The sequence below is a fragment of the Aristolochia californica genome, unplaced genomic scaffold (assembly GCF_029961685.1).
Source record: "Aristolochia californica isolate CCGP_79_NKW_82.1479 unplaced genomic scaffold, dmAriCali1.0.hap1 SCAF_4, whole genome shotgun sequence".
NCBI classification, from domain to species: domain Eukaryota; kingdom Viridiplantae; phylum Streptophyta; class Magnoliopsida; order Piperales; family Aristolochiaceae; genus Aristolochia; species Aristolochia californica.
In genome coordinates, this window is record NW_027182103.1 from 34,166,499 (window position 1) to 34,238,587 (window position 72,089).

A 72,089-nucleotide genomic window follows, 5' to 3' on the forward strand; every position below is an offset into this window, starting at 1 on the left:
GAGTTGGTATGAAGAACCAGAATAATTTACTATTTGACTGCAACTAATACTAATTGATTAATTTGTATTTAATACATTTACTGATTGAATAATTACTGATTTAGTAAGAAAATAAGCAATTACATGATGATTTGTGGTAGCCAATTGACATATTTAATTATTAAAACTAATCAACTATTTAATCAAACATGCATGACTTACTTAATTAACTAATTAATATATTTATATAATTAAATAATTATTTGACTATAAATTGATTCAATTAATTTTTTTATTTTATTTGTTATTTTTTATTTTAATGACTAATTAATTTTTCTCCCTTTATAATTTTTCTCTAAGTTCATTTTTTTATTATTATCTTTTTTTTCCTTATTTTCCCTTTTGTATTTTAAATTTTATTATTTGTGTAGTTTTCCTTTAATCTTTTCTTCTTTAGTTTTTTACATTTGCCCATGTCAACAAAGCTTGTCCAAATGGCGCCACATCAGCATGTCCATTAAGGAAAGAGGAAAGAGAATGGGGAAATGAGGAATTTTAGGTTTTAAAGGATGGGCTGACATGGCGCTATATGGACAAGCTTTACTAACGTGGGAAGTTGACTGATCCTATGAGGGTTCCAAAGGTTGAAATCAGATAATTTGGGAAATAATTTTAAAAAGTCATTATTCAGATAAATCAAAATTTTAAATCCAATATTCGGGTATAATTTCTTGAAATATAATAAATATAATAATAATTTTCCACAAAATCCTTCTTATTACACGAGTTGCTAATTGGGTGTAATTAGATTGGGCCACAACAAAATCCTTCAATAATTTTTGTGAGAAAATTTTGCTTTTGTGCAATGGTACCCCACCTATAAAGTAATATTTAATTAATCTATCTAATAATTACATAAAAAAATAAAGCAACAACAATTCAAAGTAATATTTAATGAATTTCTTCATTTGAATGTTGAAGATTAAAATATAATTTTAGTTATTAAGATTTATGTTTCAATTGCATAATTCTAAACTTTTTTCAAGCGAACCATTTACTTTTCTCCATAGTACAACAATATGCTTCTATAGATGACAAAATTCAAAATATTGGCGCTAGTACAACATCTTGACTTAAAAACTATCAACTGTGAAATCTCTAGTCAGCGAAATATCATGGAAGGAAAGTAGAGCTCCATGTTTTGCAAGTATTACGTCTTCAATTCTTGTTGTGGGATCTTGCTCTGTTCTTGCATCTTGGGGATCGACCTACTACTCTAATATTGTTTTAATGGAGGTTAGCTTGCTTGAAGACATCTCACTAGAAATTCTTTCACGTCTACCCAAGAAATCACAGCTCAAGTGTGTATTTTAAGGAAATGTCAGAATCTTATCAAGAAAGTTAGCTTCTTTCATTGCCAAATTTATTGACTTCGGTTTTGTCTATCTCAAATACTACGACTATGGCTTCATACACGAATGTATATTCTACCGCTTGGACGACAAAGGAGCACTCACACTCCAAGACTCCCTCGTCTTCCCTTCACATCACAACATCAAGAATATGGGTTCATGCAATGGCGTCATCTTCTAGTTCAAGAAAATCCACACCAATCTCAAGCTCAGTGATTATCTCTATAATCCCATTACCAAGCATCTCATGACTCTTCCTCCACTCCCTCCTTTCAGAATGGCCCATGACCCCTTAGATAGTTTTTTTCCTTTTTTGGGTTTAACCCATTATTAGGTAGTTTCGCTTAGATGTAAGGATAGTGAGCAATTACCACTTCCTCCTGTTTTGATGCGAATGAAGGGTTTAAGGATTGTACATTAAATGGGATTTGGTCAAGAAATAAGCCTAAGTTTTCTCCATCAATGAGACTTTGGATAAATTCGACGTTTCTCTGCAAATTCCTGGAATTGTATCTACCATGACTGGTGGTATGCATCTTGCGCTTCCACTTTTCTTTTTATGAATTTTATATTACTTTAAAATTCTTGTTGAATCAGACCAGAACCTTTCGTCTTGATTACAATTCCATTATTTTTTTGTAAAATATTATCTTTTTTATTTTGCCATAAAAAAATTAAAATTTACATGTCATTTTTTAGGTTAGATGGACGTAGACTTACGATGAGGCATTGTGAACCCCGCGCATCTTCGATCACCATTGGTGGCACGTGCAACTGTCAATATGTTGTGTGCCTGACGAATCTCAAAAACGCCGGCGCTCCCCGGCTAGACTACGATGTTTCCGAACACTTTCCCCGGCCAGACAGGATGACTGCACTGGTGCGCCAGATTTGGTTGCGCTCAATGCGTTGGAGGTGCTGGGAGGTTAGTGGGAACTAATGCGTTCGTGGGAAGAAAATGCCCATAGCCAGCCGTCAGTCGTCGTTCGGGTTTGCAGAGGGGAGTTGAACGACGGGACTCACTGTGTGCGCTGATGTTAAACCATTGACGTCTTGTGAGCATTTTGTTCCCAACTCCTTGTTGGTCCCATTCTCACTTCCAGTCGCCTGGAGACCGGTGATGTGCACAACTTATTCTCGGTAGATAGACGTTGTTTCGGTGGGTGGCAATTAGCACCTAACAGTGCATCGTGTAGGAATACTTTAAATAGAAATCGTACCTCCTAACATGGTGTCAACTTTCGACGAACAGAGCTTCTCCCGCGAGTAGAATTTCTTGTCTATCATAGAGGCTCATTGATGGAAATGTTCAAGCATACCTCTGCTAGATCAAACCCCCTTTTATAGGCTCCTCTCCATCAAAGGAGACCACCAAACGACGAGAAACCAAAGGTCATAACCGGTGACCACCATCAGTGGAAAACCGTCCGATAGATGGGTCACTTAAGTGACGAATCGTGAACCATCTTACAGTCTCCCACTTGACCCATATGTCTACTTAATATGTATCATTGATACATTTTCATGAATATTTTCCATAGATATAATATCCTTATACTCAAACAAAGAAGATTAAATTACATGAATCGTGGCGGTAAGTCCTTTAGAGCAAGTATTATCTTCCACGTATTACAATGCAACTGTCTCCTTTGAATGAGAACCTTATGTGACACATTTCTTTATGAATGAACTTGCATAAAGCTCATTCGGGATCATCTTATATTGTCATTCTCTAAACTTAATGTATGAAACCAAATAAGAGAAGACACAATGAACTTAATGGAGTATTTCATTGACAAAATTGAGATACAAACAGAAAGGGAATCTCAATTACATAAATTACTTAATAGAATTGAGTCCCATATGTTCAACATGTCCCATATAAAAGCAGGTGGTAGACCTTTTGTGAACGGACCAGCGATCATTAATCCGGTACTGATGTGTTCCACAACTATCTTGTTTGCTTTGATATGTTCTTGAATAACTAAAAACTTTATGTCAGTATGTTTACTACAACTTCCGCTCTTATTGTTCTTGGCCAAAAACACTGCTGCGGAATTGTCGTAATAAATCCTTAATGGCTTAGAAATGGTGTCAACAATTTTAAGCCCTGAAATAAAACTCCTCAACCATATAGCCTATGATAACGCTTCTAAAAATGCTACAAACTCTGCTTCAGTGGTAGAAGTAGAAATCAAAGATTGTTTTGCACTTTTCCAAGAAATGGCCCCTCTAAGTAATAAGAAGACGTATCTCGATGTCGACTTTCTCGAATCAAGGCAGCCAACAAAATTAGAGTCTGAATATCCAATCACTTCCAAATGATTAGATCATTTGTACATAAGCTTGTAGTCTTTTAGTTCCTGAAGGTATCGCATGACTTTCTTTGCTGCTTTCCAATAGTCCAAATCGGGATTACTTTGATATCTGCCCTACATTCCCATTGCATATGCTATGTCAGGTCTTGCGCAAACCTGAGCATACATTAAACTCCAACCTGCCGAAGCATAGGGAATATTTTTATTTGTTCCCTCTCTAAATTATTTCATGGACCTTGTTCCAAACTTAATTTGTCACCTTTCACAATAGGTGCAACTCCAAATGAGAAATTATTCATACGATATCTCTCTAGAATTTTGTTGATATAGGCTTCTTGAGACTTTCCTAATGTCCCTTGGGATTTGTCTCTATCAATCTTTATGCCTATGACATAAACAGCTTCACCAATATCCTTCATATAAAATTTCAACGAGAGAAATCGTTTAACCTCATGAAGTAATCCTAAATCACTTGAAGCAAGTAAAATATCATCTACATATAGGACTAAGAAAATTATTTTGCTCTCACTAACCTTATGGTATATACATTGATCCGTGATACTCTCTGTCAACCAAAATGCAGAAATAACATCATGAAATTTTAAATACCACTGACGGGAGGCTTGTTTTAGTCCATATATAGATTTCTTAAGTCTACAAAGCAAGTGATCATTCCCCTCTAAAATTAAACCTTCAGGTTATTTCATGTAAACCTTTTCTTCTAGGTAGGGGTGGTTCCAACCGAGCGGGTTCGCGAGCCGCTCAAGTTCGGCTCGGTTCGATTAGTTTTATATCGAGCTCGAGCCGAGCTCAAGCTCAGAAATAGGTTCGTTTAGATTAACGAGCCGAACTCGAGCAGACCCAGGTTTGGTTCGTTTGCTCGTGAACCGGCTCGTTTTAATGAGCGGCGATTCGGGAATCGGGGGAGTTCTAAAAAAAAATTCGGGACAGAGAGTCCCGTTTCTTCCCTTCCGTCCTACCCGTCTGGAACCCATACTTCTCTGCCATTTCCTGCCATTTCCATGCCATTTCAACATGACTTTTTCGTAAAAATCATTGTCCGTCGGCGGGTATTCATGGGAAACGGGGGATTTTGGTCTTCAAATCCCTTGTTCTCCCACTCCCTCTCCGATTCCTCAATCTCTGTCAAAGACTTCGATTTTTTCTTCTTCCTCTACGATTTCTTCCTCTTCTATCTTCTTCCTCTTTGATTTCTTCATCCGAAGTTCTTCCTCGCCGACGAACGAAAGCCACAGTCCGATGGGAGGTAAGATTGTTATTTAATGTTTTTTTTTTTTGCGTCGCCGACCTGACCCTACAAAATCTCTAAATCTCGCTTCATTTCAGTAGTGATGATCCTTCATTCTTTGAAAGGTTTTGGAGATATCCCCGAACGGTGAACACTCTCTATTTCTGTAAGTGTTGATTTTTTTTTTCATTTTTATCTTCTGTATGTTTTCTTCCTCTGCGATTTCGGAGTTGATTTTTGTTTTTCATTTTTATCTTCTGTAAGTTTTCTTCCTCTGCAATTTCGGTGTTGATTTTTTTTTTCATTTTTATCTTTTGTACGTTTTTTTCCTCTGTGATTTCTATGTTGATTTTTTTTTTCATTTTTATCTTCTGTAAGTCTGTTAGCCCTTGGTTGACAGGACTCTGGGGTTCGTTGTATATGTTCCAGATAAAGTTAAATACATCATTTTAATCATTTTTTTACCTTTTTTCCTCAATCAATAAGTTTATCTTGTATCGTTTTCTATCATGTGATTTTTTTTAAGCACGAAGAGAATTTAGCAGACCATGTAGTTGATTATTATCTTATTACTCATAGGCCTAAACTTTGACCTTCCAATTTCCATCTATATTGCTATCAATGGTATTGGTTTTAAATGCATAAAAATTATGTTCTCTCTTAAGAATTTGTTTAAGCTGAAAAGGATCATTCATCCTTTGCTCGGCATTGCATTCTGTACAGTTGTCATTCATATGTTGTCCTACATTTGGTATCCTATACGATTTTCTTGTGGACAAATTCTCAAAGCCCTTCTTCTAGTCACAATATGTGGATTATCAACATTTTCAATGTACAATGCACATCTACTTTTGCTAGTTCACTACTTATATTGATCTCTATTCATATAGATTGTGTCCATATTAATTATATTTTATCTGGTAGTGGACTTTTTTTATCCAAAATGCAATGATTAGTCTTTACCTTATGTCTGCAGCTTCTATTGTGACTTGGTTTTGTTTTTTTTTCAATAACTTGAGAGAATTAAAATTACGATAACATGCTCTTTGAATCAATTGTGTAGACAAAAATCATGTCCTAACTGCAAAATTGTAAAAAAAAAAAACCTATCTGGTGTGATCAGAGCTTGCTCTTTCTTCATGTGTCTTTTTCTTATTCCTATGGAACTCTTCCTCTTCCTAAATATAATATTGTGGTCCATAAAACAACCATAATAATTAAATTGTTGTTCACCAAAACAAAACTTTTTTTATGCATATGGAACTCAACCCAATTATGTTATGTTAGACTAGTAACAAGTCTAGTAAGCATGTATTCATCATACATATTAGATTAGAACATTTCGGAATACAATACATAATTTTTATTTTTAGACCCAATATATCGTTGAATTGATACGTTAGATATAGATGGATGTAAATTATCTCTCTTTCTTGCAATCGATTTTTATCCTTCCTCTTCAATTTCTTCATCCAAAGTTCTTCCTCGCTGACGAGATAAAAGCGACGGTCCGACGGGAGGTAAGATTTTTATTTAATGTTCTATTTTTTTTTCGTCGCCGACCGAACCCTACAAAATTTCTAACTCTCGTTTCATTTCAGCAGTGTTCCTTCATTCTTGGAAAGGCTTTTGGAGATATCCCTGAACGGCGAACACACTTTCTGTTTCTGTAAGGTTTGAATTTTTTTTTCATTTTTTTCATTAATTTCTTGGTATTGACGTTGAATTTCATCAGAATATTAGAAGAGAATGTTGGTATGCTTATTTTCTTCTCTTAGAAGTTTTTAAATTTATATATAACAAATGATCAGTATATTGGACTGGAAACTATTGGGTGCAAGGCTACAGGCTCAAAGAGACCCCGCTGCATTGAAAGACAAGGGTCGTTCCCGATTGTCACAACGTCACGTACCTTCCTCTAAGAATAGACAAGTATCTTAAATTATGTGTAGGATCTTTGTCGTTTGGATAACTTTCTTTTCTTTATGTTTTTAATTTGTAATTTTGTTTTTTTTGTAGAAGTAAGAATGTCAACACCTCCTCAATTGACATCGATAATTAACACTAGTTCTAGTGTGACTATAAATAGTGACTCAACTCCACCAGAGTCACTAGCCTCTGTCATAGAAGTGGACCCAGATGAAATTACCATAAATGAGTATGAAGATGACTCTACCCTTACTTCAAAAAGACAAAAAAAAGTCTCATGTGTGGTTGGAATTCAAAGAAGTATCACTTAATGGTACAAAAAAAGGCTCAGTGTGTTCATTGTAAAATCGATTTCAGTGTTATTAGTAATGAAGTGACGACACATATGAGTCGACATTTGAAATGTTGCACTAGTAGAAAAGTGGCAATGAGAAAACAAAAAACCTTAAACTTTCAACCAGTGAGAGCGGGGTCTAATGTTGATCAGAATCCATTTGGACTTTCTTTTATGGATTTTGGAGGAAAATATGATCAAGCTAAAATGAGAGTACTCATTGCTCATTGGATTCTTATGCCTGAGCATCCATTCATGATAGTAGAAGAGGAGGGATTTAATTTTGTAATGAAGATGGCAAATATGAATTATGAGAAAATATCCCGTAAGACCATTAAGAAGGAGTGTATGGAGGTGTATGAGGCAGAAAAAAAGAAATTAAAATTTTTTTTAAAAGAGATTAACAAGATTAGTCTTACCACGGATCTTTGGAAGTACCAAAATCAAAAGATTGAATACACGATTATTACTAGGCATTTTATTGACAGTAATTGGAAGCTACAAAAACGAGTCTTGAGTTTTGTGCATGTTCCTCCTCCTCGTCATGGCGTTGATATAGCAGATGCTATTTACAAGTGTTTGAAAGAGTGGGAGATCGAAAATAAATTTTTTAGTATTTCAGTTGATAATGCTACATATAATGATGTTTGTATTAGAGTTTTGAAACAAGATTTTTCAAGGAAAAAAAATTTGGTGTGTGGTGAAAAGTTGTTTCATGTGCGTTGTTGTACTCATATTTTGAACTTATTAGTCCAAGATGGTCTTGTTCAGATTAAAGATAAAATTGATAATGTGCGTGAAAGTGTCAAATTCATAAATCTGTCTGAGACTAGACTTCGCATTTTTTATGAAATTGTACAACAATTAGAACTTGGTGAAAACAGGTTGGTTATTGATTATCCAACTCGTTGGAACTCCACTTATGACATGTTGTCTTCTGCATTAAAATTCAAAGATGCATTTTCTAGATTTAAAGTTAGAGAACCAACTTATGATTGTTTGCCAAGTTTTAATGAATGGGAAAAGGTTGACATGGTGTGTGAGATCCTAGAAGTTTTTAATGCAGTTACTAATATAATTTCTGGGAGTGACTACACTACTTCTAATTTGTACCTTAGTGAGGTATATAGGGTAAAAGAAGTTCTGGATTTTCATTCTACAAATGAAAATGTTTTCATTAGGACAATGGTTAGTAGAATGAAAGAGAAATTTGAGAAGTACTAGGGTGAATGCAATTTATTGATGGTTGTTGCTTCAGTTTTGGATCCAAGGGTCAAATTAAAGTTGATCAAAATGTGTTTTCCAGTGATATATTCTAAGGAGGAAGCTACAATGAATATAAATTTAGTTCGACGCACCTTATATGAGATCTACGATGAATATGGATCCTTTTATAATGTGGATACTAGAAATGAAGAGATTGTTTCAAGTACTAGCTCTATGGGTGTTTCGACAAGTCGTAGGCCTTCATCAAGTTCAGGTTGGTCAAAGTTAATGAGTTATATGAAACAAAAGGATATAGTTAATTCACCAAGGTCAAAATTCGAAATTTATCTTGAAGAAGGTGTATATAGTTGTGAGCAAATTTCACAATATGATTTTGATGTTTTAGAATAGTGGAAAGTGAATCATATAAAATTTCGGGTATTATCTAAGATGGCAGCAGACATCCTTGTAATTCCCATATCCACAGTAGCTTCAGAGTCTACATTTAGTGCTGGTGGTAGAGTAATAGACTCATATCGTTCTTCCTTGGCACCAAATACAGTTCAAGCTTTGATTTGTGGCAGTGATTGGGTTCGGGTTCTTCACGGTGTAAAGAAAAATCAGAAGGTGAATTTCTTTGTTTAATTATTTATTATGATATTTTTTAGTTTTATTTATTATTATTTTTTTTTATGATTACAGCCTGAGAAAAAGAGTGTAGAGATAATGATACCAGCTACATGATTTTTCATGTTTCTCTCATCATGGTAATTTTTAAGTAACTAGTAGTGGAAGAGTATTTTTTTTATCTGACAATAACTAATTTTATTTTTTTGTTTTTGTCATAGGTGGAGATTTTGCTCATGCAGGGACTCATATTATTTTCTAGCATTATGAGAAACAACTATAGTTTGTAATTTTATAATGGATTTATAGTTTTTATTTGGGTGATTGTAAATTGATAGTGATATTTCATTTAATTTTGTTGTGTTTGATTAATGTATGGAGCTTATTTATAATGTTATGTAGTGTATGAAGTGTTTAGACTATTTGATGGAGTGTATAAACAATTTCATGGAGTGTTTATGGAATGTATAGATAATTTGATGGAGTGCTTATGGAGTGTTTATGGAGTGTTTATGCAGGTATTATGTATATTGATTATGCCCAATTTTAAGTAGAGGTCATGCCGAATTTTATACAGGTATTATGTACATAGATTATGCTCAATTTTAAGAAGATGTTATGCCCAATCTTATACATGTATTATATATATAGGTTATGCTTAATATTATGTAGAGGTCATGCCCAATTTTATTTAAAATATATGTATAATTTTATATACAATTTATTTGATATATATTTTTTAAAAATTTTTAAATGTATATTAAGGCTCGAGGTCATTTAAAATTTTTGGGCTTGAGCTCGATAACAAATTTAGGCTCGAGATGAGGTTCGGCTCGAAGCTCGGCTCGAAATATTTAAATTAAGCTCGACTCGAACATAGGCAAGTTCGGGCTCGGCTCGGCTCGATGCCACCCCTACTTCTAGGTCTCCATTGAGGAAAACCGTTTTCACCTACATTTGATATAACTCCATATCAACATGAGCTACTAATGCCATAATTATCCGAAATGAATCATTCTTTGAAACAAGAGAGAAAGTTTCGTAATAATCAATTCCTTCTTGTTGAGTAAATCTTTTGGCTACTAGTCTTGCCTTATATCTATCAATATTGCCTAAAGAGTTTTTTTTTTTTTGAAAACCCATTTACAGCCAATGGCCTTCCCACGTTTAGGCAATTCAATAAGATCCAGACATGGTTTTTAGCCATTGAATCCAACTCTTCCTTCATGGCATCATTCCATAATGTGGATATTTGTCCGCTCATTGCCAGTGAGAACGTAATAGGATCATCTTCAGCACAAATGTCCATGTCAGATTCATGAAAGTAAATTTCATAATCTGAAGAGATTGTAGGTTTCCTAACTCATGAAGATCTTCTTAATGGTACTTCAACATTTTTAGGTTGAGAATGTTGAGTAACCTGATCTATAAGAGTATCCTCTTAATGAGATGGTTCTTCAACTATTGGTTGTACTTGAATAATCGAATCTTGATGATTTTTGTGAATAGCAACCAATCTATCCGAAGTTGTAGAAGCAGGTGTAGTACTTGTATTCTCCTCAAAAACTAAGTTTTGAGATTGGCTACTCCCACTAATCTAATCATTCTCAAAGAACATTGCATTCTTAGATTCGAAAATTCTTGTCGAATGAGATGGACAATAAAATATGTATCCCTTAGACTTTTTCGCTTAGCCAATGAAATGTCCACTGACCGTTCTAAAGTCTAACTTTGTCACATGTGGATTGTAAAGTCGAACTTCAACTGGACACTCCCAAACATGTACATGCCTTAAACTTGGGTTCCAACCTTTCCATAACTCGAATGGCGTTTTATGAACCGCCTTGGTTGCAACCCTATTGAGTACATAGATTGCAGTTTTGAGAGCTTCACTCCACAAAGATGATGGGAGACCAGAGTTACAAATCATATTCCTCAGTATGTCCATTAATGTTCGGTTTCTTCTTTCAGCCACACCATTTTGAGACGGTGAGCCAGGCAATCCACATCATAAGGACCTGAAATATCAGTGTGTATGATTTCTATGACATTAGAAGTCCTCCTGGCACCTTTCTTGTACTTGTTGATTTGCTTTCCTTTAATGCAATCCACACATGTACTAAAATAAGTAATATCAAGAGCCTCAAGGATTCCATCATCAACTAATCTTTTAATTCTATCAATGGAGATATGACCTAAACTCCTATGCCACAACATTGAGGATTTCTTATTTCTAACACTTCTCTTAATTCCAACATTAATATCATGCACAGTAGTAAGACTGCAATCAAATGTAGGGTTAAAAAGAAGTTTGAACAATCCTTCTTCCAAAATGCCATTTCCAACAAGAAAATGGTCTTTGTACAAATGAAGGGAATTTCCCACGAAATTAAAAGTGAATGCAAAGGGTAAAAATTTGGAAACTAAGATAAGGTTTCTAGAAAAAGATGGAACATAAAATGCCCTTTCAAGGTCTAAGACAAAACCAGTATTTAAGACAAGTCTGAAAGTTGCAACTGCCTCTACATGTGAACCCATCTTGTTTCCTGAATAGATAGAGCATTCACTTGGCGTCAGTTTTCGTTGGCTGAAGAAACCTTGCATGGTGTTGGCAACATGGATTTTAGTACCAGAATCAATCCACCAAGTGTTATAAGAAGCACGAGTCATATCAGATTCAAAACACACTAAGGAACACATTTGGGTTATCATGATGCTTGCTAATGCCTTATCGGAATTCTCAAACCGTTCTTGAATAGCTTGAAGATATTCCTTGGCTTTGGCACATTCAGGAATAGATTCACGAATACTCTTCCCAATATGAGACTTAATAAACATCAAACTTAATCAATTGGATCGCTCCTAAATTTCAAATAATGTTTTCATAATTTGGGTACTAGATTCTGTGGGTTTTGGAGGTTCATCTACTCTAAGTGCTAAGTCAAGATCCATGCACCCTAATAACAACGGAATTTTCTCCTTCCACTCAATATAATTTTCTCCATTGAAGGGAACAATAGAAGAATCAAAGGTTGGGACAGATAAAATTTGAAGAGCTGCAAAAAGTAGCTAAAAAGCTTACTAAACATGTAATAAAGCCAAAATTTGAATATTTACCTATATAAATAATCCAAACAAATAAATCAGCGTGTCATTATAATCTTTCCTGTGGGCTTAGATTGTAACACATATGCAATTTATGTCTCTTTATGATGGGATCTAGAAATTTGTTTGTAAAGGAATATTCTAGGCCTGAGGGCAACTAGAATTTTTTTTTAAATATTTCTGTCCCATCCTGATTAATCACATAAATATAACATTTACCCTGTGGGTTTAAATTATTATATCTCCATGATTAATCACAATTGTTTTATGTCATTATCTTTATGTGACTAAACTTATTGTCACTCAACATTTGCATAGCTTAGAATGTTGTGGCAATTACTCAATTATTCAAATGTATACCTAAATATGACATAAAAAATAATTGACTAAAACGAATGTCAATTAATAATCCTTATATTTTGGTCAAACTAAAATATGCATAAAAAAACTGAAGTATGCATAAAACCTAAATAAATTGTTTTGCACAATTATTAAAATACCATAAAAATAGATTACTGCAATTTTAATCTATAATTATGTGTAACCAACGATAACACATACAACAAAATAGCCTAATGGTTAAAAGAGTTTTCCCTGTGTCCTACGCATGGGTTCGAATCCCTGCAGGTGCAAGATTTTTATTCTGTCTACCGAGTCGACTCGGCCAGTTCGTTGGCGGGTTGGATTAGCGAGTTTGAACAGGCGAACTGAAATGATTCAACCCATCCGTGCCACAAATCGCTCGTTTGATTCAACCCAAACGACTCGATAAAGTTCGAGCCGAGTCAACTCTTCCGACTCGTTGCATCTAGACCGATCATGTGCAACCAGTACGAGTCGAGTCAACTCGTTATTTAAATGAAATTGTTTTACCGATGTTTCAATTTTATTTTTATTTACGTGCGTTGGTGGTCGTCTTCATGCGCAGAGATGACGCTCAACATCCATGGCAGCCCTCTGCCAGACTTTGCTGCCCGTTAGACTTTGGATGCCATCGTCCGACGGCGACGACGCCGGTAGACGTACTGTGCTGAACAAGACGCCGATTGGCTCCACATCATTGGCGCTCGGAACATACGCAGAGAGCTTCTCTCCAAGGAAATGACTCCATATCAGAGAGGGGAGCTCTGATACTACATCTAGGAATGCTTTAAATAGAATTTTGAAACCATATATGAAATTCATAAACCAAAATCATACCTCTTGACATGGTGTCAACTTCTAGCGAACATAGTTTTTCCGCTATCTTCTCCGGCAAACAGAATGTCTCGTCTATCACAGAGGCTCTTCATTGGCAACGTTCATGCTACCTCTGCCAGACCATACCCCCTTTCATAAGCTCCTCTCCATCAAAGGAGACCACCAAACGACGGGAAACCGAAAGGTCATAACCGGTTACCACCATCATTGGAAAACCGTATAATGGATGGGTCACTTAAGTGATGGATTGTGAACCATCTAGGTGACGGTTTGTGAACCATCTAGGAGCACAACATCATGCTCTCTGGCTGTTTCGCACCACCGTATGCGCAAGAGCACCAAACGTGCTCATGGCCCATCCAACCCCAGTTTTATCATTGGATACACTTAATTCATATATAAATAATAGGAAAAATATAATATTTTAGTTTTCATTCCTTTTCATTTTAGTACATATGGATTAAATAATTGGATATGCATATATGAATGTTTAATATGCATTAATTTTTAAATGTGAAAATTTTATTTAGGTTTTATACATACTTAATCTCCTATGCATATTTTGATTGACCTAAATATAAGAAATTAATAATTGGCATAAATTTTAGTCAATTATTTTGATGTCATATTTTGGTTTACATTTGAATAATTAAGTAATAACCACAACATTCTTAATTATGAAAAATGTATAGTGACATTAAGTTTAGTCACATTAAGTTAATGAAATAAAATTTTGTGATTAACCACGGCAAGCTAATAATTTAACCTCACGTGGTAATTTTTATATTTAAGTGATTAATTAGAATTGGATAGGAACATTTAAAACAAATTTTTAGTCGCCCACAGGCCTAGAAAATTTCTATAAAGATAAATTTACAATGCCATCATAAAGTGATATAAATCGTTTGTGTTATAATCTAAGCCTACTCACATGTTGATTAATTTGTTTGAATTTATTTACATGGGTAAATATTCAATTTTTGGTTCCATTGCATGTTTTAGTAACATTGTTGTTTATTTTGCAGTTCTTCAAACTTTATCTGTTTCAAATTTTTATTCCTCCAATATTATTCCTCTGAATGGTAATAATTATGATGATTGGAAGGAGAAAATCTTCCTTGCATTGGAGTCCGGTGTCAAGTGGTGGAGCCTAGTTAATGCCTTACGCTCAGTTGGTTGCGGATCGACCTTCGCAGTAAGGTCGACATGGGGGTTGGAAGAAGAGCGGAGCCTACATCTGATCCACGATAGATTGATTGTTATTTCATTAAGGAAAGTTTAGGAATTTCATTCTTGTAATGTAGTTTCCCTAGTTTTCTCTTCAAATTGGGGGTTCGCCACTATTAGGGCGATTTCTCTTTGTATGTTATTTCATCTTCATAGTGGATTATTGCAATGGCGGAAGACAGGACATAGTCTCACCATGAGGCGAACCTGTATAAACCTTGTTGTGTATTTTCGTGCTTGTTTTTGTCTTTCTTCCACATTTCTTATTATTGCTCTCATTATTTTGAAATTAGGGCGTACAATTTCTAACATGCGGTACCTTGTTTTGGCATTTTGAGTGGATGAACCTCCATGGCCCATGGAATCAAGTACCCAAGTTGAAAAAATATCATTTGATCTCTGGGAGCGATTAGATCGCTTAAGTTTTATGTTTATCAAGTGTCTCATTGGGAAAAGTATCCATGGATTCATCCTTGATTTTGCCAAATCAAAAGAATATCTTCAAACTATTCAGGATCAGTTTGAGACTTGTGACAAAACATTAGTGTTGGAAGATAGGGACCAAGCCCACACGACCAAAGAAGACTCACATATCCAAGCACTAGAAGATGGGCCAAACCCATAAGATCATGGAAAACCCATGTATCTAAGATATATTGAAGACAGGTTCAAGGCCCACAGATCAAGGAGAAGGCCCATAGGCACACAAACATTGATAACAGGATGGTAAATAAAGAGTCATCTCATAGAGATGGCATTGATGTAATTAAGTTAAAGTTCCAAAGTTAAATCCCTAAACCCTAAACCGTAAGTTCAGCCCTATTATTATAATATAGTTGTTTTATTAATATATAAATAGAGATTCAGGGGGTGCGTTATAATCAATTCCATAACCCTTCTTCCTCCTATCTTCTCCCAATGAGTTTTTTTTCCATTTTTCTCCAATGGCTAAATTCATGGAGTCCTGAAAATCAACATGGTATCAGAGCTTTGATTTTAAATTTTTTCATATTATTTTTTTAGTTAGTGAAATTCGTGGTTTATTTTAATGGTATTGTTTTTCTTTCATTGGTTTATTTGTCTGCTAGAGTACGATGAGATGGAGTTCTATTTTTTTCTCTCATTAATCTGCCACTGGTATTGTTTGCTTCCCACTTCGATAAACTACCTTAACCTTGGTATATAATATGTTGTCTTCACTCTTGAGCAAATCCATGGCGTCTTCCCGAGTAGTGTTTCTGCTGCTACTGGTTGTCATCTTCGCTTAACTTCACCGCTCCTCTCGCTTAACTTCTCCGACAGTGTATCTGCCGCCCTCCACGGCCACTCTATTGGAAGGATGCGCCATAATTATTTTCGTTTTGGAGGAAATAATTCCGTTGCGGAATTATTGCCGTTAAGCTGAGGTCTGTTTTGCCGAAGGTCACGTCGTCATTACCGGAGATGATGATATCATGAACATGAGAAGAAGCACCAGTCTAGCTTATCGTCCTCTGTCAAAGCCTTCCCGTCACCGCCGCTGCTACTGCTGTCGATTTTTTTTGGAGGCTGAAGACGACAACAACTTGCAAAAAAAACTTCTCTCAACAAACCGCTTACTCCGTCCAGAATACTATTTCCGGCGAGTTGTCTTCGTCACCAATCCCATCACAGCATCGGCGTTCGGGAAGAAGATGTACTGCTACTGCATTTTTTTTTCATCGTTTTGTTCAGCCATGGGGAAAGACGACCCACCACTGCCGGAGAAGATGAAGTCTGGTTGGAAACTTTCTTTCTCACTTTCCGCTCTACGTCAGGGAAGAAGAGGGGGTGGAAACTTTCCTTCTGAGCTCCCTCCGAGCTTTGTTTCCTCCGAAGAAACCGAGGAGGAAGACGAATATTTCATTGTTAAAATGTTTCATGCTTCCTAAGTTAGGAAACACGAATTTATCAGCGCTATGGCCCGTTGGCGCAACCTGGACTCGCCTGAGTCAATCCAGCAAGGCCGAGTCAAGCCAGCGCCCGAGTTCCCACCCGACCACTGTTTCAGCACCAGTCAGACAGAGTCAACCCATACCAACTCGGACTGAGTCAACTCGATTCGGGTCAACTAACCCGGGCCACTTATTTTTTGCCTTGGTATACATGCCTAAGTTTTTAAATATTTCCGTGCAACTCGGTAAATTTTTCTCTGGTTGGAGTTTTATTGTGAAGAATTGACAGATTATTCCTTAGTCAACATAATATTTGGTACATATATGTGCATTAAATTATTTGATGGGTCAATTTTACAAGGATTATTTTGGGTGGTGTAAATTGGGCTCGAGCCCATTTCAGCTGCTGTTATTGTATCTCTTTTGATGAGACATTAATTTGGAAGAAGAGGTAGCCTCATACCATAATTTATTTATGTCCTCATCAAAAATATCAAATTTTTGTGGTTGGGAGTCAATGACGGAGGAACTTCATCCCTGTCAAAAATTTCAAAATTATTTGTGGTTGGGAGTCCATGACAGAGAAACTTCATCCTCGTAAAAAGTATCAAATTTATTTGTGGTTGGGAGTCCATGACGAAGGAACTTCATCCCCGTCAAAAATATCAAATTTTTGTGGTTGGGAGTCCATGACGGAAGAACTTCATGCCTGTCAAAAATATCAAAATTATTTGGGTTGGGAGTCCATGACGGAGGAACTTCATCCCTGTAAAAAATATCAAAATTTTTGTTGTTAGAAATCTATGACGGAGGAACTTCATCCCCGTCAAAAATATCAAATTTTTGTCATTGGAAGTCGTTGACGGAGGAACTTATTATTAAATTTATGGTACTTCCCCTTATTAATATCATATATTACTCTACCACTTTTGAGTCATTATCTTGTGGAGGGACACGGTGGTGGAGGTGGACACTTCAGAGCAATGTCTTAGTGGCTAGGAGTGATTTACTCCCACTGATATTATACCAACTGGGCCTCATGAATGAGAGCAGCAACGTGAGGGGGAGTGATGGAAGATAGAGGCATATTTTACAAAAAAAAGATTTTATATATCATTTCCAGCAAGCTAGAAGTTCATGTTATTCTCTCACCCCCTGCTTGAGGGGGACTATTGGAAGACAGGGCCCAAGCCCACATGACCAAAGAAGACTCACATATCCAAGTGTATTAGAAGATGGGCCCAAGCCCATAAGATCAAGGAAGACTCATGCATCTAAGAGATATTGAAGACGGGCTCAAGGCCCACAGATCAAGGAGAAGGCCCATAGGCCCACATACATTGATGGTAGGATGGTAAATAAAGGGTCATCTCATAGAGATGGCATTGATGTAATTAAGTTAAAGTTCTTGGGTTAAAACCCAAAACCCTAAACCCTAAGTTCAAGGGTATTATTGTAATATATTAGTCTTATTAATCTATAAATAGAGCTTCAAGGGGAGGGTTATAATCAATTCCATAACCCTTCTTCCTCCTATTTTCTCCCAATGGGTTTCTTTCCCTTTTTCTCCATGAGTTAAATTCATGGAATCCTAAAAATCAACGATTAGCAAGCACCTTTATGACGAAAATGTGTTCCATGAAATTTATAGGCACCAAAGATGTGCGTGAGTACATCGTGTAGATGTGAGACATTACCGCTAGACTGAAATTGTTGGAGATTAAGATGTCCAAGTCATTTCTGGTTTACTTCATCCTTTACTTGCTCTCGTTTGAATGCGGACCGTTCAAGATCTCTTACAACACAGATTGGGAGAAAAGATCAATTAATGAACTTCTGACCATGTGTGTACAAAAGGAAGGGAGACTGAATCAAGAGGGGATTGAAAGTGCAAATTTGACGACTCGTGGCAAGAAACCATTTAAGAACGAGAAGAGAAAATCCCCTCTTAATTAATTTAATAAGGGAGATATCAAATGTTTCTTTTGTAAGAAGAAAGGACATAAAAGGAAGACTTGTCCCAATTTCAAACATTGGCTTGAAAAGAAAGTTAATCTCATCTCTTTAGTATGTTTTGAATCTAATATGGTTAATATTTCTTATAACACTTGGTAGATTGATTTTAGTACTACAATCCATGTTGCTAACACCATGCATGACTTCTTAAACCAACGAAAATCGACGAAAAGTTAAAGTTCCAACTATTCAAGAAACAAGATAGGTTCATATGTGGGGGCAGTTGAGACTTATAGACTTGTCCTTAATTCTGGTTTTGTTTTAGACTTTGAAAAGACCTTTTATGTTCCATCCTTTTCAAGAAACCTTATTTGAGTTTCTAGACTTTTATCTTGTTGTTTCAGTTTCAATTTCCTTACTAATTTCATTCATTTGTATAAAGACAATATTCTTGTTGGAAAAAGTATTTTGGATGATGGTTATTTAAACTTCTTTTAAATTCTAACCTTAATTGTAGTCTTTTAATTTTGCATGGTACAAATGTTGGCATTAAACATGGTGTTATAATTGAGAAACCTTTTATGTTGTGGCATAGGAGATTAGGTAATATTTCCATTGTTAGAATTAAGAGATTAGGAAATGAAGGAGTCATTGAGGCTCTCGACTTTAGTGATTTTGGTACTTGTGTGGATTGTATTAAAAGAAAGCCCATCAAAACTCCAAAGTTAAGCACGCTTGGGCGAGAGTTGTACTAGGATGGGTGACCTCTTGGGAAGTCCTCGTGTTGCACCCCTTTTTGCCTGTTGTTCCTCTGCCACCAACTAATTTCTCCCTAGTAATGTTGCGGTTAGGGGCGGCAAAACATATTTGCATGTTTTCTTTTTTAACGGTTCAAAATATTCGGGAAGAAGAGAAGAGGGGGAAACAGTATGATTTTGTTTTATTTTCCTTTATTAATGCAGTTATGTTCAGTTTCGACACGGACGATAAATGTTTTATTCTTTAATCAAACAACATAGTGCTCCTTTTTAATATTTTATATCTAGATTTTTGCATAAGATTTTAATTTTTTATTTTATTGTTTGGAGGGAATGTGGAATAGACCTACAGAACACGGGTGGAGAGGGAATCCTAGGAAGGGATTGGTAGGATGGAGAGGGTAACACAAACGGGTGTGATCAATAAAATTGGGCACTTTGATAAATGTGGGAGAAAGAAAAAATTTTGAGTAAGATAGGCAAGCTAAAACATTCTGCAATTTCAGTTAATGTAATAAAAATCAGTTTACCTATTCTCTTTCTCGATTGAACTCACCCATCAGCTCAGAAAATAGCTTTCAGACATGGAGAAGATGGAATTTTGAGCATAAATGATGCTAATGCTGACAGATTTCAGATCACTTTTATGCTCACTCTAGGAAATCAACACACATAGTGATTGACTTCAATTTTAATAGTTTTTTGCAAGATGACCAAATGAGCTCCTCTAAAGATAAAATATAATTATCGAAATCTATTTATGATGGGGGGGAGGGGGGGTCTACTTGTCGTTGGAGTTGAACTTCAGCCGCATTATTCAATTCATCTCCTGACGTTAGTCAGGGGGTTAGTGCCCCAAATGGATTCTTGAAGATCAAGTTCATGTCCAACATGAAGATCATGTCAGTCATGTACATGAATATCATCTTCGCACTTGGTGTTAGTGTTGACGACTTCATATGCATTGGAAAACAATTTCTAGTGTTAGTGCCCCAACATGAGAAAAACATAAAAAACAAGAGAATCTCTAAACCTTTACAGTGCATTTAATTACAACATAATCCTTAAACCCCAAATTAGGTAAAACAACCATTATTACTACACGAATAAGTTATTTAATGTATAATTAAATATATTAATATATTTATTAATTGAATTAGATATTTTATTGTGCATTAATATGGTAATTACATGAGCCAATGAAATACGTATATGATTAATTATAAATAATAAATAAATAACGTTATAAATTAAAAAATGAAAGTAATACGTTAAGTTATTAATTTATTAATAACATATGATATACTTTAACCTAAAAATGAATAATTTAAGAGAAAAAATTGATCTAATCATAACTTTAACACACTATATTTTATACATAATATATTTTATGTATTATTAATTAATAATATATTATCACAAAATTTAAAACCATTGGTTTAATTAACTATAGCAATTGGATAATTATGCCAAAATAATTTATCAAATATTTATTTTAAAAATATTGTAATTATGACTATTAAATCACTATTTTAATATAGTAATTGTAAAATAAAAATAATTATTTTATAAATAAAATTTATAAATTAATGATTTTTATGAAGATAGTTTAATTTTTCCTAACTTTGGAAAAATTAAACATCTTCGTCTTCCTCAGCAGTGAGCCAGCGGGCAACGGCGATGGCGACGGGGATGGGCTAGGCAAAGGCGACGACGGCGGGCAATGCCGACAGAGGCGGCGCTCCGACGGTACGTCGAGAGGGAGGCCGACAAGCTCTGCAACAGATGCTCGACCTCCCATGCTCTGCGGGAATGAGAGAGGGAGCAGAGATTGAGAGAGGGCTGCGGGAATGGAGATGAGAGAGGGTTGCGGAGACGAGTGAGGGCTGCGGGAATGGAGACGAGAGAGGGAGCAGAGAATAAGAGAGGGCTGCGGGAATGGAGACGAGAGAGGGAGCAGAGAATGAGAGAGGGTTGGGGGAATGGAAACGAGAGAGGGTTGCGGAGACAAGAGAGGGCTGGGGGAATGCAATGGCAGAGAGGTGTGCGGCAGAGAGAGCCCGAGAGACAGCCCCGCATGAGAGTCATGTAGATGATTCTCAAAATCGGGCGGAAAACGCTTTCTGCCGTTTACTCTTGGGACATGAACTCCTGAGTCATGTATGTTCATGTACATGACATGAATTTTGGCGCCCCCTAACGACACCAAGACATGAACTGCGTAATGCACATGAAGATCATGTCCTGAGTCATGTGCACTAACCCCTCCTCAGTGGAATACCAGTGTTCAAGTCATCTAGATGACTAAGATGAATCCAAAAATCATCTCTACGGTTCAAGTTATGGAATCTGGTTTCTGCCAGTTTTTTCCAATCATGATCAACCAAACGCCGGGGTTCAAACCCTCGTTGGTTTTTCCCCCCTCTCTCCCACACCCACTCTCTTAGTCTCTTCATTTTCAAATTTTTTGCCCTCTCTCCCGCACCCTCTATCTCATCTCCCAGCGGCCCCCGATCTCGCTACTCCCTCTCTCTTTTCTTCCATCTCTCTCCATTCTCCGTCTCTCTGCGGCCTCTCTATCCCTTATCCATTATATGTGATGGGGCATCCTTTAGCGGTGAAGGTGTAAACCAAGTACTTTGGGATATTTGTTTCTATTTATTTTCTTGTTTCCAGTGAAAACAACCATAATCATCCTTGCTCTAGACCAATTCCTACAAATATTTATTTCCACTTTTCTATGTAGGCTGCTAGGCTTGTCTTTCGTGGGCAGCGAATTTGGTTGGCTGCCATAGAAGCTCTGGTGTCAAAGGGGATGCGCTATGCTAAGGTGGTTTGGTCTTTCATCTAATGATTTTATCACTTCTTTTGTGTAAGGACTTTAACACAAAATCTTGGGGTTTTTGGTGATTTTATCTGGTTGGTGCATTCTAGGCTCTTCTTTTTGGTTGTTCCGCTTGAGGTTTATCATCCACAATGCATTGTGATGAGTTCAAAGAACTCTTTCCAAGATCAATAAAAGTCAAGTGTCTTGCTAATGTCGGGATGTTCCTTGATGCGTATGGCTTGCTTTTTCTGCTCTTTTTCTTGTATTATTGTCATCATGAGTGAAATCAAGGGGTCATGGATCATGCTTTGTTCTAAAGGTTTTTATCTCAATCAAATACTAGGCAAGCATGAAATTACGCCAAGGCTATTGATTCTGTGCTTGCTTCTTGCTAATTGCAAATACTGCAGGATCATCATAAATGAGCACAATAAATGAGAACTGATATGCATAGACTCTTTCTTGTCACCCTTTTGTACATCGCATAAGGATCCAACTTCTGTAAATTCATCCTACTTTTTTATTCTCTCTTTTACTCTCAAATAAAAACATATAAATTGGAGATTGATGTATGTGGTTCTAACTTTGTTGCAGTGTTTCTTCCCTGAAAAATTTTGTGGCTAATATTAAGACCCCACTTTTTCTTCTGAATACTGCATATGATGTTTGGCAGGTAAACTTTTGTAGATTCTGAATGATCCTTTACTGAATATGTCTGCTTATGTTTTAAATTGTTTCTTATTCATTTTATTTTTTTGTGTTTATTTCTAGAACAAGCTAGTTTGTGTCCACCATCAATTGATCCGCATGGTGAATGGCATGCTTGCAAGTTAAATTATGAAAGGTGCACACCAGGAAAAATCAGATTCTTCTAGAGTACTTCTCTTTCACTGTTATTCACCTTTGTACTTTAGTGTCATTTATGTCAATAATTGGCCTCGAAATGCCTTTGAATCTTTGGTGTTATCTTCTTAAACAAATTTTAGGAATAAAATGCTTTCAGCTATTAAAGGGTTCTCAATGTCGAAGCAAAACTGGGTTGTTCATAAATTCATGTTTCGCCCATTGCCAATCAGAGAGGCAGGACACATGGTTTGCCAACAATTCACCTGTCATTAGAAACAAGGTATTAGGATTGTCTCTCCCTCCCTCTGTCAAACTTAGAGCTGATATGTCAAGTGGCGGCCATAGCCAGACTGTTCTGTTTATGGTTGTGGTTTCAATTTACTCTTATCTATTTTAATTTTCATTTACCAGCCTGGGGAAGAAAAGAATGGAAGAGTGTTTTGGTTCAAAACTCTGTCACTATTTTGCTCATAGATTCTCATTGAAAAACAAACATCTGAAATTTGTTGACAGCAGAGAATCGTTGTAGTTGTCGGTGATTGGTACTTTGACCGAGCTGAAGTGAAGATGATAGACTGTGCATACCCTTGTGACCAAAGTTATCACAACCTCGTCTTTCAGTGAAGAAGTCAACATTGGATCTCTTCACTATTATTTGCACTCGATTCAAGTGCATATTCATATCAAGAAGATTTGAAGCAAAAAGGTATAGAATATAAGACCCAATTAGAAGCTGGCTATTACTACAGTGTCTAGCATTTTGTAATTTGCATGTCAATTCTTGTGCCCTCTATAGGAATCTGCTTCCCCCATGCAAGTAATATTAAAGAGGGAATTTATTGTTTCTAGTTTTCCAGTGAAAATGGTAAATAATAAGACATGTATTAATGACTTGATTAGCATGGGAAATAGATTAATAAGAATCTTCTTGAATAAATGTATGCAAGCTCTTTTGTCCTTTTGTCGGATTTAGAGTGATTCATGACCGAGTATAAGAATATGGCCATTTGTCACTGCAGAAAAACATAAATGACAGAAAAATTGCATTATTTTTATCAAAATTTTCTTTCTAATGGTAGATAAATTCCCTTTAATCGGTAATTAGTCCAATCGCTTACTATTGAAGTACTAAGAAATTTATTTAAATATCTGGCAATCAAATCAGATCATGAGAGATAACAAGAGCAAAGAGGGCGATGGAAGGCAGTTCCCTACAAGCATGCACCCACATATAAAAGATCAACATTATTTCATGGAAGCCAAGTAGTCAACCAGTACACTTTCATTAAAAACAGAATTTTTTAATAAATGGGAAAACATCCAGAAAAATCAATATATATCAAAATAAAAGAATATGAAAGAATATATATCAAAATATATATCAAAAATCAATATGGCCATTTGTCACTGCATTCAATTGAATTTCACATATGAAAGAGTTAACAATAAGCTATACTTACAGAACTTAGAATTCTTCTATAAAACCTTTACTTAACAAAATTTCTGTAAAACCTGTCCTATGAGTGCAAATTTTGGGGATAACCCCTGCTCTTATCCACCTTTGGAAAGGGACAAATTAATCGCATGTGGGTAGGAGCCACTGAGAAAATTCTTCGGAAGGAAGACCAAGCCCCGTCTGAGACTGCTGAAACGGATTCATGTAAGAAATCGGAAGATAAGCGCTGTTGCTTCGTTGAGGCTCCATCTCACTGACGAGCCACAGATTATGCGAGTGATCAACTGTGGGTTGCGTCTCAATTTTTCTGTCTGATGCTCCTTCGCACACCAGTCCCATTCCCTTGGGAAATTCCAATCTCTGTTTCGCTTCTTCCCCTTTGCCAGAAATCTTGTAAGACAAATTCCGCAGAGATTCTTTCCACGAGTTGGCGCTTAAAGTGGTTGGATGCTTAGGTATTTCTTCATTGCTTCGATTACGGTACCTTGTGAGGATGCGAAGAAGTTCAGCCTTATTTGGAGGCCAGGAATGAGGAGAGAATTCTTTCTCGCTTTCGGGAGGAGAACACAAGAAGAAAACGTCAATCCCGCAAAGCAGAGACAATTGATGGCCCTTCTTCTTCACCCCTTCGACTCGCTTCTTGAAAACCTTGCAGCGAGTCCTTTCGTCGCCGATGAACTTCATCTCGAGTTTAGATCTGACCGTGGCAACTGTGCGAAATCGAAAAGAAATTTGAGGAATCTGTGATAAGAGCAAGGAAGAAGCAGGAGTGAGTGCCAGTAAAATGTTGGCTTTTCTATACCTTTCCACTTTCCGGTTTCCACCCTCTCGCAAGACGCAACGCAACTCACGGAAGAGGACACGCAGTTTGCCAACGGTGAGGTGACCTGCTATTCGGGTCGACCGCCCAAGTGACTAACCTTTTTTCCCGCCAAAAATATTTTCAAGATGTTATTATATGTGCCCGTTTAGATGTCCCTCGCCCCCTCAATAGTGAGAAACAATGGCAGTTCAATGAAAATTTTCACAACAATGAACTTTTATACAAACTACAATGGTAATTTTTCAAAAGATTCTCAGTTTAGCCTTAGTAAGTGACCTCCTTTCTCCACTCAATGTAGGGGTTGTGATCAAGGGCACTACATTTGGGTTTCATTTTTTTGTAGCGATTATTTTGTAGTAAATTGATAGCCATCCCCTACAGCTTGAATGCACGCATGCCAATCACATGCATACAAGCCTTGCCCATGGGGCTCACCCACGCACCTCACCTACATCCACACCCATGCTTGGGGCAAGGGTTGAGTCGGGATTAATTAAATAACCCATTTAATGTAATACATAACTATTTTGATCATAGATAATACTAATTAATTAATGACATTATGTATTTACTAATCAATTAATTACTAATTAAGTAAGAAATAATTAAATACCCGATGATTTGTGCTAATTAAACGGCCAAGTGACCTATTTAATGTAATAACTAATCAATTATTTAATAGAACAAGTAGTAATAACTTACTTATCTTATTAATTAAACACATTTTAGTGTTATAAATAACTAATTAATTGATTCAATTAATTTATTTAGTAGGATTAATGGAGTCGATGCGAAGAACTAGCATGACATACTAATCGATGGTAGCTAATACTAGTTAATTAATTGTAATTAATGCATTTATTAATTAAATAATTACTTGATTATTTGTGTTAATTAACAAACCAATTGACTTATTTAATGTAATAACTAATAAATTATTTAATCAAATAGGTAGTAATTACTTAATCATCTAATTAAGTGAAAATATTCTAATTATATAACTAACTAATTTAACTTGGTTTGTAGGATTAATGGAGTCTGTAAGAACCACAAAGACATACTATTTGATGATTGCTAATACTTGTTAATTAAAATAATATGTTTAATAATTAAATAATTATTGATTAGGTAAGAAAATAATTAAAAACCCATGATTTGTGGTAGTAAATTGGCCAATTGACCTATTTAATGTAATAATTAATCAATTATTTAATTGAATAGGTAGTAATTAATTAATTATTTAATTAATTGAACTCATTTTAAATATAAAATGGAACACATTCCAATGGAGTTGATATGAAGAGCCAGAATAATTTACTATTTGACTGCAATTAAGACTAGTTGATTAATTTATATTTAATACATTTACTGATTGAATAATTACTGATTTGGTAAGAAAATAATCAATTACAGGATGATTTGTGGTAGCCAATTGACATATTTAATTATATAACTAATCAACTATTTAATCAAACATGCAGGACTTACTTAATTAACTAATTAATATAACCTATTCTATTTATATAATTAAATAATTATTTGACTATTAATTGATTCAATTAATTTTTTTAGTTTTATTACTTATTTTTTATTTTAATGACTAATTACTTTATCTCCCATTATTATTTTTTTCTACATTCATTTTTTATTATTATTTAGTTTTCTACTTTTTGTTATTTTCCCTTTTGTATTTTTAATTTTTTTTTTTTTTTAGTTGTCATTTAATCTTTTCTTCTTTAGTTTTTTACATTTGCCCATGTCAACAAAGCTTGGCCAAATGGTCAACATGTCCATTAAGAAAAGAGGAAAGAGAATGGGGAAATGAGGAATTTTAGGTTTTAAAGGATGGGCTGACATGGTGCTATATGGACAAGCTTTACTAACGTGGGAAGTTGATCGATCCTATGAGGATTCCAAAGGTCGAAATCAGATAATTTGGGAAATAAGTTTAAAAAGTCATTATTCAGATAAATCAAAATTTTAAATCCAATATTCAGGTACAATTCCTTGAAATATAAAAAATATAATAATAATTTTCCACAAAATCCTTCTTATTACACAAGTTGCTAATTGGGTGTAATTAGATTGGACAACAACAAAATCCTTCTATAATTTTTGTGAGAAAATTTTACTTTTGTGCAATGGTACCCCACCTACAAAGTAATATTTAATTAATCTATCTAATAATTACAAAAAAAATTTAAAGCTACAACAATTTAAAGTAATATTTAATGAATTTCTTCATTTGAATGTTGAAGATTAAAATATAATTTTAGTTATTAAGATTTATGTTTCAATTGCATAATTCTAAACTTTTTTCAAGCGATCCTTTTACTTTTCTCCATAACACAACAAGGTGCTTCTATAGATGACAAAATTCAAAATATTGGCGCTAGTACTACATCATGACTGAAAAACTATCAACTGTGCAATCTCCAGTCAGCGAAATATCAAGGAAGGAAAGTAGAGCTCCATGTTTAGAAAGTATTACGTAAAAGGAAACTCTAGGGAAACCAGGATTCCAAATCAAACTAGAACAGGTAGCCTCTTCGGTTTATGTATAAGTGAGGTAGGACTTGCTCTCTTCTACCTTGTGGCATTGCCGGATCATACCATCTTCCTTCAGTCCACGTCTTCCATTCTTGTTGTGGGATCTTGCTCTGTTCTTGCATCTTGGGGATCGACCTACTACTCTAATATTGTTTTAATGGAGGTTAGCTTGCCTGAAGACATCTCACTAGAAATTCTTTCACGTCTACCCAAGAAATCACGGCTCAAGTGTGTATTTTAAAGAAGTATTAGAATCTGATCAAGAAAGTTGGCTTCTTTCACTGCCAAATCTATTGACTTCGGTTTTGTCTATCTCAAATACTATGACTATGGCTTCATACACGAATGTATGTTCTGCCACTTGGACGACAAAGGAGCACTCACGCTCCAAGACTCCGTTGTCTTCCCTTCACATCACAACATCAAGAATATGGGTTCATGCAATGGCCTCATCTTCTAGTTCAAGAAAATCCACACCAATCTCAAGCTCAGTGACTATCTCTACAATCCCATTACCAAGCATATCATGACTCTTCCTCCACTCCCTCCTTTCAGAATGGCCCATGACCCCTTTGATAGTTGTTTCCTTTTTTTGGGTTTAACCCATTATTGGGTAGTTTCGCTTAGATGTAAGGATAGTGAGCAATTACAACTTCTTCCTGTTTTGATGGGAAAGAAGGGATTAAGGATTCTACGTTAAATGGGATTTGGTCTAGAAATAAGCCTGAGTTTTCTCCATCAACGGGACTTTGGATAAATTCGACCTTTCTCTGCAAATTTCTGGAATTTTATCTACTATGACTGGAGATATGCATCTTGTGCTTCGGCTTTACTTTTTATGAATTTTATATACCTTTAAAATTCTGGTTGAATCAGACCAGAATCTCTCGTCTTGATTACAATTCCATTATTTTTTTTGTAAAATATTATCTATGTTTTTATTTTGTAGTAAAAAAAAAAATTTGGGTTGTTTTCGAGGTTAGAAGGACGTAGACTTACGATGAGGCATTGTGAGCCCCGCGCATCTTCGATCGCCATTGGTGGCATGTGCGATTGTCAATATGTTGTGTGCCTGGTGGATCTCAAAAATGCTGGCGCTCCACAGCTAGATAGTGTCCAAGAGAGACAGCGATGTTTCCGAACAATGTCCCCGGCCAGACAGGATGACTGCATTGGTGCACCAGAGTAGGTTGCGCTCAGTGCGCTGGAGGTGTCGAGACTTAGTGGGAACCGATGCGCCCATGGGAAGAAAATGCCCACAGCCAATCATCAGCCGTAGTTTGGGTTTGCAGAGGGGAGTCGAACGACGGGGCTTGCTGTGTGTGCTGACGTTAAACCATCGACGTGTTGTGAGCATTTTCTTTCCGAGTCCCAAGTTGTCCCATTCTCACTTCCAGTCGCCTTGAGAATGCGATGCGCACAACTGATTCTCGGTCGAGAGACGTTGCTTCGGTGGGTGGCATTGATCACCAAACAGTGCACGTGTAGGAATACTTTAAATAGAATTTCGAAACCATATATGAAATTCATAAACCAAAATCGTACCTCCTGACATGGTGTCAACTTCCGACGAACAAAACATCTCTGGCTAACAGAATGTCTCATCTATCATAGAGGCTCATCAATGGCAACATTCAGGCATACCTGCTAGACCAGAACCCCTTTTATAGGCACTTGTCCATCAAATGAGACCACCAAATGACGGGAAACCGAAAGGTCGTAACCGGCGACCATCATCAGTGGAAAATCGTCTGGCGGATGGGTCACTTAAGTGATGGATCGTGAACCGTCTTACAGTCTCCCACTTGACCCATACGTCTACTAAATATGTGTCATTGATACATCTTTATGAATATTTTCCATAGATATAATTTCCTTATACTCAAAAGAAGAAGATTAAATTACATGTATCGTGGTGGTAATTCCTTTAGAGAAAGTATTACCTTCCACGAATTACAATGCAACTGTCTCCTTTGAATAAGAACCTTATGTGGCACATTTCTTTATGAATGAACTTGCATAATGCACATTCGGGATCATCTTATATTGTTATTCTTTAAACTTTATGTATACAACCAAATAAGAGAAGACACAAATGAAGTTAATAGAGTTTTTCATTGAAAAAATTACGATACAAACAAAAAGGGAATCTCAATTACATAAATTACTTAATAGAACTGAGTCCCATATGTTCAACATGTCCCTTATAAACAACAGGTGGTAGACCTTTTGTGAACGGATCATGGATCACTAATCTGGTACTGATGTGTTCCACAACCACCTTGTTTGCTTTGACATGTTCTCGAATAGCTAAAAACTTTATGTCAATATGTTTACTACTACTTCCGCTCTTATTGTTCTTGGCCAAAACCACTGCTGCGGAATTGTAGCAATAAATCCGTAATGGCTTAGAAATGGTGTTAACAATTTTAAGCCCTGAAATAAAACTCTTCAACCATATAGCCTGTAATGACACTTCAAAACATGCTACAAACTTTGCTTCAATGGTAGAAGTAGCAATCAAAGACTTTTTTGCACTTCTCCAAGAAATGGCCCCTCTAGGTAATAAGAAGACGTATCTCGATGTTGACTTTCTCGAATCAAGGAAGCCAGCAAAATCAGAGTCAGAATATTCAATCACTTCTAGATGATCAGATTGTCTATACATAAGCTTGTAGTGTTTTAGTCCCCTGAAGGTATCGCGTGACTTTCTTTACTGCTTTCCAATAGTCCAAATTGGGATTACTTTGATATATGCCCAACATTCCCATTGCATATGCTATGTCACTTCGTGTGCAAACCTGAGCATACATTAAACTCCCAACTATAGAAGCATAGGGCGTATTTTTCATTTGTTCCCTCTCTAAATTTTTTCGTGGACCTTGTTCCAAACTTAATTTGTCACCTTTCACAATAGGTGCAACACCAGATGAGCAATTATTCATACGATATCTCTCTAGAGTTTTGTTGATATAGGCTTCTTGAGACTATCCTAATATCCCTTGGGATCTGTCTCAATCAATCTTTATGCCTATGACATAAGCAGCTTTGCCCATAACCTTCATATAAAATTTCAACGAGAGAAATCGATTGACCTCATGAAGTAATCCTAAATCACTTGAAGCAAGTAAAATATCACTTGCATATAGGACTAAGAAAATTATTTTGCTCCCACTGACCTTATGGTATATACATTGATCCATAACATTCTTCGTAAATCCAAATGAAGAAATAACATCATGAAATTTTAAATACCACTGACAGGAGGCTTGTTTTAGTCCATATATAGATTTCTTAAGTCTACAAACCAAGTGATCATTCCCCTCTAAAATGAAACCTTCAGGTTGTTTCATGTAAACCTCTTCGTCTAAGTCTCCATTTAGGAAAGCCGTTTTCACATCCATTTGATGTAACTCCATATCAAAATGAGCTACTAATGCCACAATTATCCGAAATGAATCCTTCTTTGAAATAGGAGAGAAGGTTTCATGATAATCAATTCCTTCTTGTTGAGTAAATCCTTTGGCTACTAATCTTGCCTTATATCTTTCAATATTGCCTAAAGACTTTTTTTTGGTTTTGAAAACCTATATACAGGCAATGACCTTCCCCCTTTTAGGCAATTCAACAAGATCTCAAACTTGGTTATTAGCCATTGAATCCAACTCTTCCTTCTTGGCATCGTTCCATAATGTGGATTTTTTTCCACTCATGGCCTGTGAAAATGTAATAGGATTTTTATGAACAACAACCAATCTATCCAAAGTTGTAGAAGAAGGTGGAGTATTTGTATGCTCTTCAAAAACTAAGTTTCGAGGTTGGCTACTCCCACTAATCTCATCATTCTCAAGGGACCTTGCATTCTTAGATTCGACAATTCTTATCGAACGAGATGGACAATAAAATATGTATTCCTTAGACTTTTTCGCATAGCCAATGAAATGTCCACTGACTATTCTAAAGTCTGACTTTGTCTCATGTGGATTGTAAAGTCGAACTTCAACTGGACACTCCTAAACATGTACTTGCCTTAAACTAGGCTTCCAACCTTTCCATAACTTGAATGGCATTTTATGAACCGCCTTGGTTGGAACCCTATTGAGTACATAGACTACAATTTTGAGAGCTTCACTCCAGAAAGACAATGGGAAACCAGAGTTACTAATCATATTCCTCACCATGTCCATTAATGTTCGGTTTCTTCTTTCAGCCACACCATTTTGAGGCGGTGAGCCAAACATTTTGTATTGTGTGGCACAATACCTTGTTCCTCAAGAAACCTTGCAAAAGGACCAGGCAATTGTCCTCTTATAGTGTACTTTCCATAATATTTACCACCTCTCTCTGATCTCACGTTTTTTATTTGTATACTTAATTATTTCTCTACTTCTGCTTTATAGACCTTAAAAGCATCTAGTGCTTCATTTCTATCATAAAGCAGATAGAGATACATATATTGTGTATAGTCATCAATAAAGGTAATGAAATACTGCTCACCATTGAAACATACATCATAAGACCTAAAATATTAGTGTGTATGATTTCTAAGACATCAGAAGTCCTCCTGGCGCCTTTCATGTACTTGTTGGTTTGCTTTCCTTTAATACAATCCAAAATTGTACTAAAATTAGTAAAATGAAGAGCCTCAATCATCAACTAATCTTTTAATTCTATCAATGGAGATATGACCTAATCTCCTATGCCACAACATGGAGGATTTCTCATTTATAACACTTCTCTTAATTAGAACATTAATATCATGCATAGTAGTACTAAGACTGCAATCAAATGTAGGGTTTAAAAGAAGTTTGAACAAACCTTCTTCAAAAATGCCATTTCCAATAAGAAAATGGTCTTTATACAATTGAAGGGAATTTTCATGGAAATTAAAACTTAATCCAAAGGGTAAAAGTTTGAAAACTAAGATTTGGTTTCTAGAAAAAGATGGAACATAAAATGCCGTTTCAACGTCTAAGAAAAAAGTAGTATGTAGGACAAGTTTGAAAGTTCCAACTGCCTCTACATGTGAACCCATCTTGTTTCCTGAATAGATGGAGCATTCACTTGGCGTCGGTTTTTGTTGGTTCAAGAAACCCTGCATGGTGTTGGCAACATGGATTGTAGTACCAGAATCAATCCACCAAATGTTATAAGAAGCATGAGTCATATCAGGTTCAAAACACACTAAGGAACACATTTGGGTTATCGGGGTGCTTGCTAATGCCTTATCGGAATTCTCAAACTATTCCTGGATAGCTTGAAGATACTCGTTGGCTTTGGCACATTCAGGAATAGATTCACAAATACTCTTCCTAATATGAGACTTAATAAACATCAAACTTAATCGATTGGATTGTTCCCAAAGTTCAAATGATGTTTTCTTAATTTGGGTACTAGATTCCGTGGGTTTTGGAGGTTCATCCACTCTAAGTGCCAAGTCAAGATCCATGCACCCTAATAACAGCAGAATTTTCTCCTTCCACTCAATATAATTTTCTCCATTGAGGGGAACAATAGAAGAATCAAAGGTTGGGACAAATAAAATTTGAAGAGCTGCAACAAGTAGCTAACAAGCTTACTAAACATTTAATAAAGCCAAAATTTGAATATTTACCTATATAAATAATCCAAACAAATAAATCAGCGTGTCATTATAATCTTTCCTATGGGCTTAGATTATAAAACATATGCGATTTATGTCTCTTTATGATGGGAACTAGAAATTTGTTTGTAAAGGAATATTCTAGGCCTGTGGGCAACTCAATTTTTTTTTAAATATTTATTTCCCTTCCTGAATAATCACATAAATATAACATTTACCCTATGGGGTTAAATTATTATATCTCGGTGATTAATCACAATTTTTTTATGTCATTAACTTTATGTGACTAAACTTAATGTCACTTAGACATTTGCACAATTAAGAATGTTGTGGCAATTACTCAATTATTCAAATGTATATCTAAATATGACATAAAAAATAATTGACTAAAATGAATTTCAATTAATAATCCGTCTGATTCAACCCAAACGACTCGATAAAGTCCGAGTTGAGTCAACTCGTCCAACTCGTTGCATCTAGACTGATCATGCGCAACCGATACGAGTCAACTCAGCCGAGTCAACTCGTTATTTAAATGAAATTGTTTTACCTATGTTTCAATTTTTTTTATTTACGTTCGCTGGAGGTCATCTTCACGCGCAGAGATGATGCTCAGCGTCCACGGCAGCCCTCTGCTGGACGTTGCCTCCCATTAGGCTTCGACCGCTACCGTCCGACGGCGACGCCGGTTGAAGTACAACACCGAGCGATACGCCGGTAGAAGTACAACACCGAGCGAGACGCCAGTTGGCTCCACAACACCGGCACTCGCAGAGTATGCAGAGAGCTCCTCTCCAAGGAAATGACTCCATATCAGAGAGGGAGCTCTGATACCACATGTAGAAATGCTTTAAATAGAATTTCGAAACCATATATGAAATTCATAAACCAAAATCATCCCTCCTGACATGGTGTCAACTTCAGACGAACAGAGCTTCTCCGCTATCTTCTCCGGTGAACAGAATGTCTCGTCTTTCATGGAGGCTTGTTGATGGCAACGTTCATGCATACCTCTACAAGACCATAACCCCTTTTATAGGCTCCTCTCCATCAAAGGAAACCACCAAACGATGGGAAACCGAAAGGTCGTAAACGGTGACCACCGTCAGTGGAAAACAGTATCACGGATGGGTCACTTAAGTGACGGATCGTGAACTGTCTAGGTGATGGTTTGTGAACCGTCTTACACATCAAACCGCAGTCGAGAGGAGTAGTCACAGAGCACTGAGAGAGAGAGAGACGTCGTAATGTAAGCCAGTATACACCGACGTGTAACGCTCATCGGACGCACATCGGCGACGATGGCACCTGAGGAAGGAGACGGCGGTGCAGGGAGGGTGAGTAGAGTCCTGAACAGATGTGACGATTGGATGAGAAGCCTGCCAGTGAGCAGCTGAGAGTGGCGCGACCGAACATAGCGGAGACCGGTGTAGTGTGCGTTGGCGTTTCGTGCTCTCGTTGGAGCACAACCAAAGCCAGGAGCATGACATCATGCTCTCTGGCTGTCCCGCACCACTGTACGCGCAAGAGCACCAAAAGTGCTCACGGGCCATCCAACCCCAGTCTTATCATTGGATACACGTAATTCATATATAAATAACAGGAAATATAGAATATTTTAGTTTTAGTTTTCATTATTTTTCATTTTTGTGAATATGGATTAAATAATTGGATATGCATATATGAATGTTTAATATGTATTAATTTTTATATGTGAAAATTTTATTTAGGTTTTATGCATACTTAATCTTCTATGCATATTATGATTGACCTAAATATAAGAAATTAATAATTGGCATAAATTTTAGTCAATTATTTTGATGTCATATTTTGGTTTACATTTGAATAATTAAGTAATAACCACAACATTCTTAATTATGAAAAATGTCTAGTGACATTCAATTTAGTCACATAAAGTTAATGACATAAAATTTTGTGATTAACCATGGAAAGTTAATAATTTAACTTCACGTGGTAAGTTTTATATTTAAGTGTTTAATTAGAATTGGATAGGAAAATTTTAAAAAAAAATTTAGTCGCCCACAGGCCTAGAAAATTACTTTAGAGATAAATTTATGAAGCCATCATAAAGTGATATAAATCATTTGTGTTATAATCTAAGCGTACTCAAATGTTGATTAATTTTTTTGAATTTATTTACATGGGTAAATATTCGGTTTTTGGATCCATTGCATGTTTTAGTAAACATTGTTGTTTATTTTGCAGTTCTTCAAACTTTATCTGTTCCAAATTTTTATTCTTCCAATATTATTCCTCTGAATGGTAATAATTATGATGATTGGAAGGAGAAAATTGTCCTTGCATCGATTGCGGTGTCAAGTGGTGGAGCCTAATTAATGCCTTACGCTAAGTTGGTTGCGGATCAACCTTCGTGGTAAGGTCGACATGGGGGTTGGAAGGGAGGTAGAGACCCCATCCGATCCACGATATATTGACTGTTGTTTCATTAAGAGCAGTTTAAGAATTTCATTCTTGTAAAGCGGTTTCCCTAGTTTTCTCTTTAAATTGGGGGTTCGTCGCTAAAGGGGCGATTTCTCTTTGTAAGTTATTTCATCTTCATCGTGAATTATTGCAATGGCAGAAGACAGGACATAGTCTCACCTTGAAGCGAACCTGTATAAACCTTGTTGTGTATTTTCGTGCTTGTTTTTGTCCTTCTTCCACATTTCTTACTATTGCTCTCATTAGTTTGGAATTAGGGCGTACATTTCCTAACATGCAGTACCTTGATTTGGCATTTCCAGTGGATGAACCTCTATGGCCCATGAAATCAAGTACCCAAGTTGAAAAAAATATCATTTGATCTTTGGGAGCGATTAGATCGCTTAAGTTTTATGTTTATCAAGTCTCACATTGGGAAAAGTATCCATGTATCCATCCTTGATTTTGCCAAAGCAAAAGAATATCTTAAAACTATTCAAGATCAGTTTGAGACTTCTGACAAAAAATTAGTGTTGGAAGACAAGGCCCATGCCCATACGACCAAGGAAGACTCACATATCCAAGTGTACTAGAAGATGGGCCCAAGCCCATAAGATCATGGAAAACCCATGCATCTAAGATATATTGAAGACGAGTTCAAGGCCCACAGATCAAGGAGAAGGCCCATATGCCCACATACATGGATGCCAAGATAGTAAATAAAGGGTCATCTCATAGAGATGATATTTCTGTAATTTAGTTAAAGTTCCAGGGTTAAATCCCTAAACCCTAAACCCTAAGTTCAGGGGTATTATTATAATATAGTAGTTTTATTAATATATAAATAGTGCTTCAGGGGGAGGGTTATAATTAATTACATAACCCTTCTTCCTCCTATTTTTTTCTGAATGGGTTTTTTTCCCTTTTTCTCCATGAGCTAAATTCATGGAGTCCTGAAAATCAACATGGTATCATAGCTTTGATTTTTAAGACTCGAGTATGGTTTTTTCATGATTCAGAAACAGAGTATTTTTCTTTTGTCATAATGTTGTTTTTAGTTAGTGAAAATCGTGGTTTATTTTAATGGTATTGTTTTTCTTTCTTCGGTTTATTTGTCTGATACAGTATGATGAGATGGAGTTCTATTTTTTTCTCTCATTAATCTGCCGCTGGTATTGTTTGCTTCCCACCTCGATAAACTGCCTCACCCTTGGTATATAATCTGTTGTCTTCACTCTTGAGCAAATCCATGGGTCTTCCCGAGTAGTGTTTCTGCTGCTACTGGCTGTCGTCTTCGCTTAACTTCACCGCTCGTCTCGCTTAACTTCTCTGGCAGTGTCTGCGCCGCCCGCCACGGCCACTCTTTTGGAAGCACCAGTCCAGCTTACCGTCCTCTGTCGAAGGCTTCCCGTCGCCGCCGCTGCTGCTGCTGCCAAATGTTTTTGGAGGCGGAAGACGACGACAGTTTGCGAAAAAACACTTCTCTCCCCGAGCCGCTTACTCCGTCCAGAAAACTGTTTCGGGCGAGTTGTCTTCGTCACCAAATCCATCACAGCGTCGGCGTCCGGGAAGAAGATGTACTGCTGCTGCGTTTTCTTTTCGTCGTTCTCTGTTCGGCCACGGGGAAAGACGACCACCGCAGCCGGAGAAGATGAAGTCGGGTTGGAAACTTTCCTTCCGAGTTTCCGCTCTGCGTCCGGGAAGAAGAGGGTTGGAAACTTTCCTTCTGAGCTCCCTCCGAACTCTGTTTCCGCCGAAGAAACCGAGGAAAACGAATAATTCACTGTTCAAATATTTCTGTTTCCTAAGTTAGGAAACACGAATGTATCAGCTCTATGGCCTGCTGGCACAACATGGACTCGCCCGAGTCAATCCAGGGCCCGAGTTCCCAGCCGACCTTTGTTTCAGCACCAGCCAGACCGAGTCAACCCATAGCAACTCGGACTGAGTCAACTCGGTCTGTGTCAACTAACTGGCCACTTATTTTTTGCCTTGGTATACATGCCCAAGTTTTATAAATATTTCGGCGAGACTCGGTAACTTTTTCTCTAGTTGGAGTTTTATTGTGAAGAATTGACAGATTATTTCTTGTTCAGCATATTATTTGGTACATATATGTGCATTAAATTATTTCATGGGTCAATTTTACAAGGATTATTTTGGGTCGTGTTAAATGGGCACAAGCCCATTTCAACTGCTGCTATTGTATCTCTTTTGATGAGACATTATTTTTTAAGAAGAGGTAGCCCAATACCATTATTTATTTATGTCCCTGTAAAAAATATCAAATTTTTGTGGTTGGGAGTCAATGACGGAGGAACTTCATCCCTGTCAAAAATATCAAAATTATTTTTTGTTGGGAGTCCATGACGGAGAAACTTCATCCCCGTAGAAAATATCAAATTTATTTGTGGTTGGGAGTCCGTGACGGTGGAACTTCATCCCCGTAAAAAATATCAAATTTTTGTGGTTGGGAGTCCATGACAGAGGAACTTCATTCCCGTAAAAAATATCAAAATTATTTGTGGTTTGAAGTCCATGACGGAGGAACTTCATCCCTGTCAAAAATATCAAAATTTTTGCGGTTGGAAATCCATAACTAAGGAACTTCATCCCTGTCAAAATATCATATTTTTGTCGTTCGAAGTCTTTGACGGAGGAACTTATTATAATATTTATGGTACTTCCCCCTATTAATATCATATATTACTCTACAACTTGAGAGTCGTTGTCCTGCGGAGGGACATGGTGGTGGAGGTGGACACTTCAGAGTAATGTCTTAGTGGCTAAGAGTGATTTACTCTCACTGATAATAAACCAGATCGGCCTCAGGAACAAAAGCACCAATGTGAGGGGGAGTGTTGGAAGATGGAGACATATTATACAAAAAATGATTTGCAACATATTATATCATTTGCAGCAAGTTAGAAGTTCATACTATTCTCTCACCCCCAGCTTGAGGGGGAGTGTTGGAAGACAGGACCCAAGCCCACATGACCAAGGAAGACTCACATATCCAAGTGTGTTAGAAGATGAGCCCAAGCCCATAATATCAAGGAAGACTCATGCATCTAAGAGATATTGAAGATAAACACAAGGCCCACAGATCAAGGAGAAGGCTCATAGGCCCACATAAATTGATGGTAGGATGGTAAATAAAGGGTTATCTGATAGAGATGACATTGATGTAATTACGTTAAAGTTCTTGGGTTAAAACCCTAAACCCTAAACCCTAATTTCAAGGGTATTATTATAATATAATCATTTTATTAATCTACAAATAGAGCTTCAAGGGAAGGGTTATAATCAATTCCACAACCCTTCTTACTCCTATTTTTTCTAATGGGTTTCTTTCCCTTTTTCTCTATGAGCTAAATTCATGGAATCCTAAAAATCAACAATTAGCAAGCACCCTGATGATGAAAATGTGTTCCATGAAATTTATAGGCACCAAAGGTGTGCGTGAGTACATTGTGCAGATGTGGGACATTACCGCTAGACTGAAATTGTTGGAGATTGAGATGTCCGAGTCATTTCTGGTTTACTTCATCCTTTACTTGCTCTCGCCTGAATACGGACTGTTCAAGATCTCTTACCACACACATAGGGAGAAATGATCAATTAATGAACTTCTGATCATGTGTGTACAAGAGGAAGGGAGGCTGAATCAAGAGGGGATTGAAAGTTCAAATTTGATGACGCGTGGCAAGAAACCATTTAAGAACGAGAAGAGAAAATCCCCTCTTAATTAAGTTAATAAGGAAGATATAAAATGTTTCTTTTGTAAGAAGAAAGGACATAAAAGGAAGACTTGTCCCAAATTCAAACATTGGCTTGAAAAGAAAGGTAATCTCATCTCTTTAGTATGTTTTGAATCTAATATGGTTAATATTTCTTATAACACTTGGTAGATTGATTCTAGTACTACAATCCATGTTGCTAACACCATGCATGGCTTCTTAAACCAACGAAAACCGACGAAAAGTTAAAGTTCCAACTATTCAGGATACAAGATGGGTTCATATGTGGGGGCAGTTGAGGCTTATAGACTTGTCCTTAATTCTGGTTTTGTTTTAGACTTTGAAAAGACCTTTTATGTTCCATCCTTTTCAAGAAACCTTATTTGAGTTTCTAGACTTTTATCTTGTTATTTCAGTTTCAATTTCCTTACTCATTTCCTTCATTTGTATAAAGACAATATTCTTGTTGGAAAAAGTATTTTGGATGATGGTTATTTAAACTTCTTTTGAATTCGACCCTTAATTGTAGTCTTGTAATTGTGCAGGGTACAAATGTTGGCATTAAACATGATGTTATAATTGAGAAACCCTTTATGTTGTGGGATAGGAGATTAGGTAATATTTCCATTGTTAGAATTAAGAGATTAGTAAATGAAGGAGTCATTGAGGCTCTTGACTTCAGTGATTTTGGTACTTGTGTGGATTGTATTAAAAGAAAGCCCATCAAAACTCCGAAGTTAATCATGCTTGGGCGAGAGTTGTACTAGGATGGGTGACCTCCTGGGAAGTTCTCGTGTTGCACCCCTTTTTGCCCGTTGTTCCTCAACCACCTATTAATTTCTCCCTAGTAATGTTGCGGTTAGGGGCGGCAAAACATATTTGCATGTATAGTTTGTTTTCTTTTTTAACGGTTCAAAATATTCGGGAAGAAGAGAAGAGGGGGGAAAGGTACGATTTTGTTTTATTTTCCTTTATTAATGCAGTTATGTTCAGTTTCGACACAGACAGTAAATGTTTTATTCTTTAATCGAAGGACATAGCGCACATTTTTAATATTTTATATCTCGAGTTTTGCTTAAGATTTTAATTTTTTATTTTATTTTTAGGAGGGAATGTGGAATAGACCTATAGAACGCGGGTGGAGAGGGAATCCAGGGAAAGGATTGGTAGGATGGAGAGGGTAACACAAACGGGTGCGATCATATAATTGGCCACTTTGATAAATGTGGTAGAAAGAAAAAATTCTGAGTAAGATAGGCAAGCTAAAAGATTCTGTAATTTTAGTTAATGTAATAAAAATCAGTTTTCCTATTCTCTTTCTCGATTGAACTCACCCATCAGCTCAAAAAATTGCTTTCAGACATGAAGAAGATTGAATTTTGAGCATAAAAGATGCTAATGCAGACAGATTTCAGATCACCTTTATGCTCACTATAGGAAAACAACTCACAAAGTGATTGACTTCAATTCTAATAGTTTTTTGCAAGATGACCAAATGAGCTCCTCTAAAGATAAAATAAAATTATCGAATTGTACTTATGATGGGGGGAGGGGGGGTCTACTTGTCGTTGGAGTTGAACTTCAGCCGCATTATTCAGTTATCTCCTGACGTTAGTCAGTGGAATACCAAAGTTCAAGTCATCTAGATGACGAAGGTGAATCCAAAAATCATCTCTACGGTTTAAGTTATGGAATCTGGTTTATGCCCGTTTTTGCCAATCATGATCAACCAAATGTCGGGGTTCGAACCCTCGTCGATTTTTTCCTCCTCTCTCCTGCACCCACTCTCTCAGTCTCTTCATTTTTTATCTTTTCGCCCTCTCTCCCGCACCCTCTATCTCATCTCCTTGCGGCCCCCGATCTCTTTACTCCCTCTCTCTTCTCTTCCATCTCTCTCCAGTCTCCGTCTCTCTGCGGCCTCGCAATCTCTTCTCCATTATAAATGATGGGTCATCCTTTAGCGGTGAAGGATTAAACCAAGTACTTTGGGATATTTGTTTCTAATTATTTTCTTGTTTCCAGTGAAAACAACCATAATCATCCTTGCTCTAGACCAATTCCTATATATATATTTATTTCCTCTTTTTTATTTAGGCTGTTGGGCTTGTCTTTCGTGGGCAACGAATTTGGTTGGCTGCCATGGAAGCTCTGATGTCAAAGTGGATGCACTATACTAAGGAGGTTTGGTCTTTCATCTAATGATTTTATCACTTCTTGCTAATGCCAGGAAGTTCCTTGATGTGTATGGCATGCTTTTTTCTGCTCTTTTTCTTGTATTATTGTCATCATGAGTAGAATCAAGGGGTCATGGATCTTGCATTGTTCTAAATGTTTTTATCTCAATCAAATACTAGGCAAGCATGAAATAATGCCAAGGCTATTGATTTTGTGCTTGCTTCTTGCTAACTAAAAATACTTAAGGATCATCATAAATGAGCACAATAAATGAAAATATATATGTATAGACTCTTTCTTGCCATCCTTTTGTACATCGCATAAGGATCCAACTTCTGTAAATGCATCCTTCTTTTTTATTCTCTCTTTTACTCTCACATAAAAACATATAAACTAGAGATTGATGTATGTGGTTCCAACTTTGTTGCAGTGTTTCTTCCCTGAAATTTTTGTGGCTAATATTAAGACCCCACTTTTTCTTCTGAATGCTGCATATGATGTTTGGCAGGTAATTTTTTTGTAGATTCTGAATGATCCTTTACTGAATATGTCTGCTTATGTTTTGAATTGTTTCTTATTCTTTTTTTTTTCTGGTACAAGCTAGTTTGTGTCCACCATCAGCTGATCCGCATGGTGAATGGCATACTTGCAAGTTAAATTATGAAAGGTGCACACCAGGACAAATCAGATTCTTCCAGAGTACTTCTCTTTCACTGTTATTCACCTTTGTACTTTACTATCATTTATGTCAATAATTGGCCTCGAAATGCCTTTGAAGCTTTGGTATTATCTTCTTAAACAAATTTTAGGAATAAAATGCTTTCAGCTATTAAAGTGTTCTCAATGTCCAAGCAAAATGGGTTGTTCATAAATTCATGTTTCGCCCATTGCCAACTAGAGAGGCAAGACACATGGTTTGCCAACAATTCTCCTGTCATCAGGAACAAGGTATTAGGATTGTCTCTCCCTCCCTCTGTCAAACTTAGAGCTAATATGTCAAGTGGCAGCCATAGCCAAATTGTTCAGTTTATGGGTGTGGTTTCAATTTACTCTTATCTTTTTTAATTTTCATTCACCTAGTCTGGGGAAGAAAACAATGGAAGAGTGCTTTGGTTCAAAACTTTGTCACTATTTTGCTCATAGATTCTCATTGAAAAACAAACATCTGAAATTTGTTGACAGCAAAGAATCGATGTAGCTGTCGATGATTGGTACTTTGACCGAGCTGAAGTGAAGATGATAGAGTGTGCATACCCTTGTGACCAGAGTTGTCACAACCTCGTCTTTCATTGAAGAAGTCAGCATTGGATCTCTTCACTATTATTTTCACTCGATTCAGGTGCATATTCATATCAAGAAGATTTGAAGCAAAAAGGTGTAGAATATGAGACCCAGTTTGCATCTGGCTGTTACTACAGTGTCTAGCATGTTGTAATTTGCATGTCAATTCTTGTGCCCTCTATAAGAATCTGCTTCCCCCATGCAAGTAAAGAGGGAAGTTATTGTTTCTGGTTTTCCAATGAAAAATGTACATAATAAGACATGTATTAATGACCTGATTAGTATGGGAAATAGAATAATAAGAATCTTTTTGAGTATATGTATGCAAGCTCTTTTGTTCTTTTGTCGGATTTAGAGTGATTCATGACCGAGTATAAGAATATGGCTATTTGTCACTGCAGAAAAACATAAATGATAGAAAAATTGCTTTTTTTTTATCAAAATTTTCTTTCTAATGGTAGATAAATTCCCTTTAATCGGTAATTAGTCTAGTCATTTACTATTGAAGCACTAAGAAATTTATTTACTTGAAATTATTTTTTTTCCTTTTTGTGGGATAAATGCTATAAATATATCTGTTTGGCCAAGGCTGTAGACATATATGGCAATCAAATCAGATCATGAGAGATAACAAGAGCAAAGAGGGCGATGGAAGGCAGTTCCCTACGGTCATGCACCCACATACAAAAGATCAACATTATTTCATGGAAGCCAAGTAGTCAATCAGTACACTTTCATTAAAAACAGAAACATAGAGACCTATTATTTGATCTTGAAGACAAAAACCAAATGTGCATTGTACACTGAAAAATCTGTTCATATTGTAGTTAAAAAAAACCTTTAGTACTGGTAGAAAGGAGTGATGTCCCAAGTCTAAACCTCATGCAACAAGAACTACAATGTCTAATTGATATTTTTTAATAAATGGGAAAACATCCAGAAAAATCAATAAATATCAAAATAAAAGATCTACGAGATGTGGCATCCAATTGAATTCTTGGGACAGCATGAACCAATAAGCTATACTTACAGAACTTAGAATTCTTCTATAAAACCATTACTTAACAAAATTTCTGTAAAACCTGTCCTATCAGTGCAAAATTTGGGATAGCCCCTGCTCTTATCCACCTTTGGAAAGGGTAGGAGCCACTGAGAAAATTCTTCGGAAGGAAGACCAAGCCCCGTCTGAGACTGCTGAAACGGATTCATGTAAGAAATCGAAAGATAAGCGATGTTGCTTCATTGAGGCTCCATCTCATTGACGAGCCACAGATTATGCGAGTGATCAACTGTGGGTTGCGTCAAAATTTTCCACTTTCCGGTTTCCACCCCCTCTCGTAAGACGCAACGCAACTCACGGAAGAGGACACGTAGTTTGCCAACGGTGAGGTGACATGCTATTCAGGTCGACCGCCCAAGTGACTTACCTTTTTCCTGCCAAAAATATTTGCAAAATGTATTATATGTGCCAGTTTAAATGTCCCTCGCTCCCTCAATAGTGAGAAACAATGGTAATTGTTCATTGAAAATTTTCACAACAATGAACTCTTATACAAACTACAATGGTAATTGTTCATTGAAAATTTTCAAACGATTCTCATTTTAGCCTTAGTAAGTGAACTCCTTTCTCCACTCAATGTAGGGGTTGTGATCAAGGGCACTACATTTAAGTTTCATTTTTTTGTTGCGACTACTTTACTTCAAAGAAAGATAGTAGTAAATTGATAGCCATCCCCTACAACTTGAATGCAAGCATGCCAATCACCTGCATACAAGCCTTGCCCGTGGGGCTCACCCACGCACCTCACTTACATCCACACCCAAGGGTTGAGTCGGGATTAATTAAATAACCCATTTAATGTAATACATAACTATTTTGATCATAGATAATACCAATTAATTAATGACATTATGTATTTACTAATCAATTAATTACTAATTAAGTAAGAAATAATTAAATACCCGATGATTTGTGCTAATTAATCAACCAAGTGACCTATTTAATGTAATAACTAATCAATTATTTAATAGATCAAGTAGTAATAACTTGCTTATCTTATTAATTAAACACATTTTAGTGATATAATTAACTAATTAATTGATTCAATTAATTTATTTAGTAGGATTAATGGAGTCGATGCGAAGAACCAGAATGACATACTAATCGATGGTAGCTAATACTAGTTAATTAATTGGTAATTAATGCATTCATTAATTAAATAATTACTTGATTATTTGTGTTAATGAACAAACCAATTGACTTATTTAATGTAATAACTAATCAATTATTTAATCGAATAGGTAATAATTACTTAATCATCTAATTAAGTGAACATATTCTTATTACATAACTAACTAATTAACTTGGTTTGTAGGATCAATAGAGTCTGTAAGAACCACAATGACATACTATTTGATGATTGCTAATACTAGTTAATTAAAATAATATATTTAGTAATTAAATAATTATTGGTTAGGTAAGAAAATAATTAAAAACCCATGATTTGTGGTAGTAAATTGACCAATTGACATTTTTAATTTAATAATTAATCAATTATTTAATTGAATAGGTAGTAATTACTTAATTATTTAATTAATTGAACACATTTTAAATATAAAAATTGAACACATTCAAATGGAGTTGGTATGAAGAACCGGAATAATTTACTATTTGGCTGCAATTAATACTAGTTGATTAATTTGTATTTAATACATTTAATTATTGAATAATTACTGATTTGGTAAGAAAATAATCAATTACATGATGATTTGTGGTAGCCAATTGACATATTTAATTCTGTAACTAATCAACTTTTTAATCAAACATGCAGGACTAACTTAATTAACTAATTAATATAACCTATTCTATTTATATAATTAAATAATTATTTGACTATTAATTGATTCAATTAATTTTTTTAGTTTTATTACTTATTTTTTATTTTAATGACTAATTACTTTTTCTCCCATTATTATTTTTTTCTACCTTAATTTTTTATTATTATTTACTTTTTTAATTTTTTTTATTTTCCTTATTTTCCATTTTGTATTTTAAATTTTATTATTTTAGTAGTTTTCCTTTAATCTTTTCTTCTTTAGTTTTTTACATTTGCCCATGTCAACAAAGCTTGTCCAAATGGCGTCACATCAGCATGTCCATTAAGGAAAGAGGAAAGAGAATGGGGAAATGAGGAATTTTAGGTTGTAAAGGATGGGCTGACATGGTGCTATATGGACAAGCTTTACTAATGTGGGAAGTTGATCGATCCTATGTGGATTCCAAAGGTCGAAATCAGATAATTTGCGAAATAAGTTTAAAAAGTCATTATTCAGAAAAATCAAAATTTTAAATCCAATATTAGGGTGCAATTCCTTGAAATATAAAAAATATCATAATAATTCTCCGCAAAATCCTTCTTATGACACGAGTTGCTAATTGGGTGTAATTAGATTGGACAACAACAAAATCCTTCTATAATTTTTGTGAGAAAATTTTACTTTTGTGCAATGGTACCCCACCTACAAAGTAATATTTAATTAATCTATCTAATAATTACAAAAAAATTTAAAGCTACAACAATTCAAAGTAATATTTAATGAATTTCTTCATTTGAATGTTGAAGATTAAAATATAATTTTAGTTATTAAGATTTATGTTTCAATTGCATAATTCTAAACTTTTTTCAAGCGATCCTTTTACTTTTCTCCATAGCACAACAAGGTGCTTCTATAGATGACAAAATTCAAAATATTGACATCATGACTGAAAAACTATCAACTGTGAAATCTCCCGTCAACGAAATATCAAGGAAGGAAAGTAGAGCTCTATGTTTAGCAAGTATTACGTAAAAGGAAACTCTAGGGAAACCAGGATTCCAAATCAGACTAGAACAGGTAGCCTCTTCGGTTTATATATAAGTGAGGTAGGACTTGCTCTCTTCTGCCTTGTGGCATTGCCGGATCATACCATCTTCCTTCAGTCCACGTCTTCCATTCTTGTTGTCGGGTCTTGCTTTGTTTTTGCATCTTGGGGATCGACCTACTACTCTAATATTTTTTTAATGGAGGTCAGCTTGCCTGAAGACATCTCACTTGAAATTTTTTCACGTCTACCCAAGAAATCACAGCTCAAGTGTGAAGCTATTTTAAGGAAATGGCAGAATCTGATCAAGAAAGTTAGCTTCTTTCACTGCCAAATCTATTGACCTTGGCTTTGTCTATCTCAAATTCTACGACTATGGCTTCATATGCGAATGTATGTTCTGCCGCTTGGATGACAAAGGAGCACTCACGCTCCAAGACTCCCTTGTCTTCCCTTCACATCACAACATCAAGCATATGGGTTCTTGCAATGGCGTCATATTCTAGTTCAAGAAAATCCACACCAATCTCAAGCTCAGTGACTATCTCTACAATCCCATTACCAAGCATCTCATGACTCTTCCTCCACTCCCTCCTTTCAGAATGGCCCATGACCCCTTTGATAGTTGTTTCCCTTTTTTTGGTTTAACCCATTATTGGGTAGTTTCGCTTAGATGTAACGATAGTGAGCAATTACAGCTTCTTCCTATTTTGATGGGAAAGAAGGGATTAAGGATTGTACGTTAAATGGGATTTGGTCTAGAAATAGGCCTGAGTTTTCTCCATCAACGGGAGTTTGGATAACCTTTCTCTGCAAATTTCTGGAATTTTATCTACTATGACTGGAGGTATGCATCTTGTGCTTCGACTTTACTTTTCATGAATTTTATATAGCTTTAAAATTCTGGTTGAATCATACCAGAATCTGTCTTCTTGATTACAATTCCATTTTTTTCTGTAAAATATTATCTATGTTTTTATTTTGCCATAAAAAATTAAAAATTTACATGTCATTTTCGATGTTAGAAGGACGTAGACTTACGATGAGGCATTGTGAGCCCCGCGCCTCTTCGATAGCCATTGGTGGCACGTGCGACTGTCAATACATTGTGTACCTGGCGAATCTATAAAATGCCGGCGCTCCCCAGCTAGACAGGGATGTTTCCGAACAGTGTCCCCGGCCAGACAGGATGACTACACTGGTGCGCCAGAGTAGGTTGGGCTCAGTGCGCTGGAGGTGCTGGGAGGTTAGTGGAACTGATGCGCCTGTGGGAAGAAAATGCCCACAGCCAGCCGTCAGCCGTAGTTCAGGTTTGCAAAGGGGAGTCGAACAACTAGGCTCGCTGTGTGCGCTGACGTTCAACCATCGACGTGTTGTGAGTATTTTCTTCCCGACTCCCTGTTGGTCCCATTCTCACTTTCAGTCGCCTGGAGACTGGCAATGCGCACAACTAATTCTCGGTCGAGAGACATTGCTTCGGTGGGTGGCAGTGAGCACCAGATAGTGCATCGTGTAGGAATACTTTAAATAGAATTTTGAAACCATATATGAAATTCATAAACCAAAATCGTACCTCCTGACATGGTGTCAACTTCCAGCGAACAGAGCTTCTTCGGCGAACAGAGCTTCTTTGTCAAACTAAACCCCCTTTTATAGGCTCCTCTCCATCAAAGGAGACAACCAAACGACATGAAACTGAAAGGTCGTTACGGCGACCACCATCAGGGGAAAACCGTCTGACAGATGGGTTACTTAAGTGACGGATCGTGAACCATCTTACACTCTCCCACTTGATCCATACGTCTACTTAATATGTATCATTGATACATTTTCATGAATATTTTCTATAGATATAATATCCTTATACTAAAACAAAGAAGATTAAATTACATGAATCGTGGCGATAAGTCCATTAGAGCAAGTATTACCTTCCACGTATTACAATGCAAATGTCTCCTTTGAATGAGAACCTTATATGACACATTTCTTGATGAATAAACTTGCATAATGCTCATTCAAGATCATCTTATATTGTCATTCTCTAAACTTTATGTATACAACCAAATAAGAGAAGACACAAATGAACTTAATAGAGTTTTTCATTGACAAATTGAGATACAAACAGAAAGGGAATCTCAATTACATAAATTACTTAATAGAATTGAGTCCCATATGTTCAACATGTCCCTTATAAACAGCAGGTGGTAAACCTTTTGTGAACGGACCAACGATCATTAATTCGATACTGATGTGTTCCACAACCATCTTGTTTGCTTTGACATGTTCTCGAATAGCTAAAAACTTTATGTCAATATGTTTACTACGACTTCCGCTTTTATTGTTCTTGGCCAAAAACAGTGTTGTGGAATTGTCGCAATAAATCCTTAATGACGTAGAAATGGTGTCAACAATTTTAAGCCCTAAAATAAAACTCCTCAACCATATAGCCTGTGATGACGCTTCAAAACATGCTACAAACTCTACTTCAGTGATAGAAGTAGAAATCAAAGATTGTTTTGCACATCTCCAAGAAATGGCCCCACCAGGTAATAAGAAGACGTATCTCGATGTCGACTTTCTCGAATCAAGGCAGCTAGCAAAATCAGAGTCTAAATATCCAATCACTTCCAAATGATTAGATCATCCATACATAAGCTTGTAGTCTTTTAGTCCCTGAAGGTATTGCATGACTTTCTTTGCAGCTTTCCATTAGTCCAAATAGGGATTACTTTGATATCTGACCAACATTCCCATTGCATATGCTATGTCAGGTCTTGTGCAAACCTGAGCATACATTAAACTCCCAACTGCCGAAGCATAGGGAATATTTTTCATTTTTTCCCTCTCTAAATTATTCTGTGGACCTTGTTCCAAACTTAATTTGTCACCTTTCACAATAGGTGCAACACCAGATGAGCAATTATTTATACGATATCTCTCTAGAATTTTGTTGATATAGGCTTCTTGAGACTTTCCTAATGTCCATTGGGATTTGTCTCTATCAATCTTTATCCCTATGATATAGACAGCTTTGCCCATATCCTTCATATAAGATTTCAACGAGAGAAATTATTTGACCTCATGAAGTAATCCTAAATCACTTTAAGCAAGTAAAATATCATCTTCATATATGACTAAGAAAATTATTTTGCTCTCACTAACCTTATGGTATATACATTGATCCATGATATTCTCCGTCAACCCAAATGAAGAAATAACTTCATCAAATTTTAAATACCACTGACGGGAGGCTTGTTTTAGTCCATATATAGATTTCTTAAGTCTACAAACCAAGTGATCATTCCCCTCTAAAATGAAACCTTCAAGTTGTTTCATGTAAACCTCTTCTTCTAGGTCTCCATTGAGGAAAACCATTTCTACATCCATTTGATGTAACTCCATATCAAAATGAGCTACTAATGCCATAATTATTCGAAATGAATCCTTCTTTGAAACAAGAGAGAAAGTTTTGTAATAATCAATTCCTTCTTATTGAGTAAATCATTTGGCTACTAGTCTTTCCTTATATCTTTCAATATTACCTAAAGAGTTTTTTTTTTGGTTTTAAAAATCCATTTACAGCCAATGGCCTTCCCCCCTTTAGGCAATTCAATAAGAACCCAGACTTGGTTTTTAGCCATTGAATCCAACTCTTCCTTCATGGCATCATTCCATAATGTGGATTTTTGTCCACTCATGGCCAGTAAAAAAGTAATAGGATCATCTTCAGCACAAATGTCAATATCAGATTCTTGAAAGTACACTTCATAATCTGAAGAGATTGCAGGTTTCCTTACTCGTGAAGATCTTCTTAATGGTACTTCAACATTTTCAGGTTGAGAATGTTGAGTAACCTGATCTATAAGAGTATCCTCATGATAAGATGGTTCTACAATTATTTGTTGTACTCGAATAATCGAATCTTGATGATTTTTATGAACAACAACCAATCTATCCGAAGTTGTAGAAGCAGGTGGAGTACTTTTATGCTCCACAAAAACTAAGTTTCGAGGTTGGCTACTCCCACTAATCTCATCATTCTCAAGGAACCTTGCATTCTTAGATTCGACAATTTTTATCGCACGAGATGGATAGTAAAATATGTATCCCTTAGAATTTTTCGCATAGCCAATGAAATGTCCACTGACTATTCTAAAGTCTAACTTTGTTTCATGTGGATTGTAAAGTTGAACTTCAACTGGATAGTCCCAAACATGTACATGCCTTAAACTAAGTTTCCAACCTTTCCATAACTCGAATGGCGTTTTATGAACTACCTTGGTTGGAACCCTATTGAGCACATAGACTGCAGTTTTGAGAGCTTCACTCCACAAAGATAATGGGAGACCAGAGTTACTAATCATATTCCTCACCATGTCCATTAAGTAAAAAATAATACTTCAATTACAATCTTAATTTCTCATTCACATCATCGGCTTAATTAGCCATTTTACATAATATACAAGGAAAAATTTGAGTGATTAACGGGATTACCCCAATCACTGGATTTACAGAATATTTACATGATTTCTCCTTAAGGGAAGAAATATCAGAGTGAATCTTAACACTCCCCCTCAAGTTGGTGCATAGATATTACTCATGCCCAACTTGTCAAGACTTTTGTTAAAAGCTCGGTACGACACTGCTTTGGTTAGCACATCGGCAAGATTATCCTCAGATCGAACATGAAGGACTTCAATGATTCTTGCTTCTAACTTTTCTTTAATAAAGTGTATATCAACTTTAACATGTTTAGTTCTATCATGCTGGACTGGGTTGTGGGCAATATCGCATGCTGCCTTATTGTCACAATATAATTTCATAGGACTTGTTTGCTCAATATGTAGTTCTTGTATCAGATTTTTGATCCATAATAATTCACATATTGCCTTGGCCATTCCCCTGTATTCGGCTTCAGTTGATGATCTAGCCACCACCTCTTGTTTCCTACTTCTCCAAGTAACCAAATTTCCACCTAAAAATTTAAAGTATCCAGATGTAGACCGTCGATCTTCTATTGACCCAGCCCGAACGACATCGGTATAACCTTCAATTTTCAAGTCACCTCCCTTTTTAAATAAAATTTCTTTCCCTGTAGATGATTTCAAGTAGTGCAGGATACGATTGATGGCATTCATATGTTCTTCACTTGGAGAGTGCATAAATTGGCTAACCACACTTAGTACATAAGCTAAGTCTGGTCTGGTATGTGGAAGATAAATTAACCTCCCAACTAGCCTCTGATAATGCTCCTTGTTAGTAGGGATTTGATCTGAATGTGTTCCCAATTTCAGATTTTCTTCCATAGGAGTACTGACTGGACTACATGTTGTCATACCAGTTTCCTTCAATAAATCCAAAGCATATTTTCGTTAAGATAGAAAAATTCCTTCCTTGGATCTAAACACTTCAATACCAAGAAAATATTTTAAGTAGCCAAGATCTTTCATTTAAAATTCTCTAGTAAGACGACTTTACAATGATTTCTTTTCTTCTGGATCATTCCCAGTTACTATCATATCATCAACATATACAATAAGAGCTGTGATGGCCTCCTTGTTATATTTCAGGAAGAGAGTATGATCTGAGTTGCTTTGCTTGTATCCGATAGATTTCATAAAATTTGTGAACCTTCCAAACCACACCCTCGGGGACTGCTTCAAACCATATAGGGATTTCCTCAGTTTACATACTTGTTTGCATCATTTGTTTTGCATAATACATCCAGGAGGTAATTCCATATATACTTCTTCTTGGAGATCTCCGTGCAAAAATGCATTTTTTACATCAAACTGATATAAGATCCAGTCAAGATTCACAATTAGAGATAGTAGAATCTGAATAGTGTTGATTTTGGCCACTGGTGCGAATGTCTCCATATAATCGATCCCATAGGTTTGAGTATATCCTTTGGCGACAAGCCTTGCTTTGAACCTTTCAATGGTGCCATCGGCTTTATATTTAATGGTAAATACCCACCTGCATCCAACTGGTGTCTTTCCTATAGGTAGGTCAACCACTTCCCATGATGAATTCTTTTGGAGGGACCTCATTTCTTCATTCATGGCTTCTTTCCATTTAGGATATTTCAAGGCTTCCTGCACACTATTAGAAATAGATATAGCAGATAATTGATTCACAAATACTCCATTTGCCTTTGAAAATCTATGATAAGACACAAAATTATGCATGGGATACTGAGATTTAGAGGTGAGAAGAGGTTCATAATTGACTCTAGGTTTTCCTCTTGTGGTTCGATGAGGTAGCACTCTTAGTTGAGTCTCGAAACTTACCTGAGGCTCAGACATGGACTCGGACTCAAAAGGCAATTGATCCTTTGGTACATTATGAAGGGGGGAAGATAGCGGCTGAGACTCTGGTTGCATTACTTCCATCTGGTCTTGTCTTTCTCCATCCTGTGAATCATGCTCATTTGTATCATTTTGATGTCCACAACTGTAATCTGAATATTGACCACTTGTAGTATCCCATATATCCAAATGATGATTAAGGGTCTTCAATTCAATCATTTTCTCCCCCTGTATTGAAGACTTAGGAGTAGAATAATACATATTTTCTTCGTGAAATACCACATCAAGAGTGACATACAATATGCGAGATGGAGGATGATAACAACGATAACCTTTCTGATAGTGACCATAACAAAAAAAACACACTTGAGAGGTCGGGGCTCCAATTTATGTCTCAATGACTTATGGAGGTGAACAAAGGCTACACACCCAAAAACTTTAGGTGGCAGCTTCGGCACATCAGGTGAACTAATGGTTTTATGAAGAAAACTCAAGGTCGTCTTAAATTGTAACACACTCGAGGGTATTCGATTGATAAGGTAAGCTACAGTTGTGATTGTTGCACCCCAGTAACTAGTCGACATATGAGCCTCAAACAAGGAAGCACGAACAATCTCAAGAAGGTGGCGATTCTTTCGCTCTGCAACCCCATTTGCTGAGGGGTGTACGGACAAGTAGTTTGATGAGTGATACCATGATCATCTAGATATTCTTTAAAACTTTGATTCAAAAATTCTCCACCATTGTCACTTTGAAGAGTTCGTATTGTAGAATGATACTGAGTGACTATCATTCTGTGAAATTGTTTGAACAACGTACGAACTTCACTTTTTGACTTTATTAGACAAATCCAAGTCATACGGGTGTGATCATCAATAAAAGAAACAAACCACCGTTTATCACTAAGAGAGGCTATATTTGTTGGACCCCACACATCAGCGTGAATAATCATAAAGGGTGCTGGACTCCTATTCATGCTTATTTGGAATGGAACACGATGGCTTTTCGCCAATTCACATACATCACACTTAAAATCTGAAATAGATAATTTTTCAAAAAGTGTAGGAAACAATTTCTTTAAATAACCTAAGGATGAATGACCCAACCATTTATGCCATAACCAAATGTCAAAATTTGTAGATTTATTCTTCATTAAAAATGCTTGGGCTAACTGATAAAAACTCTCTGGCTGCATATCAAGGTAATAGAGTTTCCCCCTTCTAGTACCATACCCAATTGTCTTCTGAGTTCGAATGTCCTTAAAAACACAAAGGTTAGGCCAAAAAACCACAATACAATGCAGAGTATGAGTTATTTGAGTAACTGATAATAGATTATGATTGAGGGTTGGAACAACTAATAGTGAATCAAGACTCAGATTTTCAGTGGGAGTGATTGAACCTTCTCCAATAACATGAGATGGAGTACCATTTGTTGTAGATACGATATGTTGTGCAGATGGTTTCATACTTTTAACATGATGATTGTCAAAGGTCATATGATCAGTAGCACCAGAATCAATTATCCATTCACTATTCTACTAGAAGCGGAAGTATTAAGAACCTTACCAGATGTAGCGATTAAGACTGATGCATCCTCAGTTGTGTGAGAGGTGGAAGGTTCTCGTACAACAACGGAAGCATGATTATTTGATTTGGAGTTCCGTTTGTGAGGCGCTTTGGTAGGATCCCACCATTTTGGATACCCGTTAAGTTCATAACATCGTGACTTTGTATGCCCAGTCTCACCACAGTGAGTACAAATGCGCTCTGGTTTGGTTGCTCCAACCTCATAGCCACGATTCTGAAATCCTAATGTTCGATTTTGATCACGGTTAGGACCAATTGGTCGAGCTAGCATTAGATGTCTCAACACGATCAACTTCAATATTTAAAGTGGTTCTACGAATAGAGTCACGAGAACAGAGTCACGACGTTCATAAGCATAGGCTTCTTCAAGATCCAATATCGGGTCTTTTCTGAGAATTTCACCATGGACTTATTCGAATTCTGCATTCAATCCGTTTAAGAAAATATGAACACGCAATCTTTCAATGGACTTTCTATAAGCGATAACATCATCAAGATCTTTCATTATAATCCTGTCACGATGATCAAGTTCTTGAAAATTTTTCACAAGATCACCATAATATGTTGATAAAGGGCGACCAGTCTGTTTGGTGGAGAAAGCTCTCTGATTCAATGAAAATAATTGTGATTCATCTGACCCATCATAGAAAGCTTTTTCCAGAGCATTCCATATTTCGCATGCGGTACGCAGCCGAATATAGCACTTCATAATATCTGGTGACATAGAGGTTAACAACCACCCCTTGACTTTTTGATTTTCAGCGTCCCATTTCGCATAGGAGGCATCCGTTTCTTGTGGAAATGGTGTTTTTTCCCTAATATATTCGAGCTTTTCTTGTCCCGCAATTTGCATCTCCATGATCTGGGACCATACATCATAGTTGACTTCGATAAGAGTGACGCTGGTTGTAAAACCAGAGGTTTTGGATTGCACATGAATAATCAGTGTTGATTACTTCAACATGATGAAATAGAAGATCGGTAGATTGGTGATGATCACCCAAAAATACTGGTCCGGTCTATTTTCTGTTACCTGGTTTGACCGGTTTGGGTCTCAGATTGTGGTCTGGTCCTCTTTCTGAATAATTTTTTTTTCGGTCGGGTCCAGTCCGAAAAAAATGGAGGTGGGTATCTGTTTTCGGTCCCGTCCGAAAAGTGGTCCAGGTCTCTGTTTTCGGTCCGGTTCAAAAAAAAAAATCTCGTGACCGTCCAGAAAAAATGCAGGACCTAAGTTAACGGAAGATGAATTTTTTGCGTACCTTGGTCTTCTTCGTTGACGGTGCGGCTTCTTCGTTGTTAGCGACGTTCGGACTAGCGGTATGCTAGGAGGCCAAGCGGTGGCTCGGATTCAGTCTTCGGCGTCGTCCCGACGGTCAACCGGAGTGGGGCGACGACGGAGATAAATCGAGCAGCTCTTCGTCTTTTGTGTCGGTGACGCTAGTGCCAATCGCTGGAAGGTGGTTTGGCAGCGGTTCGTCGACAGATTTTGGGAGTTCGGTGGCGGCGGTTTTGTGTTACAGCGACGACTGAAGAGAACCTCAAATAGCGTCTTCTTCGTTCACGGAGCAGACCTGCTCTGTTTTTTCTTTCTCGGCGATAGAGTTGCAACTCTATTTTTCGGCTAAGTGAGAGACGACGGGAATCAAGTACCCAAGTTGAAAAAATATCATTTGATCTCTGGGATCAATTAGATCGCTTATCTTTTATGTTTATAAAGTCTCACATTGGGAAAACTATCCATGGATTAATCCTTGATTTTGCCAAAGCAAAAGAATATCTTCAAACTATTCATGATCAGTTTGAGACTTCTGACAAAACGTTAGTGTTGGAAGATAGGGCCCAAGTCGACACAACCAAGGAAGACTCACATATCCAAGTGTACTAGAAGATGGGCCCAAACCCATGAGATAATGAAAAACCCATGCATCTAAGATATATTGAAGACAGGTTCAAGGGCCACAGATCAAGGAGAAGGCCTATAGGCCCACATATATTGATGGCAGGATGGTAAATAAAGGGTCATCTCATAGAGATGACATTGATGTAATTAAGTTAAAGTTCCAGGGTTAAATTCTTAAACCCTAAACCCTAAGTTCAGGGGTATTATTATAATATAGTAGTTTTATTAATATATAAATAGAGCTTCAGGGGGCGGGTTATAATCAATTCCATAACCCTTCTTCCTCTTATCTTCACCCAATGGCTTTTTTTCCCTTTTTCTCCATGAGCTAAATTCATGGAGACTTGAAAATCAACATGGTATCAGAGCTTTGATATTTAATTTTCTCATATTGTTTTTTTAGTTAGTGATATTCGTGGTTTATTTTAATGGTATTGTTTTCCTTTCTTTGGTTTATTTGTCTACTAGAGTATGATGAGATGGAGTTCTATTTTTTTTTGTCATTAATCTGTGGCTGGTATTGTTTGCTTCCCACCTCGATAAACTGCCTTACCCGTGGTATATAATATGTTGTCTCCACTCTTTAGAAAATCCATGGCGTTTTCCTGAGTAGTGTTTCTGGTGCTACTGGCTGTCATCTTCGCTTAACTTCACCGCCACCGCCCGCCATGGCTACTGTGTTGGAAGCATGCGCCACAATTATTTCTGTTCTGGAAGAAATAATTCCCTTGCAGAATTATTGCCGTTAAGCCGAGGTCTATTTTACCGATACGTCGCCATTACCAGAGAGGATGACACCATGAACGTTAGAAGAAGCACCAGTCCAGTTTACCGTCCTCTATCGAAGCCTTACCGTCACCACTGCTGCTGCCGATTTTTTTTGGAGGCCAAAGACGATGACAACTTGCGAAAAAAAACTTCTCTCCCCGAGCCGCTTACTCCATCCTGAATACTGTTTCCGGCGAGTTGTCTTCGTCACCAAATGCATAAAAGCGTCGGCGTCCGGGAAGAAGATGTACTGCTACTGCATTTTTTTTGTCATTCTCCGTTTGTCTGCGGGGAAAGACGACCCACCGCTGCCGGAGAAGATGGAAGTCGGGTTGGAAACTTTCTTTTCAAGTTTTCGCTCTGCATCGGGGAAGAAGAGGGTTGGAAACTTTCCTTCAGAGCTCCCTCCGAGCTCTGTTTCCGCCAAAGAAACCAAGGAGGAAGACGAATATTTCACTGTTCAAATATTAAACACGAATTTATCAGTGCTACGGCCCGTTGGCGCAACCTGGACGCGCCGGAGTCATTCCAGCGAGGCCGAGTCAACACAGCGCCCGAGTTCCCAGCCGACCACTGTTTCAGCACCAGCCAGACTGAGTCAACCCACACCAACTCGGACCGATTTGACACTTATTTTTTGCCTCGGTATACATGCCCAAGTTTTATAAATATTTTGGCGCAACTCGGTAAATTTTTCTCTGGTTGGAGTTTTATTGTGAAGAATTGACTGATTATTCCCTGGTCAACATATTATTTTGTACAGATATGTGCATTAAATTATTTCATGGGTCAATTTTACAAGGATTATTTTGGGACGTGTTGAATGGGCACGAGCCCATTTCAACTGATTCTATTGTGTCTCTTTTGGTTGGGAGTCCATGATGGAGAAACTTCATCACCGTAAAAAATATCGAATTTATTTGTGGTTGGGAGTCTGTGACGGAAGAACTTCTTCCCCTTCAAAAATATCAATTTTTTATGATTGGGAGTCCATGATGGAGGAACTTCATCCCCGTCAAAAATAACATTTTTTTCTTGTTGGAAGTCCTTGACGGAGGAACTTATTATTATATTTATGGTACTTTTCCCTATTAATATCATATATTACTCTACCACTTAAGAGTCGTTATCCTGTGGAGGTGGACACTTCCGAGCAATGTCTTAGCGGCTAGGAGTGATTTACTTTCACAGATATTATACCAGTTGGGCCTCATGAACGAGAGCACCAGCGTGAGGCGGAGTGTTGGAAGATGGAGGCATATTATATTAAAAAAGATTTTATATATCATTTGCAGCAAGCTAGAAGTTCATGTTGTTGTCTCCCAGCTTGAGAGGGAGTGTTGGAAGACAAGGCCCAAGCCCACATGACCAAGGAAGACTCACATATCCAAGTGTATTAGAAGATGGGCCCAAGCCCAAAAGATCAAGGAAGACTCGTGCATCTATGAGATATTGAAGACGGGCTCAAGGCCCACAAATCAAGGAGAAGGCTCATAGGCCCACATACATTGATGGAAGGATGGTAAAAAAAGGGTCATCTCATAGAGATGACATTGATGTAATTAAGTTAAAGTTCTTGGGTTAAAACCCTAAACCCTAAGTTCAGGGGTATTATTGTAATATAGTAATTTTATTAATCTATAAAAAGAGCTTCAATGGGAGGGAAATAATCAATTCCATAACCCTTCTTCCTCCTATTTTCTCCCAATGGGTTTCTTTCCCTTTTTCTCCATGAGCTAAATTCATGGAGTCCTAAAAATCAACAATTAGCAAGCACCATGATGACGAAAATATGTTCCATGAAATTTATAGGCACCAAAAGTGTGCGTGAGCACATCATGCAAATGTGGGACATTACCGCTAGACTGAAATTGTTGGAGATTGAGATATCTGAGTCATTTCTAGTTTACTTCATCCTTTACTTGGTCCCGTATGAATATGGACCGTTCAAGATCTCTTACCACACACCTAGGGATAAATGATCAATTAATGAACTTTTGACCATGTGTGTACAAAAGGAAGGGAGGCTGAATCAAGAAAGATTGAACGTGCAAATTTGACGACTCGTGGCTAAAAATCATTTAAGAACGAGAGGAGAAAAGCCCCTCTTAATTAAGTTAATAAGGGAGATATCAAATGTTTCTTTTATAAGAAGAAAGGACATAAAAGGAAGACTTGTCCCAAATTCAAGCATTGGCTTGAAAAGAATGGTAATCTCATCACTTCAGTATGTTTTGAATCTAATATGGTTAATATTTCTTAAAACACTTGGTGGATTGATTCTAGTACTACAATCCATGTTGCTAACACCATGCATGGCTTCTTAAACCAACGAAAACCGACGAAAAGTTAAAGTTCCAACTATTTAGGAAACAAGATGGGTTCATATGTGGGGGCAGTTGAGACTTATAGACTTGCCCTTAATTCTGGTTTTGTTTTAGACTTTGAAAAGACCTTTTATGTTCCATCCTTTTCAAGAAACCTTATTTGAGTTTCTAGACTTTTATCTTGTGGTTTCAGTTTCAATTTCCTTACTAATTTCCTTCATTTGTATAAAGACAATATTCTTGTTGGAAAAAGTATTTTGGATGATGGTTATTTAAACTTCTTTTAAATTCTACCCTTAATTGTAGTCTTGTAATTGTGCATGGTACAAATGTTGGCATTAAACATGGTGTTATAAATGAGAAACCCTTTATGTTGTGGCATAGGAGATTAGGTAATATTTCCATTGTTAGAATTAAGAGATTACTAAATGAAGGAGTCATTGAGGCTCTTGACTTTAGTGATTTTGGTACTTGTGTGGATTGTATTAAAAGAAAGCCCATCAAAACTCCGAAGTTAAGCACGGTTGGGCGAGAGTGGTACTAGGATGGGTGACCTCCTGGGAGGTCCTCGTGTTGCACCCCTTTTTGCCCGTTGTTCCTCTGCCACCAGTTAATTTCTCCCTAGTAATGTTGCGGTTAGGGGCGACAAAACATATTTGCATATATAGTTTGTTTTCTTTTTTAACGGTTCAAAATATTCGGGAAGAAGAGAAGAGGGGGAAACAGTACGATTTTGTTTTATTTTCCTTTATTAATGCAGTTTGGTTCAGTTTCGACACGGACGGTAAATGTTTTATTCTTTAATCGAACGACATAGCACTCCTTTTTCATATTGTATATTTTGATTTTTTCTTAAGATTTTAATTTTTTATTTTATTTTTTGGAGGGAATATGGAATAGACCAACAGAACATGGGTGGAGAGGGAATCCAGGGAAGGGATTGGTAGGATGGAGAGGGTAACACAAACGGGTGCGATCAATAAAATTGGGCACTTTGATAAATGTGGTAGAAAGAAAAAATTCTGAGTAAGATAGGCAAGCTAAAAGATTCTGAAATTTTAGTTAATGTAATAAAAATCAGTTTACCTATTCTCTTTCTTGATTGAACAAACCCATCAGCTCAGAAAATAGCTTTCAAACAGGAAGAAAATTGAATTTTGAGCATAAATGAAGCTAATATTGACAAATTTCAGATCACCTTTTAGCACACATTATTGAAATCTACTGATGAAGGGCGGACAGTGGGGGGGGGGAGTCAATTTGTCGTTGGAGATGAACTTCAGCCGCATTATTCAGTTCATCTCCTGACATCAGTCAGTGGAATACCAGAGTTCAAGTCATCTAGATGACTAAGATGAATCCAAAATAATGTCTACGGTCCGAACCCTCGTCTATTTTCCGCCCTCTCTCCCGCACCCACTCTCTCGGTCTCTTCATTTTTAATATTTTTTGCCCTCTCTCCCGCATCCTCTCTCTCGTCTCCCTGCGGCCCCCTATCTCTCTCCTCCCTCTCTCTCCAGTTTCCGTCTCTTTGCGGCCTCGCTATCCCTTATCCATTATAAGTGATGGAGCATCCTTTAGCGGTGAAGGTGTAAACCGGGTACTTTGGGTTATTTGTTTCTAATTATTTTCTTGTTTCCAGTGAAAACAACCATAATCATCCTTGCTCTAGACCAATTCCTACATATATTTATTTCCTCTTTTCTATTTAGGCTGTTGGGCTTGTCTTTCGTGGGCATCGAATTTGATTGGCTGCCATGGAAGCTCTGATGTCAAAGGGGATGCGTTATGCTAAGGAGGTTTGGTCTTTCATCTAATGACTTTATCACTTCTTCTGTGTAAGGACTTTAACTCAAAATCTTGGGGTTTTTGGTGATTTTATCTGGTTGGTGCATTCTAGGCTTTTCTTTTCGGTTGTTCTGTTGGAGGTTTATCATCCATGATGCATTGTGATGAGTTCAGAGAACTCTTTCCAAGATCAATAAAAGTCAAGTGTCTTGTTGATGCCGGGATGTTCCTTGATGCTTATGGCTTGCTTTTTTCTGCTCTCTTTTTTTTTGTATTATTGTCATCATGAGTGGAATCAAGTGGTCATGGATCTTGCTTTGTTCTAAAGGTTTTTATCTCGATCGAATACTAGGCAAACATGATATTATGCCAAGGCTATTGATTCTGTGCTTGCTTCTTGCTAACTGCAAATACTTCAGGATCATCATAAATGAGCACAATAAATGAGAATTGATATGCATAAACTCTTTCTTGCCATCCTTTTGTACATCGCATAAGGATCCAACATCTGTAAATTCATCCTTCTTTTTTATTCTCTCTTTTACTCTCACATAAAAACATATAAACTGGAGATTGATGTATGTGGTTCAAACTTTGTTGCAGTGTTTCTTCCCTGAAAATTTTGTGGCTAATATTAAGACCCAACTTTTTCTTCTGAATGCTACATATGATGTTTGGCAGGTAAACTTTTGTAGATTCTGAATGATCCTTTACTGAATATGTCTGCTTATGTTTTGAATTTTTTCTTATCCATTTTTTTTTTTGTTTTTTTTTTTGGTACTAGCTAGTTTGTGTTCACTATCAGCTGATCTGCATGGTAAATGGCATACTTGCAAGTTAAATTGTGAAAGGGGCACACCAGGACATATCAGATTCTTCTAGAGTACTTCTCTTTCACTGTTATTCACCTTTGTACTTTAGTGTCATTTATGTCAATAATTGGCCTCGAAATGCCTTTGAAGCTTTGGTGTTATTTTCTGAAACAGATTTTAGGAATAAAATGCTTTCAGCTATTAAAGGGTTTTCAATGTCCACGCAAAATGGGTTGTTCATAAATTCATGTTTCGCCCATTGCCAATCAGAGAGGCAGGACACATGGTTTGCCAACAATTCTCATGTCATCATGATATTAGGATTGACTCTCCCCCCCTCCCCCCCCTCTGTCAAACATAGAGTTGATATGTCAAGTGGCAGGCATAGCCAGACTGTTCAGTTTATGGGTGTGGTTTCAATTTACTCTTATCTATTTTAATTTTCATTCACCAAGTCTAGGGAAGAAAAGAATGGAAGAGTTCTTTGGTTCAAAACTCAGTCACTATTTTGCTCATAGATTCTCATTGAAACACAAACATCTGAAATTTGTTGACAACAGAGAATCGTTGTAGCTATCGGTGATTGGTACTTTGACTGAGCTGAAGTGAAGATGATAAACTGTGCATACCCTTGTGACCAGAGTTGTCACAACCTCGTCTTTCATTGAAGAACTCAGCATTGGATCTCTTCACTATTATTTGCACTCGATTCAGGTGCATATTCATATCAAGAAGATTTGAAGCAAAAAGGTTCGAATATGATATCCAGTTAGCATCTGGTTGTTACTGCAGTGTCTAGCATGTTATAATTTCCATGTGAATTCTTGTGCCCTCTATAGGAATCTGCTTCCCCCATGCGAATAAAGAGGGAAGTTATTGTTTCTAGTTTTCCAGTGAAAAGGGTAAATAATAAGACTTGTATTAATGACCTGATTAGTATGGGAAATAGATTAATAATAATCTTCTTGAATATATGTATGCATGCACTTTTGTTCTTTTGTCGGATTTAGAGTGATTCATGACCGAGTATAAGAATATGGCTATTTGTCACTACAAAAAAAACATAAATGACAGAAAAATTGCTTTATTTTTATCAAAATTTTCTTTCTATTGGTAGATAAATTCCCTTTAATCGGTAATTAGTCCAATCGTTTACTATTGAAGTACTAAGAAATTTATTTACATATCTGGCAATCAAATTAGATCATGAGAGATAACAAGAGCAAAGAGGGCGATGGAAGGCAGTTCCCTACAGTCATGCACCCACATATAAAATATCAACATTATTTCATGGAAGCCAAGTAGTCAACCAGTACACTTTCATTAAAAACAGAAACATAGAGACCAATTATTTGATCTTGAAGACAAAGACCACATGTGCATTGTACACTGAAAAATCTGTTCATATTGCAGTCAAAATAAAAGATCTACGAGATGTGGCATCCAATTGAATTTCACATATGAAAGAGTTAACAATACATTAGCCAACTGTACATCATGAACCAATAAGCTATACTTACAGAACTTAGAATTCTTCTATAAAACCTTTACTTAACAAAATTTCTGTAAAACCTGTCCTATGAGTGCAAATTTTGGGGATAACCCCTGCTCTTATCCACCTTTGGAAAGGGACAAATTAATCGCATGTGGGTAGGAGCCACTGAGAAAATTCTTCGGAAGGAAGACCAAGCCCCGTCTGAGACTGCTGAAACGGATTCATGTAAGAAATCGGAAGATAAGCGTTGTTGCTTCGTTGAGGCTCCATCTCACTGACTAGCCACAGATTATGCGAGTGATCAACTGAGGGTTGTGTCTCAATTTTTCTGTCTGATGCTCCTTCGCACACCAGTCCCATTTCCTTGGGAAATTCCAATCTCTGTTTCGCTTCTTCCCTTTTGCCAGAAATCTTGTAAGACAAATTCCGCAGAGATTCTTTCCACGAGTTGGCTCTTAAAGTGGTTGGATGCTTACGTATTTCTTCATTGCTTCGATTACGGTACCTTGTGAGGATGCGAAGAAGTTCAGCCTTATTTGGAGGCCAGGAATGAGGAGAGAATTCTTTCTCGCTTTCGGGAGGAGAACACAAGAAGAAGACGTCAATCCCGCAAAGCAGAGACAATTGATGGCCCTTCTTCTTCACCCCTTCGACTCGCTTCTTGAAAACCTTGCAGCAAGTCCTTTCGTTGCCGATTAACTTCATCTCGAGTTTAGATCTGACCATGGCAACTGTGCGAAATCGAAAAGAAATTTGAGGAAACTGTGATAAAAGCGAGGAAGAAGCAGGAGTGAGTGCCAGTAAAATGTTGGCTTTTCTATACTTTTCCACTTTCCGGTTTCCACCCCCTCTCGCAAGACGCAACGCAACTCACGGAAGAGGACACGCAGTTTGCCAACGATGAGGTGACCTGCTATTCGGGTCGACTGCCCAAGTGACTTACCTTTTTCCTGCCAAAAATATTTTTAAAATGTTATTATATATGCCAGTTTAGAATGTTATTATATATGCCCCCTCAATAGTGAGAAACAATGGCAATTGTTCATTGAAAATTTTCACAACAATGAACTCTTATACTAACTACAATGGTAATTGTTCAATGAAAATTTTCAAAAGATTCTCATTTTAGCTTTAGCAAGTGAACTCCTTTCTCCACTCAATGTAGGGGTTGTGATCAAGGGCACTACATTTGGGTTTCATTTTTTTGTAGCGACTACTTTGCTTCAAAGTGAGATAGTAGTAAATTGCCTACATCTACAAGAATCGCCCGATCCCGATGTTTATTGATTTTCAACAAGCCTATTCATGAACTACTTGGCAATCTCTCTTGGTTCTACCCATTGTCCCTCTCTATATCAGCTCTTTGTTGGTCATCTTCTTCTATGACATAGCACTGACATATATGATTCTTTCATTAGCAAAGTCATCACATTTTCTCCTTGTTGGTCATATATGATTCTTTCATATCAGCTCTTCATCTCATGTTCTATTTCTTTTTCATAAGATTAAATTATTAGAATCAAGTTGATAAAGTATTGACATGTTTCTGGTTATTCAATTTGTTGTACTTTATGAAATCCTCTGGTGATGTCATAAGTTACATTAGCACAAATGAGGAGAACCATGCTTTTAGTTCATGTTATGAAGTTATAATTGGATATCTTATTTTTATACTATGTTTAATTTTCTATTTGTTTTATTTGAGTCATTAAATATATTGGGCATTGGAATTGATTCTTGAAAATCATATTAGACTCTTCCATATTTTCTTCTTCAACTCTCCCCTCAAATTGGAGTTACTAACTTGCGCATGAAAATAAATTTTCATCTCCTATCCCCTCCTTACTTAGATGTTCTTTATTTCTAAATAAGAAAATCTACCACCACTAGTGGGATTTTTCAATGCACTCCTCAACACCTCTTCTTTTGAACTTCTCATTCTACTTCTCCCTATTAAGTGACTCTTTCCTTTTAAAGAGGCCCAAATCTTACATAGCAAATATGAGACAAGAAAGCATCAATCTAGCCAAACGATAAAACTCCATATTCCTTTCAAAATGGTTTATGCTTGAAAAAAGACTCCTTTCAATTTCAAAGGCAGACAAGCCCAATTTTAGTGCATGAAAAAAAAGAAAGAGTAATAACTATTTTAATGGTAGCTCATAAAAATATACTACTTCGGTCAATAAAAACACTTAACTCACTCTGACTGTTGGGTGCACTCTTGTTCTATGCAGGTAGTTGAAGTATATGAAATGCTCTGAAGTGATAAAAAAATATATAAAATTAAAAAATTACAAGAAGTTTCATTACCTACACCAAAATTCTAGAATTTCTAGAGGACTAGCAAAAGCGACAATTGTTTAACACCAAGAAGGGGACAAAAGAGATAGAATGATAACAAAAAAATTAACTAGAATAGTAACTAAGCAATGGAGCACAAAATTGACTAAAAATGTTGACCAGTGGAGTTTGACTAAAAAATTGACCCAAAAAAATTACTAGAATTTTAATAACAAATTAAATACAATGGAGATATACCATGGAGAAAGGGGGAATGTACCGTGGAATTTAACCAGAAAATTAGTTGGAGTTACTTGCAGTATCATATTCATATGGCCTTCGAGCAAAACAATCTTACCTCAAGGACACTCTTAGAATCCCAACATATGGCCTAACTTACTCTAATGAAAGAAGGCTAGTTAGCCTCTCAAAAACTTTAAAAGAACAAAAAAAAAGAGCTTTGAAAATAACATAAAAAAGAACAAAACAAAGGGCTTTGAAAATAAGGGAAACTTAAAAAAAAAAAAACAAGAGCTTTGAAATAAGGGAAACTTCTTTCCACAAAATGAAGATGGTTTACACTTGTGGTTACAAAGCCTACTTATATGCAAACTAGGGATAACAATCCTTATCCCTTCATCTTACATGGATCAATATGATCTTCCCACCTAAGTATGAGGTTTACCCCTTTATTTAAATTCAAACTTGGCATTATCACAAATGACTAAATAAGCTCTTAAAGTCTAATTCAAGAGCATTTGAATTGATCCAAGTTAAAATTTTAAATTTTAAATGATACAAAGAAACTGATAGCCATCCTCTACCGCTTGAATGCACGCACGCCAATCACTTGCATACAAGCCTTGCCCATGGGGCTCACCCACGCACCTCACCTACATCCACACCCACGCTTGGGGCAAGGGTTGAGTCGGGATTAATTAAATAACCCATTTAATGTAATACATAACTATTTTGATCATTGATAATACCAATTAATTATTGACATTATGTATTTTCTAATCAATTAATTACTAATTAAGTAAGAAATAATTAAATACCGATGATTTGTGCTAATTAATCGGCCAAGTGACCTATTTAATGTAATAACTACTCAATTATTTAATAGAACAAGTAGTAATAACTTACTTATCTTATTAATTAAACACATTTTAGTGATATAATTAACTAATTAATCGATTCAATTAATTTATTTAGTAGGATTAATGGAGTCAATGCGAAGAACCAGAATGACATACTAATTGATGGTAGCTAATACTAGTTAATTAATTGGTAATTAATGTATTTATTAATTAAATAATTACTTGATTATTTGCGTTAAGTAACAAACCAATTTACTTATTTAGTGTAATAACTAATCAATTATTTAATCGAATACGTAGGTAGTAATTACTTAATCATCTAATTAAGTGAACATATTCTTATTACATAACTAACTAATTAATTTGGTTTGTAGGATTAATGGAGTCTGTAAGAACCACAATGACATACTATTTGATGATAGCTAATACTAGTTAATTAAAATAATATATTTACTAATTAAATAATTATTGATTAGGTAAGATAATAATTAAAAACCCATGATTTGTGGTAGTAAATTGGCCAATTGACCTATTTAATGTAATAATTAATCAATTATTTAATTGAATAGGTAGTAATTACTTAATTATTTAATTAATTGAACTCATTTTAAATATAAAGTTGAACACATTCCAATGGAGTTGGTATGAAGAACCAGAATAATTTACTATTTGACTGCAACTAATACTAGTTGATTATTTTGTATTTAATACATTTACTGATTGAATAATTACTGATTTGGTAAGAAAATGATCAATTCCATGACGATTTGTGGTAGCCAATTGACATATTGAATTATATAAGTAATCAACTATTTAATCAAACATGCAGGACTTACTTAATTAACTAATTAATATATTTATATAATTAAATAATTATTTCACTATTAATCGATTCAATTAATTTTTTTAGTTTTTTTATTTTTTTATTATAATGACTAATTACTTTTTCTCCCATTATTATTTTTCTCTAAGTTCATTTTTTTATTATTATCTAATTTTTATTTTATTTTTTTTCCTTATTTTCCTTTTTGTATTTTAAATTTTATTATTTTTGTAGTTTTCCTTTAATCTTTTCTTCTTTAGATTTTCACATTTTCCCATGTCAACAAAGTTTGTCCAAATGGCGCCAGATCAGCATGTCCATTAAGGAAAGAGGAAAGACAATGGGGAAATGAGGAATTTTAGGTTTTAAAGGATGGGCTGACATGGCGCTATATAGACAAGCTTTACTAACGTGTGAAGTTGATCGATCCTATGAGGATTCCAAAGGTTGAAATCAGATAATTTGGGAAATAAGTTTAAAAAGTCATTATTCATATAAATAAAAATTTTAAATCCAATATTCGGGTACAATTCCTTGAAATATAATAAATATAATAATAATTTTCCACAAAATCCTTCTTATTACACGAGTTGCTAGTTGGGTGTAATTAGATTGGACAACAACAAAATCCTTCAATAATTTTTGTGAGAAAATTTTACTTTTGTGCAATGGTCCCCCACCTATAAAGTAATATTTAATTAATCTATATAATAATTACATAAAAAATTTAAAGCAACAAATTTTCAAAGAAATATTTAATGAATTTCTTCATTTGAATGTTGAAGATTAAAATATAATTTTAGTTATTAACATTTATGTTTCAATTGCATAATTCTAAACTTTTTTCAAGCGATCCGTTTACTTTTCTCCATAGCACAACAAGGTGCTTCTCTAGATGACAAAATTCAAAATATTGGCACTAGTACTACATCATGACTGAAAAACTATCAACTGTGAAATCTCCAGTCAGCGAAATATCAAGGAAGGAAAGTAGAGCTCCATGTTTAGCAAGTATTACGTAAAAGGAAACTCTAGGGAAACCAGGATTCCAAATCAGACTAGAATAGGTAGCCTCTTCGGTTTATATATAAGTGAGGTAGGACTTGCTATCTTCTGCCTTGTGGCATTGCCGGATCATACCATCTTCCTTCAGTCCATGTCTGATCATGCTTTGTTTTTGCATCTTGGGGATCGACCTACTACTCTAATATTGTTTTAATCTAGTCAGCTTGCCTGAAGACATCTCACTTGAAATTCTTTCATGTCTACCCAAGAAATCACGGCTCAGTGTGTGAAGCTAATTTCAGAAAATGGTAGAATCTGATCAAGAAAGTTAGCTTCTTTCACTGCCATATCTATTGACTTCGATTTTGTCTATCTCAAATACTACGAATATGGCTTCATACGCAAATGTATGTTTTGTCGCTTGGACGACAAAGGAGCACTCACGCTCCAAGACTCCCTTGTCTTCCCTTCACATCACAACATCAAGAATATGGGTTCATGCAATGGCGTCATCTTCTAGTTCAAGAAAATCCACACCAACTCAAGCTCAGTGACTATCTCTACAATCCCATTACCAAGCATCTCATGACTCTTCCTTCACTCCCTCCTTTCAGAATGGCTCATGACCCCTTTGATAGGTGTTTCCCTTTTTTGGGTTTAACCGATTATTAGGTAGTTTCGCTTAGATGTAAGGATAGTGAGCAATTACAACTTCTTCCTGTTTTGATGGGAAAGAAGGGTTTAAGGATTGTACGTTAAATGGGATTTGGTCTAGAAATAAGCCTGAGTTTTCTCCATCAACGGGACTTTGGATAAACTCGACGTTTCTCTGCAAATTCCTGGAATTTTATCTACCATGACTGGAGGTATGCATCTTGCGCTTCCACTTTTATTTTTATGAATTTTATATTGCTTTAAAATTCTGGTTGAATCATACCAGAATCTCTCATCTTGATTACAATTCCATTATTGTTTTTGTAAAATATTATCTATGTTTTTATTTTGTAGTAAAAAAAATTTATATGTCATTTTCAAGGTTAGAAGGACGTAGACTTGCGATGAAGCATTGTGAGCCCCGCGCATCTTCGATCGCCATTGGTGGCCTATGCGACTGTCAATACGTTGTGTGCCTAGTGGATGTCAAAAACGCTGGCTCTCCCCAGCTAGATAGCATCCAAGAGAGGCAGCGATGTTTCCGAACTATGTCCCCGACCAGACAGGATGACTGAATTGGTGCGCCAGAGTAGGTTGTGCTCAGTGCGCTAGAGGTGCCGGGACTTAGTGGGAACCGATGCGCCCATGGGAAGAAAATGCCCACAGCCAGCCGTCAGCCATCCTTCGGATTTATAGAGGGGAGTGAAACGATAGGGCTTGCTGTGTGTGCTGATGTTAAACCATCGACGTGTTGTGAACATTTTCCTCCCGACTCCCTGGTTGTCCCATTCTCACTTCCAGTCGCCTGGACACTGGCGATGCACACAACTGATTCTCGATTGAGAGACGTTGTTTTGGTGGGTGGCATTGAGCACCAGATAGTGCATCCTGTAGGAATACTTTAAATAGAATTTCGAAACCATATATGAAATTCATAAACCAAAATCGTACCTCCTGACATGGTGTAAACTTCCGGCAAACAGAGCATCTCCGGCTAACAAAATGTTTCGTCCATCATAGAGGTTCATCAATGGCAACATTCAGACATACCTCTGCTCGACCAGACCCCCTTTTATAGGCACCTCTCCATCAAAGGAGACCACCAAATCACAGGAAACCGAAAGGTCATAACCTGCGACCACCATAAGTGGAAAATCGTCCGACGGATGGGTCACTTAAGTGATGGATCATGAACCGTCTTACAGTGTCCCGCATGACCCATACGTCTACTAAATATGTATCATTGATACATCTTCATGAATATTTTCCATCGATATAATATCCTTATACTAAAAAAAGAAAGATTAAATTACATGAATCGTGGTGGTAAGTCCTTTAGAGCAAGTATTACCTTCCACGTATTATAATGCAACTGTCTCCTTTGGATGAGAACCTTATGTGACACATTTCTTTATGAATGAACTTGCATAATGCTCATTCAGGATCATCTTATATTGTCATTCTCTAAACTTTAAGTATACAACCAAATAAGAGAAGACACAAATGAACTTAATGGAGTTTTTCATTGACAAAATTGCGATACAAATAGAAAGGGAATCTTAATTACATAAATTACTCAATAGAACTTAGTCCCATATGTTCAACATGTCCCTTATAAACAGCAGGTGGTAGACCTTTTGTGAACGGATCAGGGATCATTAATCTGGTATTGATGTATTCCACAACCACCTTGTTTGCTTTGGCAAGTTCTCGATTAGCTAAAAACTTTATGTCAATATGTTTACCACGACTTCCGCTCATATTGTTCTAGGCCAAAAACACTACTACAGAATTGTAGCAATAAATCCTTAATAACTTAGAAATGGTGTTAACAATTTTAAGCCATAAAATATAACTCCTCAATTATATAGCTTGTAATGACACTTCAAAATATGCTACAAACTCTGCTTCAGTGGTAGAAGTAGCAATCAAAGATTGTTTTGCACTTCTCCAAGAAATGGCCCCTCCAGGTAATAAGAAGATGTATCTCAATGTTGACTTTCTCGAATCAAGGCAGAAAACAAAAGTAGATTCAGAATATCCAATCACTTCCTGATGATCAGATCGTCTGTACATAAACTTGTAGTCTTTTAGTCCCCTGAAGGTATCGCGTGACTTTCTTTGCAGCTTTCCAATAGTCCATATCGGGATTACTTTGATATATGTCCAACATTCCCATTGCATATGCTATGTCAGGTCGTGTGCAAACATGAGCATACATGAAACTCCCAACTGTAGAAGCATAGGGAATATTTTTCATTTGTTCCCTCTCTAAATTATTTTGTGGACCTTGTTCCAAACTTAATTTCTCACCTTTCACAATAGGTGCAACACCAGATGAGCAATTATTCATACGATATCTATCCAGAATTTTGTTCATGTAGGCTTCTTGAGACAATCCTAATGTCCCTTGGGAT

General features: G+C 36.4%; 3 protein-coding genes and 2 pseudogenes across 3 annotated transcripts; 2 read left to right on the forward strand and 3 right to left on the reverse strand.

Annotated features, from left to right (window-relative positions):
- Positions 1-21,151: 21,151 nt before the first annotated feature.
- LOC137963245 (pectin acetylesterase 10-like) lies at positions 21,152-23,510 on the forward strand (annotated as a pseudogene).
- A 952-nt stretch (positions 23,511-24,462) lies between these two features.
- LOC137963246 (agamous-like MADS-box protein AGL49) lies at positions 24,463-25,026 on the reverse strand. The gene has a single exon (XM_068810408.1). It carries the CDS (start codon positions 25,024-25,026, stop codon positions 24,463-24,465), a length of 564 nt encoding a protein of 187 aa, XP_068666509.1.
- A 3,689-nt stretch (positions 25,027-28,715) lies between these two features.
- On the forward strand, positions 28,716-42,967 carry LOC137963247 (pectin acetylesterase 10-like; annotated as a pseudogene).
- Positions 42,968-55,126: 12,159 nt separating this feature from the next.
- Positions 55,127-55,576, reverse strand: LOC137963248 (uncharacterized). The gene has a single exon (XM_068810411.1). It carries the CDS (start codon positions 55,574-55,576, stop codon positions 55,127-55,129), a length of 450 nt encoding a protein of 149 aa, XP_068666512.1.
- Positions 55,577-63,948: 8,372 nt separating this feature from the next.
- On the reverse strand, positions 63,949-64,533 carry LOC137963250 (agamous-like MADS-box protein AGL86). Its single transcript, XM_068810412.1, has one exon. The coding sequence runs from the start codon at positions 64,531-64,533 to the stop codon at positions 63,949-63,951; it is 585 nt and encodes a 194-aa protein (XP_068666513.1).
- Positions 64,534-72,089: the final 7,556 nt, after the last annotated feature.

Coding starts and splice junctions, on each gene's coding strand:
- LOC137963246 (XM_068810408.1), bottom strand. CDS start 25,026: ATGAAGTTCATCGGCGACGAAAGGACTCGCTGCAAGGTTTTCAAGAAG.
- LOC137963248 (XM_068810411.1), bottom strand. CDS start 55,576: ATGGAGATGCAAATTGCGGGACAAGAAAAGCTCGAATATATTAGGGAA.
- LOC137963250 (XM_068810412.1), bottom strand. CDS start 64,533: ATGGTCAGATCTAAACTCGAGATGAAGTTAATCGGCAACGAAAGGACT.